This window comes from Amblyomma americanum, chromosome 1, assembly GCF_052857255.1.
Source record: "Amblyomma americanum isolate KBUSLIRL-KWMA chromosome 1, ASM5285725v1, whole genome shotgun sequence".
Lineage (NCBI taxonomy): Eukaryota > Metazoa > Arthropoda > Arachnida > Ixodida > Ixodidae > Amblyomma > Amblyomma americanum.
The window spans coordinates 350,670,708-350,742,796 of NC_135497.1; the positions used below are offsets into that span (position 1 = coordinate 350,670,708).

General features: G+C 46.8%; 1 protein-coding gene across 1 annotated transcript; it reads left to right on the top strand.

The window, feature by feature from the left end:
- The first annotated feature begins 6,212 nt into the window (after positions 1–6,212).
- LOC144100370 (uncharacterized) lies at positions 6,213–35,954 on the top strand. The gene is made up of 3 exons (XM_077633344.1): positions 6,213–7,334; positions 30,804–31,036; positions 35,547–35,954. Exons 1-3 carry the CDS (start codon positions 6,249–6,251, stop codon positions 35,938–35,940), a joined length of 1,713 nt encoding a protein of 570 aa, XP_077489470.1. The 5' UTR covers positions 6,213–6,248; the 3' UTR covers positions 35,941–35,954.
- The last annotated feature ends 36,135 nt before the right edge of the window (positions 35,955–72,089 follow it).

A 72,089-nucleotide genomic window follows, 5' to 3' on the forward strand; every position in this document is an offset into this window, starting at 1 on the left:
GAAAGTGAAATAAGAAGGGAAGAAAGAGGTGCCGTAGTGGAGGGCTCCGGAATAATTTCGACCACCTGGGGATCTTTAACGTGCACTGATATCGCACACCACACAGGTGCCTTAGCGTTTTGCTTCCACAAAAACGAAGCCGCCACGGTCGGGTTCGAACTCGGGAAATTGTGTTCGTAGAGTACGATTTCATTACCTTCCCTTTTTTTCTGTTTTAGTGAGCAACCACGAGCGAACCGCTTGCCCTTTCTCCTCTTCTCAAATGACTTTAGTGTGTCCTTGATTCAGTTTGTTTTTTCTTCTTTTCCTTATATACAAGCGTCATGTTTGTAAACAAAGGTGGCGCTGCGGTCGCCAGCGACCGGGGGTGTAGGCAAAACGCAGCACGCCTACACTGTGCCAAGCAACGCTACCTTCGAAAACAACTTGCGTAAGCTAATATTTCAAATCGTGCGCATCGTTTGTGGTTAGAAACATTTGCTGTTGCTCGGACAGTAGTTCTGCACTTTTTCAGCCTGTTCGCCAGACGTAATTATTAGGTGGAGCGCTGCATCGGGTTAGCCACCTTAATCGAGTGCTTCTCCGCTCCTAGTTGGCGACAACAGCGCAGCGCTACGGCGGGTGGAAGAGCGAGGTATGGAGAGGAACTAATCGTCCGCAGTTCTCAACTTATGGGCCGATAAAGCATATCCGATTGCTAATGCAAGATAGGATGATGTGTTGCACGACGCGAATCAGCTTTCTCACACGACGAACCTTGTAATGTGCTTCCTATTTTCACCCAGCCGCTTCACTCCGGAGACCTTGGAAATTAATGAACACTATACAGCTGCTTTGAATAAGGCAAATGCGATCCAAGAGCTCCACTAACGCATGCATAGACATTTTCCTCGAGCTCCAAACGAAAGTTACGCTCACTCCGAAAAGCTATAAAATTTTGCTTCTTATTTTAGAATTTATTCAAGTGTGCGCATTCTGCTTGATCGGAGTGGCTTCTGGCGTGGAATTTGCTATGTTTGCCAGGTTCTGATCGACCAACTACGAGAAAATTCAAATAATTTGGGAAATAGCACTGCGCGACTTCGTCGAGATCCCAGCGTCGTTGGACCGGTGTTGAAACGACACTCTTGTTGAAATTTGTGAAAATGAAAACAGAAAAAACCGTCGTGCGTGCTACTACCCGAGTCCGGTGCTTCTTCAACCGCGGCACGATGTGAACGCTGAAGGCGACTGGCGGCAGCTTTTTGTCTTTTTTTTGCGCGCGCGTAGTGATGCTCGGGACCAAGCCTCCACTTCAGCAATTCTATTTATAACCTCCTTGCTCGGGGCGTTTTCCGGGTGATAAGCATCTGAAAATGTCCCCCTGCGTTCAACTTACGATCCCAAGCACACGGATTATCGCGCCTAAACTTACGCTGAGAGCACGACAGAATGAGAACGAGTTGCAGGCGTTAGTTGATTTTTGCACTGTTCACCACTCGACCGAACCGCTAGCAACGATGCGAAGTCAGAGACATGAACCAACTTATTAGATCTGAATGCAAAAACGCAATGTGATAACCCAGGGGGTGAAACGAGCTCGGCTGTAACAATTAGCCGCGAGGCCGATCCGTCGCCGAACTTATCTTGCTCCTCGGCCCCTGCCCGTTGCTTTCGCGCCTATCTGACTGCAATAAACTCGTGGAAACTTATGCCGCTTCCGTTCTTCTGCATTGCGGCTCAACCAACCGCACCACAATTCGTCGGCACGCCGTGAATTCTGCTCAAAAACACGCAAGCGTGGCGCACTCAATGCGGAAGGTCCCGCTTTTTGCCTACACAACGAAAGTCACTGCTGACGCCAGCGCCACCGCACCTCTTTGACGTCATGCCTGACGCTTGTCTATACATTTCCGATTTGATATGATGTTTCTGCGTAGGTAAAAAAGAGATTTGCCGCCTGCTGCCGGGTTTTGCCCATCAAGCCAACGCTGGCTTTAGCATGCCCGGAAATGCTGTACTGTACTGCCTGACCAAAAAATAAACTATTATTAGTATTACTGCGCGTAGACGGCATTTGAGTATATCACATACAGTTTTCTTGGCAACGTGGGCTTAGTTGCTGCATTAAAGCATCGTGGATCATCAGTATAAATGAAACGCAGGTGTTTTTAGGAATAAATACTAACTGATAAAGTTTTGCCTTAACTCACGAATTGAATGACATGCGTTAGTGTGCAGGAGCTATATCTCATGCGTTACATGAACTCCGACAATGTGGATATCGTTAGGATCGTGTCACGGATGCAGTGACCTGAAAACGTTTACCAGATCATTTTGCAGTGCATAGGCAATGCAGAAACTTCGGGCCTTCTTAACCACATTCTTAAAGAATAAAATGCGGTAGCATTTGGACGTTGGCCCACCCCCAAGTATTTCAAAGGACCCCCAAAATTTAGGATGTAGGCCCCCAAAAAATGAATTAGTTCGGATCAGTGGGTTGATTACGGTGAGTTAGTTGGAAATGGTGGCTGAATTAATGCGGATTAGTGGGGATTAACTTCTGGATCAATGTAGATTAGTGGCGATTGGGAATTAAGGTCGAAGAGTGGGTCGGGTCAATATATTCCAGTAGGATAATACAATGGCACCTACTGAGAGAGTCAAGTCCTCAGATTTTCAAATTTGGCGGGTGCTGATGACGTCAAGACCATCTCGACCCGTCAGAGAATTTCGTTACAAACAACCCGGTGGTTTTTGGAAGACGACGACCGAAACGAAATCGCATTAAAATTATCAGTTCTCTCACCTGTTCTTTTTAACATTTTTCTAAGCTCAATTTCATGCATTCAAAATGTAAAAACTTATGTGTACGCCGACGATATCGCATTTTTTGCATCAGCAGGTGACATTCACACTCTTTGTCGAACCCTGCAATATTACCTCAATGTTCTTGACAACTGGTTAGGAAGAATTCATCTGTCCCTTAATGTGAAGAAATGCGCATTGTTAGTATTTCCACTTTCTTTTCCTGTAAATATCTGCCTGGTCTATAGAAATAACATAATACCTCAAATTCAGACGGTGAAGCATCTCGGAGTAATATACGACTCTACTCTTTCCTGGCGGCCACACATTGAGCAAGTTTCTGCAAAAGGAGTTCGGGCCATTGGCATCCTGCGCAGGCTTTGTAGTGCTAGGTCAGGCATGAGAAGGCATACGCTTCTGATGATTTATAAAATGTACGTCCGCCCAATTTTGGAGTTCGGGTGTGTTTTATTCTCAGGAGCTCCTGCCTATAAACTTCGCCCTCTTGTGCTTTTGGAGCGTGAGGCGTTGTGCCTTTGTCTTGGGCTTCCAAAATATGTCGCCAATGCTGTTCTGCACCTTGAGGCGCGAATGCCATCGTTATTAGCTAGGTTACGCCTATTAACAGTTAAAACATTTTTAATATTGTGCGACTCACCTCCTCACGCTTCCAGTAGAATATTTCTTAGTCAACCTTCCGCCCTTTTTAGTACTGCCTGGTCACGTTTTCATACACTGCAGATATGTTACGTGCAGTCCCTCCTTGATCCCATAAATATTCATTTCACAGATGTCCGCCAGTTGTATAACAACTCATCATCTGTCCAGATTGAATTCGATGACATTTTCCCATCGAATGCAAAGCTGCAGCCCTTCCCGCTTCTTCAGGGTCTGTTGCAGGACCACCTAAGGTCCTTTCCCTCTCATGTTCTTATTGCTAGCGATGCCTCGCAGGATCGCGAGAAGGCAGGTATGGGAATTTTTTCGCCTTCACTGGATTGGTCTTTTTCTCTCCGTCTTCCTGAATTCACTCCCAATTTCTGGCCGAATTATTAGCAGTAATCTTAGCCTTACGAAAATAAGAAACTACCGTTTCCCAGGTTGTGGTTATGACAGACTCTCTGTCCATTTGCTCTCCCTTATCCTCACCCACTGAGTCTCGGGCATTACGCCTCATTAAGTTCCTGATTCCGCTCCATCTAAATTCAGTAAGGTTGCTTTGGGTACCAGGTCACATGGGTTTTCACTTAAATGAGGTTGCAGATTCCTTAGCAAGAGCCTCTCTCTGCGGCCCAGTTGTTGCTGTTCTGCCAACGTGTGCATATACAGCTGCGCTGAGGTTTCGCAGCTACACAATAGTTCAGGAATTTGCTGCCTCGGCTCTTACATCATCTCCCGAATATCAGCATCTTCTGCATCCTTGGAGCAGCAAAGACTGGCGCTCACGCAGACTAGAGTCTCTTTCACGCGCTTGCGTTGCCGGGTTCCCCTTCTAAATTTCTACCTTCACAGATCTGGCCTGGTGGCTTCCCCACTGTGCCCTTTTTGTGCCGAACCTGAGACAATAGATCACTTCCTGCTGTTCTACCGCCGCTTCTCTCATTTGAGGAAGCGTCTTTTGCAAATTCCATTTCATCAACTGGGCTTGCCTGTGTCCTCCGCGGTTGTTCTTTCCATTGGCGCTTCTTTGCTTGGACGAAGCGACAGGAGTGTGCGCTCTGCTGTGCAAAATTTTCTTCAAGAAACGCAGCGCCTCCCATTCTAATTTCTTCTTCCCGCTCTCAGTCAGTACGACCTTGAAACATTACAGGCATTGTTTACTATTATGCACATTAAGCCATTGTCCCGTCTTCGATCTCCAAGTTAACAGGACCCCTGTCCTTCCGTCTTCCAATCTATCAGACTACATCCTATTACCACTCATATTCCCGTAAAAACTTTCCTGGATCCAGCAATTAACCGCCTGTGTCTTAGCCACTCCTCCGTAGTGGGTATGTGCCAGCAACGTCTGAGGCCTTCCTTCCTTCTTTCCTGATGGCGCCAGTGTAGGGCCTTCCGCTACAACCATTGACGGTTCTGGCGCACAACGTTGCGTGTATGTACCATTACTCTACTGGAAAAGGCGGCGAGCAGGAAACCGACTATATCCGTATATTGAAAGAGGAAGAATACTATGATAATGGAAGCGTTTATGGATAATTCAAAGCGTAGAGGCCTCCTTCTTGAAACAACCCCGGCTGTCTGCGGAGAATGATTCATGCATAGCTTGTGAAAATACCGGGATAGTAGACGTTTCCTTTGAATGTCGCAGTATGTGTCCAGCAGTAGATGCGAGTCGTGTTAGCCAGCCCGGAGGCTCAAGCCTTAAGAATAGCTAAAAATATGTAAACGGATCCACGGCGCGAAAACGTAAAACACAGTATAGGATTGGCGATGGGAAAGCAGAGAAAAATAGCGCAGTTAATGGTGGTCGCGCTTCACATTTCTTCACTTATAGTAAGGATATACTGGGTCCTTAATTCGAGACCCTCATGCACAGACGGACGGGGCCACAGACCTCAGACATGTACCAAAGGACCCCCCCCCCCCCCTCCTCTTCGAAATCAAGCTCACCTAACCCCCTACCCACTTCGATAGTGCTCTCGTTGGGCATTCGTCGCTCATCACTTTCCCACCCCGAGACATGAAACTACCCTTAGCAGCCCCGAAAAAAATCTTGGCTACGTGCCTAACAAAGACGATGGATGAATACAAGGTCGGAAGGATAAATGTGTGTATTTACGGATGGTTATGAGCCTCCCTCTGTCTTTTTACACCGTTTAGTGCATGCATCCCCGGGTGGCATCAGTGTTTCCAGTGGGAGCTACTAGCGGTAACCACATTGAATTCTTTTTTCAGTGTAACATTGATGTCTCTGCTTTTAAATAATCGTTTCAATTAATTTAAAATGAAAATAAAAATACAATGCAAGAAAAATGCGTCTCTAACGCGTGATTTAAAATGTACACACTTGTGTCACCTGAGCTCTGTTCACCGCAATGGGCACAGCTTTGGCGCTCCAGTCAGTGGTTCAATCACTTTTATCAGTGGTATTCAAGGCATTCTAAGAGGATTCTTAGAATCTTAGCGCTAAGAGGACTCTTAGAATTTTCGCGCCCGTCCTGTGTTTCGTGTTTCTTCTATCTTGTCCTTGTTCCGTCGCGCTGTGTTAATCTGTTTCGTAGAAAGTATTCAAAGCGTTCGTGAATATGTCGTAGCAAGTCGTTCAATGGCGGCAGCCCAGTCAACTACTTTCGTAGCGATGCGCTGCCGTGCCAACTTCTTTGCTTGCGCATAATTTTGACAAAAGTAAGCACGCGGAGAAGAAATACGGTTTTTCCACGCGCAGTATACTTCACGTTCCGAGACAAAAACGAAGTCTGCTCACCGTTTTCGGCTGACTGATTGAATCAGGGTCTCCGATGGATTCATATTACCGGCAACGATTGCGACACCCAATCTTCCAGAATGCGCCGATCTCACCCCCGTTACCACCCCTGCCAGTGCAGCGACAGGGGACCGGTATTCTCAAATACCCGTTCAGTTTCTACGACAGCCAGAAGCAGCCTTCTGGGAAGACGCTTAGGTTTGAGATGGACCAGCCCGCGGAACCGGTACCGGTCCTCCCACTAAGCCCAATGGTCGCGCAAAATCCTCTTGTGGCTTCACCTGAGGGCAGTGGGACCATCGTCTCGTCCATCTCGTCCGTGTACACTACTGGCGCCGAAGATGAAGAGTCCAATGCGGGAACCGAGGCCGGCCAGCCAGCAGCGCCTTCATCTACAGCGTCACCTGCAGCGAGCTTGGAGGTCACCAGAAACAGCGCAAAGACTTCCACGGCATCTGGTGTGAGCAGCCACCTCGATGAGGAATTTGAGAGTACCAGCGGCTCAGCTGCACGGACCAGCGGCACCAGCATGACTTCGCTGTCAATATCGGAAGAGATCAAGCGATTCTTGCGAGACGTACGCGGAGCCAGCAGCCGCAGAAGGGTACGTGCACCAATTGCGGGCGAGGAAGCGGAGTACAGAAACGCGCCGCCGCATCGAGACTCATGGCGTGCCATGTCCCGGAGGTATGCCCTGCTGACTCTCTTGAGTGCGCTGCTAATGCTGATGCTGGCGGGAATAAGTGCCGATGTGTACGGCACACTGTACCGCGGAATCAAGGACCGAACCGCAGCGGCACCGTTCGAGGACACTGTGGCTGCACTCCAGCCAGAAGCAGAAGGGCGGGGAATGCCCGTGGTTCAACCACGCTGGCCATCCCGACCCACGGCTCGAGAAAGGGACGGCGGCATCGACCAGACTGACGCTGCTGAGGAGGCGCCGGAAGCGGAGTCCTCGGCGGAGACAGCGGTGCCGACTGAGGATGAGCGCCCACCCATCTCCACCGAGATCGCCAGCGGCGGTGGCGACGAAACGATGGCTGAGCCGGCAGATGTGCAGGAAATTATGGAAGGCAGGAAGCCGGACAAGGATGTCGCTTCGGCTTCACTGAAATCTCGTGTAAGTTTCAGCATTGTTTTCGTGCTTCTGGTATATCCTGCTAAGTTGAAGTTGAAATTGAAGTTTACTTTGCAACAAAGTGTTGCGAGGAAGGCCACGGAAAAATCTCTATAAGCAGCTTGAGGGATCCTGACTTCCCCTTTACACAGCAGAATTGACGGTGGCGGAAGCACGAGAACAAAGAAGAGATAAAGAGAAAAATTGGAACATCATGAAAGCATATGAATCATATAATACATATATATACTTGCACGGCTACCGTATCTCCCGGACCGGTTTTCAGCAGCTCACCTTAGAGCATCTCTCTCGACCTGTTGCTGGTAAAACAAAACCACGAATGTGATCCACCCGCGAGCTCAAAATTTGGGCATATTCAAACCGAACGCACAGAGCCCATGCTGAAACGATAAAGACCTCCGACTACGCGAGCCCTCTGTCTATAAACGCAGGTCGGATTTCTTCCTCGGCTGACAGTGAACCCGATGCGCATTTTTTTTTCTTTTTTGAAACGGAAAAGTCCACAACGTTTGAATCACTGCCGTGAATGGTGTTTAGTTCTTGAGCGGGCGCGAGTTCAGTACACTGACGTCTTTCGCTCTTCCTTTACACCACTTGCTAGGCGTGTTAGTAAATCATGCTTACAATAACACCGCGCAAAAACAAACACGAACAAGTAAAGAAACACCACAAAGTGCTCACTTCAACAAAGCTTTATTGCTGCGCACAGCGTATACTTATATCGTACCGCGCACATGCGCAGCCACGAAAGGAAAAAAAGGGAAGATGTCTCGCTTTTATTTGCCACCGGCATCGCAGTGGAAGTCACTAATTTTATTTCTTTTGTACCAAACCGCTGCATTTTCTGCAATCATTGTCCACTTATTTCAGAACAGTAAACTACAGATTTGAATCTATATTTTGCCCATGCATTGTTTGTATTGTTTTATGCTTTTTGTTGTTTGCTTGTATTCAAAAATCAATGGTTACGTGTTGTAACTACCATATAAAGCCCACTCCTGCCAAAGACCTCGCACAGAGGCCGGCAGTACTCGATAAATAAATAAATGAATAAATAAATAAATAAATAAATAAATAAATAAATAAATAAAAGCAATGAGAATTCACCAATATCGGCTGCGGTGCTACCGACTCCAAAGTAGTTAATAAGCGCACGGGTATTATGGAAACCATCAGCGATAGAAAAAAAATGAGAGCGTGCAAGCATATCTGTACGAAAAACCTCACGAAAATCTGCAGCCTTTTCATTTCTTCACTTCTCCTTGAGGTTTTCCCAGCATTTCTTGAGCTGTTTTCCGTCCCTCTTCAATACGCCGTTGAATTCTTGCTCGATCGCGAGCCGAGATGCCTTCTTCCTGCCCGCGCTGGCAGCATCAGTTTTTTTTGTTTTCAATTATTGGCTTGTGTTTATTCACAAGCTCTATAAGGATTGCGCGCTCTGCCTCCGTGAAATTAACTTTTCTTTTCTCCATTTCTTGCTTTAAAAATTTAATAAATTACAAACAGAGCGGCTTGACCAAAAAAACACAGAAGGAAAAAAGAACGTGCGAAGGCTATCAAACAAAAAACCAAAAGACATGGACGGTAGAGGCAGCAAGTGACGCTATATTTACGGCTTGTGATGGTGGCCAGACCAAAAAGAAAAGAAGCTTATGGCAGCAGCTAAAGGTATACTGTTGGCTGCAAGAATTTCAAAATGGCTCTTTTTCATTTTGTTAACCACTATTTTTGTATAAACTACATAGTACATGTGTATTCTTTGAGCCGATTAATGTAAAATTTCATAACCTCTCTCCCATGCTAATTTCTTAACCAGAAAAGCGCTCATTTTGAAAGGTGGCTTTGAGACAGCATAAGGGATGTTTCTGAAATAGTCGTCGTACTTTTCTTATCTTTATTTTTAAGATCTACTTTCGAAAGAGCGACTTTCGTGTTAAGATAAGGAACATTCTTGAATACGCTGGTTAGTCTCTCCTATATCCCTCCCCTAATGGCTTGGTTCAGGTGTCCGCCGATATGTGATACAGATACTGCGCCATTTCCTTTCCCCTAAAACATTTTTTTGGACACCACCGTCACGCACCTCAAATCGCGATTGAGGTGTCCGCTGATCGAGGGAGCCGGTTATGCGCCTTACGTTTCTTTCCTCAAAACCAACGGAGGGTTTATACTAGCTGCGAAGTAGGCAATACTACGCGGGAACTAGACTGTTTGCTTCGTGCAAGCCGGCCCTAGAGACCGTGAAGTGTGCCGGGAAAGCGATCGAACAGAAGACCGCAAGCGGAAGAAGGCCGAGTATGCGCGTGAACGTAGAGACGACAAGAAGGGCCTGTGAGACGCCCAACCTGCAAATAGCCTGTGAAAAGTCAAATTGGGCCTGCCAGTCCAGACCTCTTCGGCCGCTGATGGCATTCAGCTTTCGCCGATTAATGCACTGAGCCGGTAAGGCTATATCCAATATTTTTTTTCGTTGAGTATCGCCTCGTCTCCGCATAAAGTTCTGCAGTGCAATCACAGTCAAGGTCGACATATCTGCCGTTACCGTGTAGGAACAAGAAAATACTGGCGCGTAGGGAATTGATATTTTGAACAGGGATGTAATTTGTTTGGTTTGCGGGGGTTTAACGTCCCAAAGCGACTCAGACTATAAGAGACGCCGTAGTGAAGGGCTCCAGAAGTTTTCGACCACCTCGACCACAGCACACGGGCCTCTAGAGTTTCACCTCCATCGGAATTCGACCGCCGCGGCCGGGATTCAAACCGCGTCTTTCGGGCCAGCAGCCGAGCGCCATAACCACTCAGCCACCGCGGCGGCGGGATGTAATTAAAGCATAGACAGGGGAAGAAACAGTGTGCACACACAAACCAGTGGGTTGGTCAGAGACCGGGAAGTAACTATCGCAAAGCGCTCGCTCAAGAAGAAACCGTGTAGTACCTGACTGGGCGGAGAACGTTTGTAGCCAACCGCCTGTGCGTGTCCCCGCCTCAACCAGTATTACCGCAAAGGAATGAAAAGCGAACAATGCGGCGCCTACGTGCTCCGCTGTGGGAATTTCATTTCAACGCTATTTTCCCTGGATGCTAAGAAAAAGACATTAGAGTCGCCCTAGAACGCATCACGGACGACTCTAGCGTCTTCTTCCAACCACCGAAGTAAAGTTTTAGTGAAAAGAAATGCGAAAACCTCCGCCGCGGTGGCTCATTGGTTAGCGCGCTCGGCTACTGATCCGCCGTTCCCGGGTTCGAACCTGACCGCGACGGCTGCGTTTTTATGGAGGCAAAACGCTAAGGCGCCCGTGTGCTGTGCGATGACTGCGCACGTTAAAGATACCTAGGTGGTCGAAATTATTCCGGATCCCTCCACTACGGCACCTCTTTCTTCCTTTCTTCTTTCACTTCCTCCTTTATCCCATCCCTTACGGTGCGGTTCAGGTGTCCGCCGATATATGAGACCGATGCTGCTCCATTTCCTTTCCCCGAAAAGAAATTATTATTATTAAATATCCGCTCTGTTCGCATTTCTTTCCATCGCCCCTGTACCACCCGCGTACGAGCCGGATGCTTTACCTTCACAAGACCGTTGCGGCAGTGGGACACGCATTACCCACAAATACAAAGTTACTGCGCCATCTTGTCACGTTCACTTGTATACGTGTTCGTTTATGCCAAGACCTATCATTGAATCGATGGCTGCGCCGCCTCTCGTTTTCTTGAGTCCCCGGGTGTGCGCGGAGAACGCATGAAGTAGGCGTCTTCTAACACTTTCCTGAGAGGTCCGCAAATGAATGTTTTCGGGAACCGGCAAACTATAAAGAGAGCAGGCTGCGTACATACGAGCGGGATATAGCAAAACGTTTCGTAAATCGGTTCACTTGGAACTGTGATGAGTCAAAATGTTCCCCTTTCGCTTGTTTCCTGCCACCTATTCTTCCCTACGTGTTGTCAGTCACCGGTCGTAGGCTTGTGGAAGGTGGTTGTTGAGCGACCCCCAGTTTGACGCGCGGGCCAACGCTCGAACTGTGCGGCCAGAATGGCCCCCCGATAAAATCATTTCGCTTACAGTCGGTGGAGGATATAATGAGGGATGCAGCCTGCCCGCAAACGAAACGCAAAGTAATAGTATTAAATGGTTTAGGGGGAAAGAAAACGGCGCTGTATCTGTCTTATATATCGTTGAACACCTGAACCGCGCCGTTAGAGAAGGAATAAAGAAGGTAGTGAAAGAAAAAAGGAAGAGGTGCAGTAGTGGAGGGCTCCGGAATGATTTCGACCTCCTGGGGATCTTTAACGCCCACTGACATCGCACAGCACATGGGCGCCTTAGCGTTTTGCCTCCATAAAGACGCAGCCGCCGCGGTCGGGTTCGAGCCCGGGAACTCCGGATCAGTAGCTGAGCGTTCTGACCATTTAGCCACCACGGCTGGTAGAAACGCAAAGTAGAGAAGAGTGTTGGGGGAATAACGGTGCGTTCTTAAACGCGGACGCGTTGAGCTCGTATTTCTATGGAGCAGAAGTAAAAAAACGCCCCATGTGCAGTGTGATGCAAGTACGCTATAAATAACTCCAGGTGGTCTGAATTCACCCAACAGCCTCTACATCGGCGTCCCACATTGCTAACGTGTCACTTCGAGACGTTAAGCTCCGCATTTTTTTTTATTTAAGCCTCATTCGCCAACATAGGATGACCAGCAGACAAAAAAAAAACGTAAAACAACCTCTCCGAAAACATAGCTGTCACAAACACACGCACGCGCGCACGCAGACGCACACGCATTCGCACGCACGCACGCAGGCACACAACCGATACTGAACGGGCTACTTCGTAAAACACGACAACCAACCACCTCGGAAGCACTGCACCCCGTCCGCTCCGAGAGTGATTGGACCATCCATGGCGGCGCCTAAAAAATCACGTGATCGCAACTCTCCAATAGGCGGCGCGGCGGCACAGAGAAAACAGCTGCGGTACATTCATAGTTCCAGTAACTTTATTCGCGACTCTCTCATCGCACTTAAAACCGCGCTTATCTCCGTGCGCCCTCTCTTAGTGATCACGACAACTAAGCTTAAATTCCTGTTGCCGCGGCAGTGGCTGAACTTCCAAGCGCAAAGAAAAATGACGTGTCACGACGTACCAGTCAAGGTAAATTGCAAGTCAACTGAAATTTTGTTGCAGCATAATGAAAGCAGCGTAAATATCAGAGGCAAAGGCGCTTTCGTTTAGCTTTTATAATTGCAGATTCTATATTTACAACTTAGCCCTGTACAACTTTGAGCGTTAGATAGGAAATCATTCACGAGTGAAACGCTTAATGGATTGTACGCACCAGCACTTGAATTGTTGTCCCCACTGTCTTGAATAAGTGAGCCCACGCGGCTTCTTGCAACAACAGTAGTCTCCCATAAAAAAAATAAGAAATGAGCCCAATCGTTCGGTTTCCATACTCAAAGTAAAATAAATCCGTTGGATGTTACCTGCTTTGCGCGCCTTTCTATCAACGCAACCTAGTTTTGAGCAGCTGCCGCGGTGACCCCGAGTAACGGCACTCACGGGGCGCCCGCGGGGCACGAAGGAAAGTTAATTAAAAAATTGACAGTGGCTTAACTTGGCTAATCCTGGAATTCAGCGAAAAGCAAGCACGCCTGGGAAGCGTATGAGGCTCATCCATGACAGCTCCGCTACACACTCGCGACAGCCGTTCTATATATACCCAAATTACAGCGTGGCCATGACGTGGTATCACATAATCTTACGAAACCCCCTTCAGAGGTCATCACGTGGCCATGACGCGGTATCACATCATCTTAAGATACCCCCGTCGGATGTCATCACGTGGCTTCACATCACCTCATGGGTGTTCTTAAGGTCAAAGGTCGACCCGAAGGTCACCCAATGTCAAAGGTCAACTAAACGCCGTGGGTCAAGGCCAGCGGTCGAGGGTTCGACACCATAACTGTACCACATATGGTCATACACGGCTAACGTGGTTGGGCTGAAAGTCCTTCAAGGTCATTCTCCGGCCTGTGCGACGATTGCTTATGGAGCTTATCGCTTCAAAAAATGCTTTGCGTAAGCAAGTGAACTCCCACAGGATGGCTTCCGCGCTCCTTGGTACCAAGCTGCGGTGAAGCCGTCTTTCAAGAGCGCGTGTTCCTGGGGGACATGCACACAGAAAAACTTTATTTCTGCAAGTGAGTTTTCGACACAGCTGGGTCCCTGGGCCCTGCGCGGTCCCGTATTGCATCACGTAGATTATGTCGGGACATGACGTCGGCAGCCCTAGTCACCGCAGCAAGCTGCGATGTCCAGTATGCAGACGTGAATAGGACCGCCCAGTCCTCCCAGCTCGAGATGGCGTGCTGTCCCTGCCGGGGAGGGTCAGCAGGGCAGCCGAAAAGGATGTGGCAGAGTGTGACGCGAGGGTCACCGCATAGGGAGCATGCAGGGGACGTGCCACATTCGTGGGATAACAGCTTAGGGGATGACAGAGAGTGGGTCTGGAGGCGTCTGAGGAGGATCTGTTGGGAGTGCGTAAGAGAGGGGTGGGGAGGGGGTAAGTCCAACGATCCAAACAGGGTATTTGCGTGAGCTCTACAAAGGTGTGCGCCAACTCCGTCGAGAATCCTGGATCTGGACTGTCTTCAGCCACCCGCCGCAGTAGCTCAGTGGATAGAGCGCTCGACTTCTGATCCGGAGTACCCGGGTTTGAACACGACCGCGGCGGCTGCGTTTTCATGGAGGCAAAACGCTACGGCGCCCGTGTGTGTGTGTGACAGTCAGTGCACGTTAAAGATCCCCAGGTGGTCGAAATCATTCCGGAGCCCTTCACTACGGCACCTCTTTCTTCCTTTCTGCCGTGGGTTCAAATCCCAGATGGGGAAACTTTATTTTTCGCAAACTTCCTTTTTCATCGCAATTTGCATTTCGCGTGACTTGAATGAGAAATCTCGTTTTGTTCAGAATCGCTTGTATATTATGCCGCGTTCTGAAATGAACTGCATGCATTTGTTCATTTGATGCATACCGCATTAATGTGAGCTGTCCGAAATTTGTTGTCAGTGAGCTCGCACCAGCTTTTGGTCAGCAGTGGCGGTTTTCTTTTGTGTGAAAAGATTTGTGTGAAAAGATGGCGTTCATTCGTCGGGTTTAATTAGCACAGTGGTGAGTGCTCCACCGTGCCCCGATTAATAAGTGGCCGTCTGCAACTTTCGATTTTGCCGTTGGCGAGGAACCCACTCCTTTGTGGACCTCTCTTAAGGTACTTGGCATGTTATGAATTGTTCCGTGCAACCGGTTAGCGGCGGATCCAGTTTTCGCCAAAAGAATCTGGGGCCGACTTTGGTAATGTGCTGTAGAGTAGCCCAAAAGACTTTGCGAGAGCAATTATTTTTTACTGATCGTAAAATTCATAAGGAAGATGTCTGTTAATTTAGAAAGCTGGTTTATCATAAATGAGCGCAGAAAACATATTATAGACTTCTTAATCGCCTGTTTTCTCACTGTATATATGCAACATTCTTGTGCATATCTGCAATTCTTTTGGTTTTGTAAAGATATTTTTCGTTCTTAGGCAAAGCGCGTTTTCCTTTGTCATTGAAAAGGGAGCTCTAAAACTGGGCTATGATATGCGGCAGAAGAACAGTATATTTGAACTGGTCGGTCAAATTATGTATGCAGACACCACTCCAATATGGCCTGTTTTCCCGTTTAAGTGTTAAATTTGGAACAGTCTTGATTTACACAGTGACAGAAAATAGTAGTGCCTCAAGAGTTACAGATTTGTTGCTGTGCACAAATGTATATGAAGGCAATACAGAAGCAGGCCAGCTTGTCTCGATTTCCCTGTTCTCCTAGAAGAGAAAGAGCAGAAGCTGCTCAGGCAGGATTTTCCTGCAGCCAAGCAAAAAGAGTTCGGAGCTGTGGGGGCGCCAAGTAAGAATGCAGTAAAAGTGGTACAACGCTATGAAATAATATTTTGAAAGAGCAAACAATAAATGAGACAGGACAATAAAGATTGTTGACCCCGCAGTGCTTGCGAGAAATGGTTTATTCTGGAAACAGCCAGTGGCATGGATCACAGTGCATACAAATTAAAGGACACGTGCACTGGAGGTACACCAACACACAATCAGTCAAGCGCTCCAAAATTGAAAACAAAATGTGCAGGCCATCTAAAAACATTATTTCGTACAAGAAGAACCTGACCAATGTCTGGACAGGGTTAAAAAGCAGTGCATTTTCAGTCAACAAAATCAAATTCCTGGGACATATACTAACAAAGAGATGACTCGACACAAATTCACACTGAACCGCGCAAGAGCCAGCTTGAACTCATTCACACCCCCAAAAATTAAGGACAAAACATACAGTACTGGCTACCTCAACATTGCCACTGCAGCATTGCATAACATGTCAAAACGACCAGAGATTGACAGTAACGCAAGACAACACCAAACCAGGACTCCCTTTCCAGGAAATTAAAATCAGACACCCAAACTTACCATTCCCAACCCTCACACACAAAATGAGGCCCATTCTTAGGGGTGTCTGAGTGCTAGTTTTGGACTGCAAATTGAATAAATTCCTGTTCAATTAGTACAATGAATCGAAGAGTACATGTTCAAAATTACTTTAAACTAATCGAATTTGCTCTCAAGTTTTCAGATACTTTTCGAATAGGGGACACAACGCTTGATTAAGCTCCATTGTATTTTTCTGCTATGAATCTCCCAAAAACTGCACACATTGACGACGTGTAACACTATTCTTATTCTAAATGAAAAAACTACTATTTTCACTCCCTTATAAATTCTACTTCTATACTATTAACACGACCACGCACCACCACCACCAACACCAACACCACCACCTCCTCCTCCGTCCCCACCACCACGTCCTTAATATCCACCTCAACACCTACACTACAAGTTATTGCCTGATACAATTTGATGCTAATGAGCATGTGCTTTTACACACATACACATACAAGAGGGATCACAGCATGCCGATGAGTCCTCTCTCTTGCCTCGGTAGACTGATCAACCCACACACCCACATGCACACATATTTTCTCCTTTCCACCCACACACGCACAGAGGTGAACACAGCATGTTGATAGGTAATCTCTCGCTTCTCAGTAGCATGTGTATTACACATCCATTCGATGTAAAACAAGTTCCCCGATGCCACTTAAATCTTCATCACTGAAATGAGTGCTCGACTCATCAGAAGAGGTGTTGCACGAGTCACAAATACTGAAGACAACCGGTTCAATTTCAGCGTCAACAATCATATCGCGTTGCCATGTTTCAGCCTCAACTTGCTCCACATGAACACAAGAGTTTTTCCAGTTTTCCTGGCTTACAGACGCCAGTGCTTCCGGAAAGAGCTTTTTCCACTTAAGCCAAAGTGAAACATTACTTGCGACTTGCGATGCATCACTTCACCTGGCTCCAGACAAGTTCAATTGAACTCGCAGTGGTACGGTGGTAAACGAAGCACTTCATGGCCATGTGTAGCTGCCAGGGTGTCGATGCGGTACACAACGCTGGGTGTGTTTACCTTTTGAGAAAGCTCCAGCAGTTCTGCCCTCACCATGTCCTGTGACCACGAAACACATTTCATTGTGAGCCAAAGCTGGATATCAGCTCTGGGCGTAGACTTGGTAAGTGTTTTTCAAGAACCACGCTATAATATGGAGCATTGTCCATGACGACAATGCTATTGGCCGGAATGTTTGGCAAAAGCTTGTCGGTGAACCACTGCTCAAAGTAGTTGCCATCCATCTCAGAGTGGCACTCAGGGTGGTTTCCCTTTTTGCTCTGAAGAAGTCTGCAGCGTCTTGCACGAATCCTGTTGCACTGCTCCCAGCATGTACAAGGATCAAACGGGCCCCTTTGCCCGAAGGCGCAGCCAATCCGGTTGTTAAACCTTTCAAGAAGGCATCCTGAGATGACTTCACAGTCTTGTCCTGCCAGACGTATTCTTTTGTGCGCCCTGCGTTGACCCAGGTTTCATCTAGGTAGATGATGCACCTGTAAATGCAAAGCATCAGAGCGCACGAGTTAATGCTTCTAAGTAAACAAACACACTGCAGCATGTAAGTAGTTAACGAACTGAAAAAAACACACTGCTGACCACTGTCTCACAAACAGCCGCTCAAAGACAATCGAGAAAAAGAATTATCTCGTCTTTATTGCGCCCTTGTTCGGGCTTATATTTCGCGCCCAGGCGGCATTTGGTATCCAGTTTATATTCACTGTATGTTTGCATTGGGTACTTGACTAATTCGGCAACATTTTAAATATCTTCACTTGCGGCGACTGCGAACAAAAATTACCAACGTTCGCAGCAGGAGCGCCAGTAACTCGCTCCACCGGAGCAACGGGCAGCGTAGAGTGGGTGTTCATTCGTTCCTACGGTGACGACGAGATGGCACTACCTATTGCAATGCTACGACATTTTTGGCAGTTTTGTTGTTTTTGCTTGCCGCACCAATTGGGATTTAGCGATTAAATCTGCCAATGCAGAAACGTGCCCCGCCTAAATGTAGCGCCAATCTGGCCGTGAAACGTCACCTTTGCGAAAAGGCCGGCAACTGTAACGAGGTCAAGACTATTTCTTTTATATGTGTTATTCTGAAGCAACGCTCACTGTTACGACTACGAGATTTCAACGCTAACATCAAGCTCTATATGAAGCCAGTCTAAACGCGCTGCGGAAGAAAATAAGCAAGGAACGGCTCGTACTTGCCCTTTCTTCGGAATTTCTTGATCGCCCGCAGGTACCTGCGACGCCTGGCAATGATGTCACTTCGCTCGATCAGCGCAAGGTTCCGTTTTCTTTTTTCAAATGTGAATCCCACGTCCTTCATTAACCTCCACAACGTCGTTTTCAAGAAGTTCGGCAGGTCGCCGTCCTCATCGACAGCCTTTAGCACACTGTCCAGTGTTGGGACTTCCCTCTTCGCGTACATATATACTGTGCACATTCAGACGGACGGCATTGACAGTGAAGCTGTCATTCTTGACTGTTCACTTGCTTGAAACCTTCACGTCGCGAGGTCTTTTATTCGGAGACGCCAAAGGCCCACACAGACGCTCCACCTTGATTTTGGCAACGGCACGGGGAGATACTCCGGTATCCTCGCTCGCGGCACTCAGTGCTTCCCGAACAGACTTCTGTAGAAAACGGGTCCCGGTACGAGAGTACATGTTTGCAATTACTTCCTTAGCGTGCCTTTACAGCTTGGATGTATGAACCTTCGAGAAAATGCGTACAGGAGGTGGCCGCGGCCGCTCTGCTGGACGCCATTTCCTCAAAAGTGAAAGGGAGCCGGAAAATTAAACACGCCGGGCGGCCAGGGTTGCGGGAACAGCGAAAACGTGAAATGAAAAAAAGCGACAAGCGCAAAATACAAAATAGCAGATCTCGATCGATTCGATCGCAATAAGAGCGTTTTTTGTCACGCTGATAACAAATGTATTATCTACATAGCCTGCTGGCAAAGCATTTGTTATTTTTCGCTCACCACAGGGAACGCACTATTTTGTGTCGCGAATGCAGGCAGGGCAAAAAAGAGCGCTATCTTTTGCAGCGTCGCATATGATGTTTGAAACAGAGTATTGACTTTGCTTCGTGCAAGTGGGCCCTAGAGTCCTCGAAGTATGCCGGGAACGCGATCGAAGCAAAAGCTGCAAGCGGAAGAAGGAAGAGAATGCACGTGAACGTAGAGACGACAAGACGGGCCTCTGAGACGCCCAACCTGGAAATAGCCTGTTAGACGTCAAATCTGGCCTGCCAGTCCAGACCACTTCGGCCGCTGATGCCAATCAGCTTTCGCCGACTAATGCGCTAAGCACGTGAACGTAGAGACGACAAGACGGGCCTCTGAGACTCCCAACCGGGAAATAGCCTGTGAAACATCAAAATGGGTCTGCCAGTCCGGACCTCTTCGGCCGCTGATGCCAATCAGCTTTCGTCGATTAATGCACTAAGCACGTGAACGTAGAGACGACAAGACGGGCCTCTGAGACGCCCAACCGGGAAATAGCCTGCTAGACGTCAGATCTGGCCTGCCAGTCCAGACCACTTTGGCCGCTGATTCCAATCAGCTTTCGCCGACTAATGCGCTAAGCACGTGAACGTAGAGACGGCATGACGGGCCTCTGAGACGCCCAACCGGGAAATAGAATGTGAAACTCCATATCGGACCTGCCAGTCTAGACCTCTTCGGCCGCTGATGCGATCAGCTTCCGCCGATTAATGCACTAAGCACGTGAACGTAGAGACGACAAGACGGGCCTCTGAGACGCCCAATCGGGAAATAGCCTGTGAAACGTAAAATTGGGCCTGCAAGTCCAGGCCACTTCGGCCGCTGATGGCAATCGCTTTCGCCGATTAATGCACTAAGCACGTGAACGTAGAGACGACAAGACGGGGCTCTGAGACGCGCAACCGGGAAATAGCCTGTGAAACGTCAAATTGGGCCTGCCAGTCCAGACCTCTTCGGCCGCTGATGCCCATCAGCTTCCGCCGATTAATGCACTAAGCACGTGAACGTAGATACGACAAGACGGGCCTCTGGGACGCCCAACAGGGAAATAGCCTGTGAAACTTCATATCGCACGTGCCAGTCTAGACCTCTTCGGCCGCTGATGCCAATCAGCTTTCGCCGGTTACTGCACTAAGCCGGTGCATTACATTGGTTGGTTTGGTTGGTAACAACTCTATTTAAAAGTCTTGCAAAGCTTTCGCCGACGGCGCCTTAGGTCTCCCACGTGGGGACGTCGAGGTGTTGCCTCGCCATCGCCTCGCGGACCTGCTGGAGGGCCCTGACTGTGTCACCGAGGCTGGGGATGCGCAATTCAGCGGCCCACCGCGGCGGGAGGGTTCCAGGGTTAGCACCGTCAGAGTTTTTGCTACAGTCCCAGAGCATGTGGGGTAAAGTTGCTGTAGCAGTGTGGCAGACCTTGCATATATTCGTCGGGTATGTTGCGGGGTAGAGTCTGTGGTATTGTGCCGCGTTGGCGAACGTGAGCGTCTGCAGTTGTCTGAGGGCCACCGTGTGCGCCCTGTCCAGCTTGTCGTTGGGCGGAGGAAAGGTTAGGCAGGCCAGGCAGAGGGCCTTGGTAATTTCGTTGTAGCTGGTCAAAGAGTCTGTGGTGCTGTCCCATGGACGACGGTCGCCAGCGTGGTTCGCGAACTCGCGCGCCTTGGCGTGTGCCGTCTCGTTTCGGTTGCGAGATGTGTTCGATACTTCTCCAATGTGCGCCGGGAACCAGTGGATTCTGGTTTGAAAAGCTTCCTCCCACTGGACTTTTCGATTGCTCAGGATTCGGGTCGCTGTCTGTGAGATCCATTATTTGGCGAACTTTTCGACCGTTTGTCGCGACTCGCAGAGAACTGTGGTGCACGTCGAATCCGTGAGGGCGAGGGCCACCGCCGCTTCATCCGCTTCTTCTGCGCGCTCGCACGTTACACTTGCCGTTATGCGCTTTTCGCCACTCTAATCAACGACCGCAACCGCGAATCGCGAGCGTTCTGCGTATTCCGCGGCGTCAACGAACCTTGTCCCCTTTCCTCTCCGTGGCTGTGTAGGAGAGCTCAGGCCTTGGCCACTCTTCTTAATAATAATAATTGGTTTTTGGGGAAATGAAATGGCGCAGCATCTGTCTAATATATCGTTGGACACCTGAACCGCGCCGTAAGGGAAGAGATAAAGAAGAGAGTGAAAGAAGAAAGGAAGAAGAGGTGCCGTAGTGGAGGGCTCCGGAATAATTTAGACCACCTGGGGATCTTTAACGTGCACTGACATCGCACGGCACACAGGCGCCTTAGCGTTTTTCCTCCATAAAAACGCAGCCGCCGCGGTCGGGTTCGAACCCGGGAACTCCGGATCAGTAGTCGAGCGCCCTAACCACTGAGCCACCGCGGCGGGTCCACTCTTCTTTCCCGGTTGTGTTCTGTGTGGACGTTCCGTGGAATCGGGTCGACTCTTAGAGTTTGTCTGATCGCGTCCGGAACAGCGACTTTCTGGCCTTTTTGTGCATGGTAACGGATGCCGGCACTTTCCATGATCTGGCGTGCTGCTCTCGTGCCCGCTAATCTTTCTAGTTGTGAAGTGCGCTGCGCGTCGGCGATTTCGGTAAGCGTGTTGTGAAGCCCGAGCTGGAGCAAGCGTTGCGTGCTGGTGGACTCGGGCAGACCCAGTGTTATCTTATACACCCTGCGGATGAGGACGTGTATCTTGGCTTATTCCCCTTTGTACCAGTTGTGGAATGCCGCGACGTACACAATATGGCTCATGACGAAAGAGTGTACGAGTCGTGTGAGACTCGCCTCCCTCATTCCTTTTGGTGCATTACATCTAATATTTTTTTTTCTTTGAGTATCACCTCGTCTCGCATAAAGTACTGCAGTCCGGTCTCAGTCAAGGTCGACATATCTGCCGTTACCGTGTAGGAACAAGAAAATACTGGTGCGTAGGGAATTTATATTTTGAACAGGGATGTAATTTGTTTGGTTTGCGGGGGTTTAACGTCCCAAAGCGACTCAGACTATAAGAGACGCCGTAGTGAAGGGCTCCAGAAGTTTTCGACCACCTCGACCACAGCACACGGGCCTCTAGAGTTTCACCTCCATCGGAATTCGACCGCCGCGGCCGGGATTCAAACCGCGTCTTTCGGGCCAGCAGCCGAGCGCCATAACCACTCAGCCACCGCGGCGGCGGGATGTAATTAAAGCATAAACAGTGGAAGAAACAGTGTGCACACACAAACCAGTGGGTTGGTCAGAGACCGGGAAGTAACTATCGCAAAGCGCTCGCTCAAGAAGAAACCGTGTAGTACCTGACTGGGCGGAGAACGTTTGTAGCCAACCGCCTGTGCGTGTCCCCGCCTCAACCAGTATTACCGCAAAGGAATGAAAAGCGAACAATGCGGCGCCTACGTGCTCCGCTGTGGGAATTTCATTTCAACGCTATTTTCCCTGGATGCTAAGAAAAAGACATTAGAGTCGCCCTAGAACGCATCACGGACGACTCTAGCGTCTTCTTCCAACCACCGAAGTAAAGTTTTAGTGAAAAGAAATGCGAAAACCTCCGCCGCGGTGGCTCATTGGTTAGCGCGCTCGGCTACTGATCCGCCGTTCCCGGGTTCGAACCCGACCGCGGTAATAATAATTGGTTTTGGGTGGAATGGAAATGGCGCAGTATCTGTCTCATATATCGTTGGACACCTGAACCGCGCCGCAAGGGAAGGGATAAAGGAGGGAGTGAAAGAAGATAGGAACGAATAGGTCCGTAGTGGAGGGCTCCGGAATAATTTCGACCACCTGGGGATCTTTAACGTGCACTGACATCGCACAGCACACGGGCGCCTTAGCGTTTTGCCTCCATAAAAACGCAGCCGCCGCGGTCGGGTTCAAACCCGGGAACTCCGGATCAGTAGTCGAGCGCCCTAACCACTGAGCCACCGCGGCGGGGCGAACCCGACCGCGGTGACTGCGTTTTTATGAAGGCAAAACGCTAAGGCTCCTGTGTGCTGTGCGATGTCAGTGCACGTTAAAGATCCCCAGGTCGTCGAAATTATTCCTGAGCTCTCCACTACGGCACCTCTTTCTTCCTTTCTTCTTACAGTCCCTCCTTTGTTTTTTCCCTTACGGCGCGGCTTAGGTGTCCGCCGATATACGGACTGATACTGCGCCATTTCCTTTCCCCGAAAACAAATTTATATGATTAAAGCTCCGCTCTGTTCGCATTTCTTTCCATCGCCCCTGTACCACCCGCGTACGAGCCGGATGCTTTACCTTCACAAGACCGTTGCGGCAGTGGGACACGCATTACCCACAAATACAAAGTTACTGCGTCATCTTGTCACGTTCACTTGTATACGTGTTCGTTTACACCAAGACCTATCATTGGATCGATGGCTGCGCCGCCTCTCGTTTTCTTGTGTCCCCGGGTGTGCGCGGACAACGCATGAAGTAGGCGTCTTCTAAAGCTTTCGTGAGAGGTCCGCAAATGAATGTTTCCGGGAACCAGCAAACTATTAAGTGGGCAGGCTGCGTACATAGGAGCGGGATATAGCAAAACGTTTAGTAAATCGGTTCACTGGTATCTGCGATGCGTCGAAAACGCTCCCTTTTCGCTTGCTGTTTCCTGCCGCCTATTCTTCCCATCGTGTTGTCAGTCACCGGTCGGAGGCTTGTGGAAGGTGGTAGCTGGGCGACCCCAAGCTCTACGCGCGGGCTGTTGTGCTCGCGATTCCTTCTTGCTGTTGAGTTCGGCGAATTTGGACATGGGGAGGATTCCCTGAGGACCACCGCGAGGGTGGGTAAGCCCTCTGGGGGAGGCGTGGCTGGAATCCGGAAGCAGCGACGATATAATGTCCCCACATGTTCGTTCCGGTCCTCAGACGACAAAGTACAAGATCACTGTTGCCCTCTTCAGTCACGCTGGGGTTGAACGATTGCCCGAGTGCCGCGCCTTCGACAGAGGCTCCGCGTTCCGGTCATCAGTACAAGATCTATCAACCTCTGCTGGGAGATAGCCTGCATTCCTGTGTCACGCAGGCGCCATCCGGGTCCACGTGGGCGCGTGGCAGACAACGTGACCGGATCCTGTACCCTTTCCTTCGACCGAGCTGCGAGAGAACATCAGGACCGCCCTGCCGTGGGTGGCACCATCAGTGCCATCGTGTGACTGGACATCATTCTTCGAACTGTATTCCCCAGCTAGGGATCTGGGGAATACGAAGAGTTTTTAACAAGCTGCTGGTTTGGTACCAGAGGAGAGCCCTTCTTGAGGAATACCAGAGACTCCCGACTGCTAAGAAGCTCTCTTTACTGAGAAGCACTTTCAATTTTCCTACTGGTACATTATGTAAATAGTCTTTGTACAAAGTTTTCTAAGTTTTCTTCCTCCGATCGTCCTCGTCTCTTCTCCAGCCCAGTCACGCTACCTGAATCCCAACAACTGGTGGCAGAGCTAGCATGCTGCTACCTGAATCTCAACAGGGCCAACGCTCGAACTGTGCGGCCGGAGCTAAGTCAAGCACAAGAGCTGTATACAAAGGAAATAGATAGAACTGAGACTACACCAGAGATAGACTCGAGACTAATCAGGATGTGGGAGGCAAGACAAGGCCTCGTGAAAAGATGGAAAAAGCAAAAGTGGAACAGAAAGTTAAAGAAAATAATCGCTGAAATTACGGCAACGGCGGAGGAATACGCGATGCAGTTAGCAAGGCAAAACTGGGAACAGTTCAGCAACTCACTTAACGGCACGCTGAGCACGACTTAAACATGGAGGATTTTAAAGAGTCTAATGGGTCCTACAAAAACAAAGACGGAATGCAACAAGGCCATCCACCGCCTTGTCCACCAGCATGAAGGAACCGATGAGGAGCTACTTAAAGCAGTCAGCATCAAATGCTACGGCCAGGACAAACCCACGGCCTATCAAGAAAACTACAAAGGCAGAGAAAACCAGGAGCTAGACAAACCGATCTCCAGAGATGAGGTCTACGCTGCAATTAGGTCCATCAAAAGAAACACAGCAGCTGGAGAAGACCAAATTAGGAATTCCCTAATCCACAACCTGGGTGACGAGGCAGTCGAACAGCTCACTACCTACCATAACAAACAATGGGAGGCAGGACTGGTGCCCAAGGAATAGAAGCACTCTATGGTTGTAATGATCTCCAAATCCGGAAAGAAACTACACATAGAAAACATGAGGCCCATTTCACTCATATCTTGCCTCGGCAAGCTCTATGAAAGAATTGTAACCAAAAGAATTCAAAACTACCTAGAGGACAATGAGTTGTATCCCCATAGCATGCTTGGGTTCAGGGCAAACCTGTCAACGCAAGACATCCTGCTACAACTCAAACATGAGGTATTTGCCAATGCCCCGCAGCAAGGAGAAAACATAATTATGGCAACTGACATCAAAGGGGCCTTCTACAACGTTAGCCACGCGGCTATAATGGAAGGCATCAACAATACCAACTGCGGAAGGAGAATCCACGACTATGTAAGATCTTTCCTAACAGAAAGAACGGCCACAGTAGGATTAGGAGATATAAGAAGCGGTACCATAGGCACACCAAATAAAGGCACACCGCAGGGATCGGTTATATCGCCAATCCTTTTTAACCTAAGCATGATCGGTCTGGCAAGGAAACTTGAAAACATCCCGGGCATAGGACACACCATATATGCGGACGATATAACTATATGGTCGAACCAGGAATCACTGGGGCAGAAGGAACAGCAACTGCAAGAGGCAGCAACCTGCATCGAGCAATACACCAAAACGAGGGGTTTAACCTGCTCAACCGAAAAATCGGAAATCCTTAGGATAGGAAAGAAACCAACGGATGCAAGATTAGAAATAAAGCTCGAGGACAACACCATGCCGGAAAAGGAGACTATTCGAATTTTAGGCATGTGGCTACAGAGCAACGGCAAATGCAACCACACGATAAACCTCCTTAAAAAATCAACGGAACAAGTTTGCCGCATGATAACCAGAGTATCATCAAGAAGATACGACATGAAGGAGTGCGACACGCTGAAACTAGTGAACAGCCTAGTCATCAGCAGAATAATCTACTCACTACCATACCACAACATGCCCAAAAGGAGGAAAATCAGACGGAGGTTCTAATCAAAGCAGCCTACAAAACAGCTCTGAACTTACCAAGAAACACGCCAAACGACAAGCTGGCAGAACTGGGGCTGCACAACACTTTTGATGAGCTTAGTAAGGCACAATTCATGTCGCAAATACAAAGGCTAAGGAACTCGACAACAGGAAGGGCCCTCTTAAGAAGGCTGAACTATAAAGAAGCCTTGTACATCGAGGACAGGTCGGAAAACATCCCAGATGAAATACGTCGAACCTTCCATGTTAGCCCCATACCCAGGAATATGGATCCAAACTTCCACGCAGTAGGAAGACAGGCAAGGGCTAAATATGTAGAAACGAAGATAGCCACACAATTTCGAGTAGTGTACACTGACGCCACACTGTATCCATGGAATCGCAGGCAAAGCGTCAAGAAAACAGTTTCGGTTGTAACAACGAAGGAAGGTGACCTCATCAGCGGTGCATCCACGAGAGATGGAACGATAGCTGAGGCAGAGGAGATAGCCGTAGCCCTAGCGGCAGCCGAGGGCTATCGCACCAACAAATCTCTCACAATCTTAACTGACTCCCAGGAAGCGTGCAGACGCTACATGGCAGGAAGAATCAATAAGAAAGCACTAAAGATACTCTTGAAAACGAAGCGAACCAATGAAAATATCCAACATAGGATCTACTGGGTACCAGGACACGCCGGAATCAAAGGCAATCTGAAGGCAGACAAGCTAGCTCGCGAGCTCACTACCCGAGCTGGTGCGTCAATGACTCGGACGGCCCGTGGATGACGGTGGAACTCACGTACGCAGCTATCCTCAACCTCATAAAGGCAGAAGGCGCAAATACCCCCAGCCACACCCTCAGCTAACACAATACGAGGCGACATGCTGGAGAAGACACCACACAGGGACCTTCTACAACCTTCATGTCCTACATAAGATGTATCCAGAGCAGTATAGGGATACATGTCCGTGGTGCGGGGCAACCCCCACGTTATATCATATCACATGGGAATGTACACACAATGTAGCGTTCCGAAATTATTAATAAAGACCCAAATGCGGAGCAGTGGGAGAGTGTGGAAGACCGGCTAACCAGCAGCCAGCTTAAGGTCCAAAGGGACCTAGTGAGCCACGCATGCCGGATGGCCAGGGACAGTGGTGCCTTGGACTAGGGGCGCCAACCAAGCTCAGCCTGGAAGACATCGGCAGTCTCCGGGCACGCAACCAAACCTCTCAATTGGAACAATAAAGTTTACTCTCTCTCTCTCCCCGCGATAAAATCCTTTCGCTTAAAGGCGGCCGAGGAGATGGTGAGGGATGAAGCCTGTCCATAAAAGAAACGCAAAGTAATAATAATTGGTATTGGGGGACAGGAAATGGCGCAGTATCTGTCTCATATATGGTTGGACGCATAAACCGCGCCGTAAGAGAAGGGATAAAGGAGGGAGTGGAATAAGAAAGAATGAGAGAGGTGCCGTAGTGGAGGGCTCCGGAATGATTTCGACCACCTGGGGATCTTTAACGCGCACTGACATCGCACAGCACACCGGTGCCTTACAGTTTTGCCTCCATAAAAGCGCAGCCGCCGCGGTCGGGTTCGAACCCGGGAACTCCGGATCAGTAGCCGAGCGCTCTAACCATTTAGCCACCGCGGCGGGTAGAAACGCAAAGTAGAGAAGAGTGTTTGGGGAATAATGGTGCGTTTTGGAGCGCGGACGCGTTGAGCTCGTATTTATATGGAGCAGAAGTACAAAAAACCCCGTGTGCAGTGTGATGCAAGTACCACGGCCGCTCAATGGCAACGCACTTGGTGCGTTGCCATTGAGCGGCCGTGCAGGAACGCTTTAAATAACCCCAGGCGGTCTGAATTCACCCAACAGCTTCTACATCGGCGTCCCTCATTGCTAACGTGTCACTTCGGGACGTTAAGCTCCGCATTTGTTTTTATTTAAGCCTTATTAGCCAATATATGATGAGCAGCAGACAAAAAAAAACTCGTAAAGCAACCTCTCCGAAAACATATAGCTGTCACAAACACACGCACGCACTTAGTAAAAATAAATATCAGAATGCAGCACGCAGGAAAAAAAAGACTACAGGAAGGGGGGGGGGGGGGGGAGAGGGGTGCTCACTACAATAGCAACACAGACCTACACGAATCTTTGTCGCAATTTTTGTGGAGAAACGTCGGACAAGTCAATATTGTCATGGCAGTGCAGCTGGTTCAATAACTTAGGTAAAGTGTATTCCAACATCTGACGGCCATAATTGGTACGGTATGTCTTTTTATTCCAAGGCTCTATGCTGCACATATCATACAATGTTTTGTTTTTCTCTAAACCAGCCAGATTAATCACCGCGTCACCGTTTTTCATTTTTGCGAGTTTACATTTTTGACACAGCCTATAGTCATATGTGCATTTTATTGCTATAACGTTGTGTTTTTGTAAAAGATTTCCGGTGTGAAAAAATATGGCACTTTACTTACAATGCGTACGAATCGTTTCTGCAAGACAGTAAGTTCAATAAGATTTTCTGCTGTTGTTGTTTCCCACACGAGGCATCCGCAGTTAAGTACAGAAGAGAATAAAGAGTTGTAGAGTAACATGTTAACCGCTGTAGTAAAATTAAAGCAATGACGACGCGTGATACTGACTGTTTTGGAAAGCTTGTTATCTATGTAGTTAATGTGGTCAGTCCATGACATATCGTCTGCAAAGTAGACGCCCAATGTTTTTACAGACTGTACGAAATCTACTCTGGTGTTGTTTAATTCAATCAGAGGAAACGTGAAGTGTTTACGACGCGGGTGAAACATGACCGCTTTAGTTTTATAAATATTAATTTGTAAATGATTGTTAAATGCCCAAGCATTTATTGCTCCCAAGGTTTTGTTTGCTTGGTTGCAAAGGTCAGCAGTTGAAGTGCCAGAAAAAAAAAACAGATTAGTGTCGTTAGTGTAAATTATGCACTTGGCAGTTCTATCGACGTGGACAATGTCATTAACATAGAGAACAAAAAGAAAGGGGCCCAAAATACTTCCTTGTGGAACGCCAGAAACTACCGGTTTCAGCTGGGAACATTCACCAGCTATACTAACGAACTGGGACCTATGTCGCAAATACAAAGAAAAATAACAAGTGGGCTTTGCCTCTAATGCCATAATGATTCAATTTTTCAAATAGAACAGAATGAGTAACAAAATCAAACACTTTTGAGAAATCTAAAAATAATCCGAGTACCAGATTTTTTTACTCAAAGTTTTGCAGTATGAACTCTTTCTGAGCAAGAAGAGCTAATTCTGTCGATTTGTTTTGCAAATGCCATACTTAGCAGTAGTAACAATGTTATATATATCAGTGAAACACGACAGCCGTTTTAGAATAACTTTTTCCAAACTTTTAGAAAAAAGAGGCAAGACAGATATAGGGCGATGGTTTCCCAATTCATTTCTGTTTCCTTTTTTAAACGCTACTCTAACTTTCCCTTCTACATAAGACACGGAAAAATGCCAGACAGCAAACACAGATTAAAGATATGGGCAAGGCAAGGCGCAAGAAAATCGATAACAAACTATGGGATGTATCTGAAAACCTGACGCGTCTGTACGCTTACTGTTATTCAGCAATAATAATGTTATAACTACTTCATTTATTGTGACCGGTTCTAAACATATTGTTTCATGGTTTTGGCCAATCATATAGGACAAATCTGCGTCACTATCTGATGAGTCAGCAAAAGAAATAAAGTAGTCGTTGAAAGCATTCGCTAACTCAACACACTTTAACTCATTTCCATCTTGCATAATTTGCGCTGTTGGTTCCAAAGAGTTTCTTAACATCGACTTTAACACTTTCCAGACATTTTCAGATTGCCCCTCAGTTGAAATAAAGTGGTTAAAAATATATTGCTTTTTAGCAACGCTAAGTTGTTTAGCGACAAAGTTCCTAAATTTCTTTAACTTTTTCAACGCTTCAGGACACCTGCTTCTCAAAATAGCTTGTACTGTTTATCTCATTTCTTTATTAACTGCAGCATTGCTTTGTCAATCTATGGTTTTCTACTTTTCTTTTGTTGTGTAAATTTCTTCAGAGGGAAAGAAATATAGTAGATCTCGCAGAATTTTTCTAAATTTCTTATATGCTTCATCAGGGTCGCTTTCTGCAAAAACCTCTTCCCAGCTAACGATAGATAACGATAGCTAACGATGGGTCCAACGCCTGAAAAACGTTTCCGTGCTATTTACGGTCTTCACTGGCCTGGCCACCTACTGTGCACTCACATGTGCGCTACTATGACATTTTAGGAAACTCCCCACTGCGATATATTTCGGTGCAAGAACCATAACGCTGGCTCTTTTAGACACTTTCAGCACTTGTGCTATGCTTGCGCATTTCCAGTATGCTGCTTCAAATTGCCCAGCAGTTAATTCTCCTGAAGTCTTTTCTGCATCTACATTGCCACTTTCATTTTAACGGCATGCACAGTTCCTTCTGAAAGAAACCATTTAGATTTGTTGACATAGGGAGATAATACATAACAATATTTTTAGTTGTTGCCGTAGCGGTCTTACAGTTCCTACGTGTGTTGCTTAGCGTCTCTGTTTCCTGTTATTGCAAGCTTGGTGCGATTCAAGCGCTTCTTTATTTTTCTTTCGTCCCTATTTTTTGTAGTCTCTGTCAGGACTGTATGCATGTTAAAATAAATAAACAAAAGAAAAGTGGAATAACTTCTATTCGCCAAACAGTTCTCTTCAGCTGGCTCTTCTCACACCCCAACGTAATTTGCTTCTCTTCCAGGAGGGGTCGGGGTGTGACGCGCCGTCATTCACTTACTGCCCCAACCCGAGTCACGAGTTTTACTACGAGTACTCTATCCACGCCTGCGTGGCCACGGCGACTCATCGTGTGGGCGTCTGCAGCCGCGGCATCAACAGGTTCGCCTCCAAGAGAATCTGTCGAGAACGGTGCGTCGAGGGGAGCCAGTCCTCGGAGGAGTGCACGCAGACGCCGCTCTTCGTGGAATGCGACAGGTAGACCTACGGGTTTCCTTTTTCCTTGGGTAAACAGGAATTAATAGGCATTGCGCATTTGTTGCGGGAAGCACAAATGTCTGAAAGCCTATTCATAGCAATGACTGTATTTTTACCGCAAATACGGCCCCATGCCAATCAAGAACTTAGCTTTCGGCGTATTTAAACATGTTCTTATCGCGATTAGAGACTGGGAAGCCTATTGCCGTTTAATATAATACACCTTCGCAGGAGGCTGCTGGATGCAATTCGGAAGAACAGTCGCAACGCTTAGTCCTCTAGTTCCTGGTAATGTAAACTGCATTTATTAACAGCTGAGTGCTAACAATAGGGAGCCTTTTTCTATGCATATGCTTTCAGCTTCTACAAATCTACTGCTTATATAGCCGACCCTATTTGTGATTTTTTTTCGAGCACTTCCTTAAATTTAACGCATATATTTGCGATTCTAAGCCCTTTTGTGTGTACAGATCACGTGAGGCCGGCTGCCATTATTCAATAACTATTTTTTCTAATGCACAGTAACGGCATATCACAGCTGGACTTTAAGGAAGAAATCGATCACGGAGCGTGTTACAAGCTTGTGTTTCATTGGTTTGGTTTGTGGTACCCTTCGATCTATCTTCCGCTTTTTGAACTAGATGATATTCGCAGTGTATTCTATTCAATCGGGAAAACAGGTTTGCTCTGGCCTATTTTTCCGCTCGGCAATCTTTAACGCCTATTACTTTACTAGAAGACGATTACAGTGAACAAGCTTCGCGCGGGGATGACGCATTTCTTTTTCCCTGCTTCCGTATGCTCTCACGATAAGTAGCTGCTTTTTCACGTGACCACTCACCTTTGCTTTGCCAGATTTCCTCAAATAGCTGGCTTGTTTCTTCAGCGACACTAAGCAAATCGCTTGAAATATCATGCACATATCAATAAATTCAGTACACCTACTAGCTACGACTTATAGAGAAATGCCGGTTCTATTTATTCTTCGCATCCAAAGAGTACCAGTACCAATATTTCACATCCGCAACATCATTTTGGCCCAAGAAAAGCAACAAAAACATCCGACAACCCGATGTATGCCACGAAGTTAGCCTTTAAAGTAGAAAGCTGTGCTAGTTGGTGTTTAGATTGAGAGGACATAGCAGTAGCGCTAAATACAGGGACAAAATGATCTGCTATCTTTCGTCCCTGTTTTTGGCGGTATACTACTATGTCCTCTCAACCAAGTTTGCATCTGAACAGCGCTTCGCACGCTGTGCAAAGCAGCAAAATGTACATGTGCCCCAAAAACAATGGGGGCGCCTGATCTCTTGTGGCTGAGTGTTGCGAATTCTTGACAAACAGTTTATGAGCTCCAGCATTATTATTGAGACAGAGCAAAGTTGCCGAAGGTGGGTGGGGCCCTTAGCCCTGGGCTCCAGTGCTGAGGGCCGCGCAGCGTAGGACAGCGGCCAGCCATGAATGAGAAACAACAGCGCTTCAAGCTGCCACGATGCACAGGGCAGCCAGGGTTCACTTGTGCAAAATGAAATAGCCAGCTTTGCACTAATAACGACGGCTTCACAAATTTCCGCACAAATGTGATCTCAGCTCGTCCATATACAAGGAATCACTGCAGTAAGCAAAAGACCATGAAGAGATGAATTCTTCTGTACTGGATACCTGCTGTCGCTTTTTAGCGACAAACCTACAAAACGCACACCACGAAAACAAATCACCTTATATTTCTTTACATGTTCCCAGAGCACAAACAAAGAGTTGCGAATCAATTTTTTTCCTGAGATGAAAAAATTCTGGTCATAAGAGGATAAGTCAAGTTAAGAGTGAAATGCGTTAGCATTAGATTTAACATTTGTCGAGAATCTGTGGCAGCTTATGTGTGTGTTTGCGTTAGTTTATTTGCAATTGTCGGTTCATCAATCGCCACATTAGGACTGCTAGCTGCTGTAGCAGGTATCCGCTATGCTGTGACGGTGCCAACATTTGCATATATATAACAATTTTCCTAATTGTTTATTTCAATTTTTTTACATTACTTGTTGAACTAAAGGACTTCATCCATCTACGTCCATTTTATTAGAGCAGTCTTCTGTATCTTCATCCATGTCCGAAGTTTAAATTCCATCCCTTGGAGTCGCTTCGGGCGCCATTGGGGGCGCTACAAGCATGGCTTTATGGCCAGAGAAATGGAAAGTCATATATTTTACTTCCACAATGTTGTTCTTGTTAAGGAAGGCCACGTCTATGCAAGTGTTGTGACTAGTAGAGGTGGCATTCTTTGGCGTGGCCAATTGCAGACCAGCTCTGTCTTGCAGCCGCTGGGGAAACTTCACGCAAAGACTTGCGTTTTGGTTGCAATCATCAACCACGCTCAATTTGCGGGTCACAAGGCCACGTTACCTCTCTCGACCAGATATTAATTTAATTTCCACCTACCACGGTGGGCAGGCAACTCACAAGCCGGTGGCCAGGTTGCCACCAGTAACGGTGGGCAGATTGTGATGACGTCACAAGGTCACATGAACTATCTCGACCAATCCGCAAATTTAATTATATCAGACGGCGGAATTTGACGCTGACTTCGACTCTAATCCTACCGCATTAAAAGTGAAAGGGGGCAAGCGAGCGCTGCGCTCTAGCAGCGGATGCGCATGCATGCATACAGTGAGGGCACACGTGGCACATACGGTTGAGCAGTGCTGTGCTTTTATGTTCACCACACCAGCGGCCAAGAGGAAGCTGCGCAGTCTGTCTACAGCTCGCATGATCCGGTTTATTTCTGGACACCTGTACCATAGAGTTTCTTACTCTTAACTGGAGGGAAAGCTGGCACCCGCCCATGGGAGTTTGCATGGAGCTTCCTCGAGACCACCCCGGCCACCACGGGCGCCCTAAGCATCATGGGGCGGAGACCTACCGACTGCAGAACCACAATTTTTCGTCAAAAAATAATGAACAAACAAACATTGTTCGATAATCAAGAATGCCCTAACATTCAATATCCTTTCTATGAATCGCAACAAACGAGCAGAAAAGCATGAAAATGTAAAGTTTGTCCTAAATAAGAGATGGCTTGCTGTCCTATTGGCCAAGTATGGCAGACCCCAAAAAGAACCATTTCGTGCTCAACAGACAAAAAATTAATATGGATTAGCCCAGCTAATTCAGGATATACAAAACGAAAAGCGAGATTGAGGTCTCCGCTGACCCACGGAGCCGGTTGTGCGCTTTTCATTTCGTGAAAATGAACGGAGTTTGCAAAGTTGTCAATGCCGTCGACTCACTTGTTTTGTTTTTTTTTTTGAGGAAAGGAAATGGCACAGTAACCGTCTCACACGTCTCGGTGGACACCCGCACCGCGCCGTAAAGGAAGGGGTAGGGGAGGGAGGGAAAGAGGAAATAATAATTGTTTAATAATTGTTTTTGGGGGGAAAGGAAATGGCGCAGTATCTGTCTCATATATCGTTGGACACCTGAACCGCGCCGTAAGGGAAGGGATAAAGGAGGGAGTGAAAGAAGAAAGGAAGAAAGAGGTGCCGTAGTGGAGGGCTTCGGAATAATTTCGGCCACCTGGGGATCCTTAACGTGCACTGACATCGCACAGCACACGGGGGCCTTACTGTTTTTCCTCCATGAAAACGCAGAGGAAAGAGAAAACTGAAAATTGAAAGTTGGATTTTGAGGAAAGGCGCCGCGCTGTGCAGCGGCGGAACACCTGTGGCTCGGTGGTACTAGTTGCGCATGCGCAGTAGGGACTAGGGAGCGAGAGAGAGACAGCGGCGAAAGGTCAGGTGACGGAGTCGGCGGCGGCCACCTGCGCCGTGCGTGACGTCACTCGTGCTCCGACATACGCCGGCTCGCGCGAAGCGCGGTGTTGACTAGCGTAGTGAAGCCTTTCGCTTCAAAACCTTTTATTGGTGTCGTGTGCTGTTGCGTTTTAATTGGTTTTGGGGAAAGGAAATGGCGCAGTATTTGTCTCATATATCTTTGGACACCTGAACCGCGCCGTAAGGGAAGGGATAAAGGAGGGAGTGAAAGAAGAAAGGAAGAAGAGGTGCCGTAGTGGAGGGCTCCGGAATAATTTCGACCACCTGGGGATCTTTAACGTGCACTGACAACGCACAGCACACGGGCGCCTTAGCGTTTTTCCTCCATAAAAACGCAGCCGCCGCGGTCGGGTTCGAACCCGGGAACTCCGGATCAGTAGTCGAGCGCCCTAACCACTGAGCCACCGCGGCGGGTCTGCGTTTTCGCTACTATGGCTTTTGCGCACTACGTTCGCGCCAAAGTCGTCTGCGCGCGGGGCGCACCGTGGACGGAACGGGACATCTCAGTAACGCCACTCTGTGTTCCTGAAAAAAAAAAACGACTGTCCCGCACCAAGCAGCTCATCGCCCCATGATGCTTTGAGCACCGATGGTGGCTGAGGTGCAGAGACGCCAGCTTTCCCTCTAGTTACAAGCAAGAAACTCTATGACCTGTACGCACGCACCTTTCTTCTCGGGCGCAGCGAGGACGTTGTGGACGCGTGGTGGTACTTCGACGGCAAGGCGTGCCAGCGATGGAACTTCACGTCGGGTCTGTGTCCGGCCCAGGGCGGTGGCAGCGGCGCGTTCTCCTCCCTTGACGAGTGCTCGGCGGCGTGCGTGGGGCGCCCCAGGGGCCGCCTGTGCCGAGGCAGCCGCTCGGACACCTGCTTCAGCGACCAGCTGCGCTTCCCCTACTTCGCCGCGGCCGCAGAGTACGGGGAAGGCCCGCCGCGCTGCCTGAAGCTCTCCTCCGCCACCAACCTCGGCCACCTGTGTCTGACAGGAGCCAACAGGTTCCCCACTATGAAGGCCTGCCACATGACCTGCGTCTCGAATCGCACCGACATCGAGCCTTGGCGCACGGTAGCGCGCTAATATGCGGAGTACTAGCGAGAAATCTCCTCTCTTTTGGTGGAAATAAAGCGTGATCTGAAGGAGTCCGGAATGAATTGTGCGCTGAGTGAATGGCTTAAAGAAGTTACGCCTAAGCCTTGTGGCTTTAGGTCATGGCTTCAGTCGTGAATAAATTTAACGCTGGCACCTTAGATATGACTCTATGCTTGGTGGATTCATATAGTGTGCAGTAATCGCTGAGAGAAGGGAACGAGAAGACGGATATCTGCTACAGCGAGATCGGGTTGCACTATCGTGCTGGAAATAAATGAGATTACTGCCTATGAACGAAATACAATATTTCGCCCTTTTGCGTTCAGCCTATAGTGTGCAACTAGTTACGCCAACAACCGACCGGTTAGAAACAGATGTCGCGCTACACTCTTGAACTATAACGCATAGTAGTGTGTGCCTTTGATTCTGGCCTGTGGCTAGATGGAGCATGGCGGAGAAACGACATATAAACTCTACTCTCGGAGAAGAAGTAATTTTTTACAGCGTGTATATTATCCCAACTTCTTAGTAAATGCTTCTAGACGCTTACGACCCACGTTCTTCAAGCAAAGCTGAATGGTGGGTCAGTTGGTAAGACATGTCGAAGAAATTATTTTTACCAGCCGAAAAAAGACGAGGGACAAGAGCAGAGCCTACACAGGACAAGCCTTGTCCTGTGTAGATTCTCCTTTTGTCCCTCGTCTTTTTTCGGCTGGTAAAAATTATTTTTCGACGTTCTTCAAGCTACCAATTAATGAGGAATAGAAAAATCATTTTCGCGAAAAACCACCTTCTAGAGTGGCACCAATTAGCATGTTTTGTGTTGCAGTGAAGTCCTGGCTAGCATTTTCATTCTGCCGCAATATGTTGGGAATTTAGAACGTGTCGTACAGTAAGGACGCCTTTTTCAGCCCTGCGAAGCTTTTTTATTAATGCACTTAAAAACACTATACAGGATCTATGGGGTTCTTGTGCTTGAATTAAACACTGTCTTGATGCGAGACCATTCACCGTTGCTTTGCTAGGCGAAATATATCCCTCCGTGATAAGAACTTCTGGGGCACCGTGGCTAAGGAGGGTGTTTTCAACGAATAAGTTGGAGACTTCTTTGGTGTTGTCGCAGCTTTGGCTTCGGCGTAGCGGGTCAAGTAGTCGGTTGCTGCTATTATCCGCTTGCTGCCGGTTGTCAACATGAGGAAGGGGCCAAGTAGGTCCGTGCCGATCTGCTGGAAAAGTCTTGTTGGTGGTTGAATTCGCTGTAAACATGCTCCAGGGGCCATATTTCGAGTTTGTGTCAAATAAGGAGCGTCATAATCTGCCGCAGCGGCCGCACCTGATTGGTCAAAACGCCGGAAGCGGATGTCGGTTAAGTTGCGAATGTGAGCGGCGGCAGGATGTCACTGCGTTGCGGTTGCTGTAGCGAAACGTCCTGCGGCGCTTTTGCGTTTTGCCGGCAAACGGAACAAGACCAGTGCGAGAGAAAAAACATTCAGCCACAAGTTTAGTTGCCCATCGGATTCCACTGTAAAGGGGTAATATGAAAGCCGCTTTTTTTGCTCAGTGGACTTCAACAAATGGAAATAATAGTTCAGACGCTCTTTTCTGTACCTTAAAGGCCGGAGATGTACTTAAAGGCGAAAATATTCCACGCAATACGCACGGCTTTTCAGTGACAGAAGGCGGCCGCTAGAGCCGTCGATCGCCTATGGTATGATAAAAGGCAGCTAGCTTGTTCGTATATAACGGCGTTTTACATTTATCTTGGGGGTAAAACGGAACGGAGAGGAAAATTTGTAGCATGCACTCACTCGCTGCACAATGCGCGCTCCCTGCCGCGCTGAACCAAGACGCCGTGACGAATTGCCGTCTGCAACATCACTGAACGTATACGTTGGCGCTGTTATTGGACGGTTACGCAGAAGGTAATTTACGTTTTTCATGCCTTTTATGCAGGCACTGCAAGAGCCGCGAGATGCCACTGATAGGTTTTGATTTTTCTGCTGCAAATAAATAAAAGGGATGAGCTAAAAAATCTTCTTGCTGTGTTTCTCTTCATAGATGCGTTGGGAGACTTCGCGGACGAAGTTTTCATAAGTTCGACATGGTACGAAGCGCACGCATGCCCCCACTCATGCCTGAAAACTACTTTGCAGGCTAACTCGCGAGCTCAATGCAGAGCCACACCACCGCGGCTATCGAGAACCGTAACAGACGCCGAAAAACCACCTCTGGCATGTCAAATGTGTCGGTATAGCAGCGCGTCGCTGGCGACTCACAATCCGTGCAGATGAGTGGTTTCACGCTAGCAGACATTACACACGATCATGATGCAGGACGCTTTACCAACTAATAGTGAGTACAATAGAATAGGAAATGCACGTTTGTGCTCAGTAAACGCAAATATTTTGCGGGTCATTATTCTTTCTGTTGCATCACATACGCAGACGAGATAACTCCGGTGATAGTGGTGCCATCCGGTTTGAATGAAGAGAACAATTTCTACTAGAAACCGACGCTCGTTAGGCCTACAAGCTACTGAATCGTCCAGCGAAATGAAAAAAACAGGCCAAATTTATCGTCCATCCCATTTGTTACAGGCAATACAAGACGAATCGAAAGTCCCGTACCCTGTTTATAGCCAGTTCTCGTGCCGAAAAACGCAGTAACACCGCCGAGTTCACTTCGAAGCGAGAGGCTCCGCTTCAGAGCACGCCGCCATGTTGGCTGTCCTTGAGCATCTGATGCTAAAGGAACATATGGTTTGTGTCTGACTTCACCGTCCGATTTCTTCGGCCTTTTTCGCTGCATCCGAACCATCATATCCGCTTCCGGCGTTCCGACCAATCAGGTGTAGCCACTGCGGCAGATTATGACGCTTTTTATTATTACACAGACTCGGAATACGGACCCAGGTCTTGCTGACAGCTTTTTTTGCGGCGTTGGTAGTCATGAAAATTCTTGACGTAGCGTGCGACGTCAGCTTTCAGACGGGACCAGTAATACGTGTTCTGAACTCCACGGAGAGTATACGAGTGAAGCCGTGGTGCTCACTTGTTGGCTCATCGCGCGAGGCCTGTTGAATTTCCTCGCGGAGGTTGCCAGGGACAAGAAGGCTCTTCTTAGGTGCGAAGTTTTTCTTCATGAGGACGCCGTTCTGAAGACAAGGAGGCTAATCCACGTTTGAATGCGCCAGCGGGTGAAGACGACTTGTCTACCAGGTATGTTCGATGAAGCGCCCCGCAGCTCAGCGTCTTAGCGTTGGTGTCGCGCGAAGTCGCTGGTGGATATCGATCCCAAAAGACGCCTGCGTCGTCTTCTTCCAGCGGCTTGTCAGCAGGAGCTTGCGATAGCCATGCCCCAGTCTGCATCAGTGTGCTGGCGTTCCGACTTGTCTACGACGGTGATGTCAAACTCCTGTAGGCTCAGGCACTATCGAGCGATACGGCCGGAGGGGTCCTTCAAACTGGCAAGCCAGCACAGTGAGTGATGATCGCTGACGACCTTGAATGGTCGTCCGTACATGTAGGGGCAGCATTTTTATGTAGCTCAAATGATGGCGAGACATGTTTTAAAGGTCCTCGAATTATTAGACCCGGCTTTCGACAGGAAACGGCTGGCATCCCTGCCGAAAATTTCCGTAAGAAGCCTTATGGAAAACTTATGGATTCCACATATTTTCCACAAAAATTTGTATGGATGCTGTATGGACTTATGGAGTCCACATATTTTTCCACAAAACTGTTTGTGGAAAGTTATGGATTTTTCGGAGTGCGTGGGATGGTTGTGGACACATGTGGACAATGACTTTACGGGTGATGGAGTTTTATGGATGGGTGTTTGGAGAGACTTTACGGACCACAGGAATCTATAAAATCTACTCGACGCGGAGTCCGTCAATTATGTATGGAAATTCACGGACAGTGTGGAACTGGGCTGAGAACACAATTGAAGCTTCCAATTCCTGCAAAAGGCATACGACCAAAAGGCACAATGACCACAGCCTGCAATGGCAGTATATTAGTACCAGATATAATCAATTTAATTTTATAGCCGCCGCGGTGGTGCAGTGGTCAAGGCGCTTGGCTGCTGACCCGAAAGACGTGGGTTTGATCCCAGCTGCGGCGGTCGCATTTCGATGGAGGCAAAATGCTAGAGGCTCGTGCACTGTGCTATATGTCAGTGCATGTTAAAGAATCCCAGGTGGTCGAAATTTTCGGAGGCCTTCACTATGGCATCCCTCATATATGGCCCATTAAACACCCCATAAACCACAATTTAAGTAACACAAATGAAGCATATACTTGCAATGTATACTCATACACATAATGATCGGTTTATTGAATACAACTGATATATGCACTTCAAAACCAATATTTCTCATGTTTACAATGCAGTTTAGGAGCTGCAAATAAAACTGCTGAAAATCATAAGTAGCCGAGCCGACCATGCAGTGCTCAAGGAAATGCGCGCCAAAGAAACTAAATACATATATTTACAATAGATACATATCATCATCATCACATATATGTTATGGTACATATATATTTACAAAACAGTCGTTCATCTCTGATCCGGCAGAACGCATAGGTCATTTCTTGTTACTGATTGAAATTGAGGTAACATTTTAGATACTTGATAATAAGAATAACGAAAGAAAAGGTAATCACATGTATTTTTTAAATACATATATATCACACTTCTGCAACAAATTATTTACTGGATAACACAAAAATTGAGGAAAATTTGATTCAATGTAGCTGCTATGAAAGTAACCACGAAATGAAAACAGAACTACAATACAGGACTGCAGCACAGATGTAGGCCATTTCAAGTCTTCGGTAAATTGTGCATCACCTTCTTCTGCAACACGTGTGATAGAAATGGCTTGGAAGTGATCACTATTTCGCGTGTCATTCTCTGAGCAGCAAGCCCAATAGCAACATTTCTGCCACTGCCTACAGCCTTTCTTGATGCAGTAGGATACAAACTAGCTGTCTCGAAAGTTGCTGCATCTAAATTTAGCACAGCTGAGAGCTCAAGGAATTCTGATCATCTAAGGGACGTTAAGAACGCCCCCTACCTTGTCCACAGCGTCGCATACAATACGTTGCGTAATGTACCACAAGTCTTTCAGGTTTTCTACAGCAATGAACTCTCAAATTTAGGCACAATTGCAAGGCTTCCAGAGCTCTTGTAGTGGAAATGTGGACCTGTGTAACATTTCAAATAAGTCATTTGAAAACTTAACATTACACATTTCAACTCCAACTCTAATATGTGCGCATAGTGCACCCCCCCCCCCCCTGCAATTTCTCACACTTTGTACTCTCTCCTGGGATGAAGTGAGAAAGATAGCCGTGCTATACTTTCTCCTCACTCAAACTGGCACAGATTGAGATCAAAATGAAACCAAGAGTGTCCCCTCCCCAGCTGTGCACTAGGGTGCATTTTGCCTTACACGTTGCACAGCCTCGGTGGGAGTGATATTCTGCTACTCAGAATGAGGCTGAAAGTTCAGTCCCAGCGGCAGGAAAATGAACAACTTTGCATATATTTCAGGACACCAGAGCTGCGAAATTAATGCCGTACCTTCATAATAGCACACCCACATAATCAGTTTACTTGCTGCGCAGTTCACTTAAAAAATTCCCTAGTGATAGAAGCATCTCGAATATGTTTAGTCAATCCTAAATAACAAAATCTTTATCTTCGGCGAGTCCTCTCCATTGTCATAGTCAATCTACCACAGTGGTTCAGTGTGGCATTCAGCTACTGATCCCCTGGTCATCTGATAGCAGCAGCCGTGTTCCAATGAAGGTGGAGTGCAAAAAGCGGTGTGCTGTGCGTTGTCAGCACGTGTTAAAGAAAACTATGCTGTCTGAATAATTCTGGTGCCCTTTACTTCAATGCGATCCACTTATAACGACATTTAGAAAACCAGAAATTTTGATGGTTATAACCGATTAACGTTATATCTGGACTGGCAAAAAAAAACACATCCATGTATTCCCCCATGCATGTAGGCATTACCCCATAAATGTAAGGGCGCACAGCGTCTTGGCACTCTGCCAAGTTAGCCGAGCGAGCCACCCCACCCCCTCCGGAGCTCCCGTCAAAAGATAAACAGGCAGCAATGTTATCGGCATAATCACCATAGAGCATCTTGGTGCACTGCCAAGGACTGTGATGCAGACAGCGCAAAACGGGGAACGTGCAAGAAAAGGGAGCACTTAAAAAAAGTAAATTCTCAACCACATTGGGCGGAAACTAATTTTTCAGTCAATGTTGCGCGGCAGCGGCCAAGCAAGCTCCTCCCTCCAGCTATTGTGTCAACGATAGTGCTTGGTTCTCAAGGCCGTAGGCAACGCTCCCCCACGGATTTCGCCATGCCGGTCCGTTCGGAGAGTTTTTACCTCGTTCACTTCAAAGGATTTTGTTTTTTATGAAGCTTTCAGACAAAGTTTGACTGTAAAAACCATCTGGGTGGCTAGAATCCTATCACTGTACCTTCTATTTCAGCAATATTTCTATCGTTATATACGGTTTATTTTCATATAGTTGCAATGGGAGAATTGAGAAATCTAAAGAATTTGATCATTATAAGCGATATATCGTTATATCTGGTATCATTATAAGTGGATTACACTGTACAGCACCTCTCTTAGCCCAGGTATTGCTTTGGAACGTTCGACCATATTGTATAGTTTACTTTAAATTTTCACCGTGCGCTGTTAAAGGTGCACTAAAGAGGAATCTGAACTTCTATTTTTACTCTGGGAACTCAATCTACACAATCCAGGCGTTCTTGGAAACTTCGAATTATGGTCCTGTGTGGCTGATTGCCATAATTATACCGGATTAAACATCCCAGCTTCCGCCTTTTGCTTGAACTCAACGCAGTAGGTAAGCGGAGTCAACCAACGTGTGGAGTGCCTTTAGCCAGTCCAGTGGCGGCTTCACTTTCGCTCGTTTTTAAGTTTCTGTGAATAAACAGCTTCAGTCACAGACAATACAGGCACAGTTTATGCCCATAGAAATAAAAATGCATGTGGACTCTTTGATTTACGTGTCACTCCGCCAATGGCAGAGCGGCAAGCCGCCATGGGACTGCCCGACTCTTTGGTTGACTCCTCCTACCTGCCGTGTTGAGTTAAGAAAAAAAGAAGGTGGGAGCCAGGACTTTTAATCCGATTTTAATTAGGGCAATCGGCCGCACAGGACAATAATTCAAAGTTTTTAACAATGCCCGGAATGTGTAGATAGAGTTCCCGTGGTAAAAAGACGAGTTCAGATTCCTCTTTACGGTGCCTTTAATCACGCTCAGTGAAGTTTGGCAGCTTGCAAATGTACAGCCCCTCTTCTTCCGCAAATTCAATCAACACACATGGCGCATGGATATCTTTCAGTTTCAATACAGTAATAACACCTGAAAGAGATCGAAAGCATTCCATGATGTGCGGAGGTAGCTTGTGCTGGCTTTCCATGCAAACAACCCTAGTGCACAACAAAATGCATTCTCTGGTTTCATTTTCGGTAACCTGAAAAATGCGGTTTATAACAAAGAAATCAGTCTCTGTTGTGCAAATAGCTGTACTGTTGCTCTTCTTTGCCCTCTCATACCTTGTGCTGTGCAGCACAGTGGAGCGGAAACTAAACCGAAAATGCTCCTCAAGAGAAGGAACGTATCCAAAGCTCAACATAAGGCTGTTTCTTCTTTTGAAAGCACGGGAAATGGGTCACAAGCTCCAAACATATAAGAGTTACCCACACGTGTGGCATTCAGAGTGAGTGGGTGCCCCAGCATTGTGCATATGAAATTTCTGGCTTGCTCCTGAACAGTGCAAAGTGCCATAGCCAAATCCACTTGCTGCAGCATAATCATTCTTTCAATGACCTGGTCAGGTGCCCCATTTGCTGATGTTATTGCTCTAAGCACCCTACCATTCCCGGTTTCAAAAACAAATGCCGAATGTGCCCACAGTGGCCCGAAGTTCTTAACAGCCTTCGCCAGGTGGAGAAGCTGGTGGACGTTGAATGTCATCAGTCGCGCTCCATACAGTGCTGGCATCCGTGACACGAAGTCCTCTAGTAGGCGGCCTGCACCAAGATAGTACCAACATCTCACTAAAAATATCTAGTGATGCCAAAAATGTAACGTGTAATTTAGGTGCGTTCCATTAGTAATATCAGATAAAGAAAGTAATTACGTGAACCACAAGAGGACACTAATAAGTACTTTCTATAATAAGCTGATAACCAGAGAAGGGATGTTGAACACTGTGGGAACATACTACAGAAAATGCAAGCTCATACGGCCGAGTCAGGCTTGAAACAGAAACACGGTATTTAATAATAAAAACAAACATGAGATAAATTTGGAAAAAAAAAAGGATTGAGCCCACTGCTATGCGGCGCTCATGAAACCATGAGCTTCTAAACGTCCTTTTAAGCATAGCATTACTTGGCTCATGCTTGGCGGGAACAGAATGTGTGTACAGAATGTGTCCGCAGAATGTTAACGAATGATGGATGGCCATAGAACAATGAACAGAGAGGAGAACACAGAGAGAGAGGGGAACCTCTCATGGTGAACAACAAGCTGTCTAAATGGCATTCTTTAGAGAATATGCAACTGCGGCTGGAAACTACTAATCCTGATTGTCAGAAAAGTAATTGAAATGTTGAGTATCGTGGTCAATAGACTGCACTGACTGCACGTTGAAAGCAGCGCTAGTCATTGAGGCACCCTAAGATAGACAATCCTGAACGCTGCTAAAAAAACTGAGTAGCTGCAGAGTGCTGCCACATCAACTCTTAGAGAAAGACCACCACTAAGCACAGCACACACAAGACTAGAGGCTGTGGCTCTCAATGGCTAACAAAAATGCACTTTTTTTCAGCAAAGAGACTATTTAATTAAGCTTTCAGTACCCCTCAAGTGGGCCCTCAAGTGGGCAACAGCATGCAAACACTCAACTTTTAAAGGGACACTGAGTGACAAATGAAGTAGGCCTGTATAGATTAAAGCAGCCTAATAAAAATGCAATGGGAAATCTTATGAACTAGAAAACATCACAAAATTAAATGTAGATATCACCACCATCAGTCGTTATCAGATGATAACTGCAACGATATGTAGGCAGTTTTCTCTCGCATATCCCTAGGTGACATTGCCATGTGCTTCATGCAGTGACCGCAGAGTCCTTTCCAGTCAAGTCGTCATGAATTTGAATCAAGTCTCATTTGCAGGTTCGTCCTTAAGCTATATCAGACTACATTAGTACATCCTGCACTGGCACCACTTTAGTGAAATATTCAAGAATGGCACAATCTATAGAGCAAAGAATAAAAGAATCAGAAGTAGCACAAATACTACAAACCACAATAAACTGTTCATGACAAACACCTGCAGACAATAAGCACAAGGCTCTCCTTGCTTTGAGATGCCACATTTTTTCCCTGAACTACCAATAAGTACTTTTGGTGCCTAGCTTCTAATACTGCATTATAAGGCTGGGTCTCGCCTGCATGATTTATTTGCTGCAATGTCAGCTCTTCCAGCAGTAGGGTGAGTATGGCTTCAACCAGCAATGCAAAGTGGTTCAGGTAGCGCTGAGGTAGTATGCCCAAGCAGCAGGGCAGGGCATAAAAAAGCAACCAATGCCGCCATTCGCTGGCTTTCCAGTGGCACTTGTCCTTGAGCGAACGTGGCAGACGGGTGAATGAATGAGGTGGCTTTATTGCCAGCAGCCTTCTGTCCACTTTGGCCATTGTTACGGGGCGCCCTGCACGAATAAAAATGTTGTGCACTTGGAGCTGGTGTGCACGTAACAAGGGCAATGGCTTATCACTGTTTACTGTTCTAGTCTAAAAAGCAGCTTTCTAAGCATAGCAGCTGAAGCTGCATACACAAATTTTGTGGGCCCTTTTAAGCATTAAATCTCAATATAGCAGCAGGACATCATGTAAAAAAGGGCACTGAAATGACGTCAGGCACTTACGCTGCATAGAAAACATTGAGAAGGGTAACAGAACCAAAAATCTCTGCCTGTGTCTTCACATGCTGCAGACAAATTCACACAAACTGGCTGAGATGATGGCACTGGCTGCTGTGAGACAGAATTAGAACATAAGTGAACCAACGTGAAAGGCGTTGGATTAGGTTACGTTCCAGCATGGCACAACATACCAAGATGTTATGTCGCACAGCTCACAATTCCAAGGTGAAAATTATGACACCACTTTGTTTTGACTCATAATTCAAGCTATATAAATGAATTTTTTTCTGGATCCACTGCCATAAGTTTATGGAGACCCGCCGTGGTGTCTCAGTGGTTAGGGTGCTCGGCTACTGAGCCGGAGTTCCCATGTTCGAATCCAACCACGGTGGCCACGTTTCGCATCGATGGAGGTGAAATGCAAAAACGCGCCCGTGTGTTGTGCGGCATCAGTGCACGTTAAAGATCCCCAGGTGGTCGAAATTATTCCCCAGCCCAACACTAGGAGCCCTCTTTCTTCCTTTCTTTCACTCCCATAGTTTCTGCGCCATTTCCTTTCCTCAAAAGCCAATTTTGATGTTTATGGAATGCAATATCAGATAGAGAAATTAATTGCATTGCTGTTTTTGCATGCAGCCTGAAATGTTTAAATTAGAAGGTGCAGCATTAAACTTCAAGTGATATGAACAAGATGCTAAGAAATTGAAATTTTTGCCAAAGTTGCATTCTGCAAGCTGTTGGTGATTGCTTACAACCAATGCAAATAATATGAACCCTACTGGCGTTCAGTGGCACTGCGTGGCTGTCATGCAAATCATACCCAGGTTCCTTTTTTCGAGCTGCACAAATGCAGCTTACCCAACTTTCTGGGCACTCAAGCATGGCAGACTGTTCTTTCTTATGTTTGTGAAACTATGAACCTCCTCATGCTCTAAGTCTCTTAGTGCTTTTTCGTAAGTTAGTTATTTTTCATGTCTAATTTTGATAGCAGGACATAGGACCACACCTTGTTTGAGGAGCCAGCTGAATGAGCATTGCAACTTGAACATTAAAGCTAAGCTCCATCATGTCAGCAGCTGAACTAAACGGCAACAGTTAATTAACCCTTTCTGGTCAGGTATAGCTTCCCCACTGACTCCTGCAATGGTCAGCATTCTTTTGGTCTTTCCAGCTCCTCGCAATGAAAGAGAGTGCCACATCATGATTTGGTTATAAACATTTATTTAAAGCACTGTGTCGAGCCATGTCGGACTACTAACCCCACACACACTTTTCCACTGTCAGGTGATGCCCGAGATATGAGCGGAAAGGGTGAAAGAGTACCAGCCAGCAACAACCTTTATCATCTCTTTTTTCCTATGCTTATTTTCGTTCAATGTAGCCTTCAGCAATGTAGTACAGAGTATTACAAAATTATTTAAGGTTATTTAGTGCTATAATGTGTAGAAGTGTAGCCCTTTTACTTTCTCCACTACTTACCAATGTAGAAGGGTTGCTGAGAGTTCGATGAATCAAACCACTGGTCAGTAAGGCATTTCGTGACCCCAATGAGCACACAATGCATATACTCCACTGTGTGGACAAACACAATGTTAAAGTGTTTCAGGTGATTCAGTGGTGACTGCCCTTTAAGCCCATTCACAGCATCTTTGATCTTCTCCGTGAACTCCATGTCTCTCGACATCTCCCCTGGGGTCCGCTCCTCACCGACTGTAACACTCATGTACCTTTGGGCCCCTGTTGAAAGGAGAGAAATAGTATGTGTGCTCGATTATTTGCCTGCAGAAAGCAGAATCTACAGGAATTAAGAAATGCCTGCATATGGTTTAAGCATTGAACTATCATGAGCAAAAGTAATAGATCCAACTGTCCATGTTGTGGACCATATGCCACACTGCATGCGGCCGCTGCCTGACGAACTACTCGTATTGTTGAAAACGTCGCAGTGTGCCAATCTTGACACTAGGAGCACTTCGTCAGGTAGCACCCAGATGTATACAGTGCAGCTTGGTTTGCAATGCAGACTGAAAGCCCTTACTTTTGCTTATGACAGTACTCTTGCTGGGTATAAGTCTCTCACGTGACATTTGCATGATGTGTCTAGATGGGGAATTTTAGGCCCGCCTTCAATACTTTGCACCTCACATCTGCTGTCACGAATAAGTGTGGCACATCATCTATATCACATGTTTCTAATAGAAAATTTTGCAGCAGCCAGAGCTTTCATAAAGTGCACTGACAACTTTGATATAAACTGACCGCTGCAAATGCAACGTTTTTCCTTAGCAGTATTTGAACACCGCTTCAACTTATCCATTTTTTGGTCGTAGCAAGCTCAGACAGAACACCCTAAATGCATTTCAGGGCATCTTATAAGCTGTTCAAAATTAAGATATGAAATTATTAAGCATATCCACTAAGTTAACATATATGCACAAATATTCAGCCAGATGCAATGACAAATTTGATCAACCATACCTTCGTGAAACTCGGCCCAATTGTAGCACCAAGGGCAGCCGAAGAGACCATTAAACTGGACCATGTTGATCACAGATGCTCGGGCTGGCGCATCCACGCAGCAGCACAGTACATGAAGTCCTGATGACAGCAATGTATGACCTGCCTTCCAAGTGATCTTGCCAAACTGATTGATCTCTTCAACAAATTTGGTTAAGAAGGTTCTCATGTACGGGTGCTGGCCGAACCACAGCCCACCTATCAAGCAGTTCTTTAGCCTGTCGCAAGGTGGCAGCTCGTTAATCAAAAACTGGATTGGCCACACAGATGATGACGATGACTTGAATACGGGGCTTCCGTCTGTGTTGATAGTGATGGTAAGATCCATCCAGCCAATTTTGCCCCTCTTCCTCAACTCCTCGGCCATAGATCCACTTGTGATGTCCTGCAACAGTGCGGCTCCTCCTTGCTGAATGACTGCATTTAAGTTCACAAGTCTTTCAAACAATGCAGCCTTTGATTTTGCAAGCAAACATTTCATCTGTTCTTTCATATCTAAAATGATGAAAAAATGTCCCCTAGCTTTTAGAACACAAAGTTCCGTGCTAACCTCGCAGTCCGGGCACCTCATTGATGACATTCCGGGCACTGACACAAGCACACTGCCACAGGTGTCACAATAAAAAAACCGCTTCACCAGCCTTTCCTTGCGCGACGACCAAAGCTTTCGGAACACAAACTTTGACCGAGGAAGTACATCACCTTTAAAGCCAAACAGACCATCTATGAGGCGCAGCAGATCATTCAGGGCCTCCCAAGTGAGGCCATGAGTGACGACAAACGCCTTTATCGTTTGATCGCGGCTGCCTTTGTCGTTGTGGAGCCCGGAAGTATTGCTGCCTCAAGCTCGACAAAGTCCGATGCCAGAAACTCGCATTCGCCGTCGTCGTTTTCGGTTTCTCCCGACATAGAAATGCTGTCTTCGGGTGTTTCGCCAAGCCGGTCAAAGTCGTCTGTTTGGAACAAATCTTCGTCATCGGCATACGAGCTGCCGCCTGCCTGCTCATCGTGGGAACTCAAATTAGGCGAGGCTGGCTGCGCTGCTTGTTCTGCTGCTGGTTGCTCGCCACTTGGAAGGTTCAGCAAATCGCCCACAACGCCTCCGCCGTTGACATCTCCGACGTTGGCAGCTGAGGCAGCTGACGTCGATGAGGCACAATGCTGAGCGCGAAGCCGCACTTCTTGCTGCCTCTTGTAAAGTGTGGTCTTCGGGACAACAAACGGTTCGTCTTTGTAGAAATAACGCTTCCGTCGTTTCTTGGTCACATCCCCATCCATAGTAGTCTAAGAAAAACTAAATGAAACAGACAGGCAAAAAATACCAAACTATAATGGGAGAAATTGAACAAAATAGCAGCAAAAGGTGACAACAAAGTGACCACTGCTCTATCGGTCTTGACCGGTCTTGACTCTTGAAGTCTTGATTGTCTTGACTTTCGCCCTCCGGATACAACCGCGAAATGCGCTGTGCAAAACACTGTAGCAATTTGAAGTCCACTGGGTACCTGCAGTCGGCTTTGTTCTATCCAAAAAAGAACTGTAAAGTTTATAAGTATTCATTAAAATATTCTCCGCGTGCGCGCTAGAAAAAATTGCCTTTTCAAAGCATGGCCATAACACGCCAAAAGTATCCAAAGCTTCTAGCCATCGTAGCTGTGTTAGGTATTAGCTGCAATTTTTTTGGGTCCCTAGCTGCGCGGCTTTGTTAGCCTACGAAAATATTTTTTTATTATGGAGCCGTTGCTCGGATACGTGCTGTATAAATACGGTGAAAAGGCCGTCGTGCCAGTCAGCCTAATTAAAGATTATTGCCCAAAATCCTCAAAGGACTTGGCGAAAAACAAGTTGGTCTACTGGCGGGACAAAGACGCTCCGGATGGCGGTGATGAATATTATTATCCTGGCGACATAGAAGAACTGGCTGGTAAGTGACAACAGTATTTTTGTCCAGACTAAGAAATCCGGAAAGCAGTCGCGTTGCTACGCTTGTAGGAGGTGTGCAAATTTTTAAACTATCGCAGCGCGCGTGACGCTAGTACATGCGGTACAGCTGCCTTTGAGGGTACCCCTCGCGAGTGCAGGCGGGCGTGACAAGAACTGGAAAGACCAGGAAATGCTAGGCTGTTTGCCCTCGCAATTTCGTCGGGCAGGGCTTTTTCTGGAGAAAACCCGCAACAGACTGTCGCTAGCATTCATGATGACAGCGATTTTGTCACTTCATCACAAGTCGCTATCGGGGTACAGCTTTGCCTGCAGGTCTTGCGCGGCTTCAACTTTCCGGTAGTCATTCCCACCCGTCCGCGCACGTTGCTGAGTCAGCCATTGTACTCGTCTACTCTAGAGACATAAGAAGAAACACGTGATCAACAAATGTGCAGTGTTGAGCCATGATTACTTACGATACTCATAGATATAACATGCGTGAGTGGACAAGATAACACATCAGGGAGGGCGCACTGCACGTATTGTGACAACACAAGCCGCCGCGTCGGCTGAGTGGTTATGGTGCCCGGCTGCTGGCCCGAAAGACGCGGGTTCGATGCCGGCCGCAGCGGTCGAATTTCGATGGAGGCGAAATTCTAGAGGCCCGTGTGCTGTGCGATGTCGGTGCACGTTAAAGAACCCAGGTGGTCGAAATTTCCGGAGCCCTTCACTACGGCGTCTCTCATAGCCTGAGTCGCTTTGGGATGTTAAACCCTGAAAAACCATAAACCATATTGTGACAACAAGCGCACAATGTCAGATACCACTAACAAACAAATATTCTATGTTCCTGTCCTCCCTTCACTTCTAGCAGGGGTCTCAAACCCATTGCTATGCAGAACGCATTGAGGAAATTTCGTCCCCCATGGGCAAGGAGAAAGGGATCAACGTCATTGTTGCATCATGCCCCTGGCTTCCTGCTTACTTAATTTAAGCTTTGGCAGAGTGTAACTCGCATTCAACAGCCAGCTATCTGTGCCTTGCATGCCGAGAATACTGACGTTTTTCGAAAACTGCAATCAGCATACTTTTATCGGTTTATTTTGGTTTTATCTGAAATGTCGAACCCCTACTTGTAAGTGACGTGCTCAAGTAGCCTAACTGTTTGCAAAGAGAATGTCTTTGGTTCCTGGAGATTACACAGCGACTCTATCCAAATATGATAGGCAGCGTTATGAGGAGAAAACAAACAGCTGGACCCTTTCGCACTGCGGGCAAGCAGCTGCATCCAGGACATTGGCTTGTGGCCATGCCTGGTTGCTTCGGGCATCCACTAATTCTTGATGTTAAGAAAAAGCTTCATTACTCATACGCAACTGAAGTTGTGGAAGGCGCTGAGGCCTACAACTTGTTGTGAGCGACTGGGTGCACGAGCCGTCAGTGAAGGAAGCGTCGGCTGACACCATAGTCATGGTAACAAAAGCGAGGCGGCTTCTTTTCCACCTTAACTTGGGCTGATTGTGTATTTTATTCGCAGGTAGACCATGTGCAAAGCCAGACGCTTCTTTTCCACCTTAACTTGGGCTGATTGTGTATTTTATTCGCAGGTAGACCATGTGCAAAGCCAGAACCAGGCTCTGCTAACTGCGTGGCTGGTGGCCAAGAGCAGAGGCTATGTAATCGCTGCACACTGCACCTGCATGGCAGAGAATGGCAAAGCCTGTTCCCATGTTGCTGCATCCTTTTCTTCATCGAGTATGGCGTGCATCGAATGTGACTTCCACTTTTCATACGTGGGCTGGAAGCGAGGTCTTCGCGCTGCCGGTGCAAGAACACTCTAGGTGCGCACACACGCCATGCTCGATGAAGAAAAAGATGCAGCAATATGGTAACAGGCTTTGCCATTCCCTGTCATGCAGGTGCAGTGTGCAGCGATTACATCGCCTCCGCTATTGGCCACCACCCACGCAGTTAGCAGAGCCTGGTTCTGTCTGTGCACACGATTTACCTGCAAATAAAATGCACGATCAGCTCATGTTAAGGTGCAAAAGAAGCCTCCTAGCCTTTGTTATCATGACTACGAGGTCAGCCGACACTTCCTTCACTGACAGCTCGCGCACCCAGCCGCTCATTACAAGTTGTAGGCCTCAGCGCCTTCCACAACTTCAGTTGCTTTTGAGTAATGAAGCTTTTTTTCTAACATCAAGAACTGTTGGATGTCATACATGCATGACACAAGCCTATGTCCTGGACGCAGACGCTTGCCTGCAGTGTGAAAAGGTCCATCCCAGTTGTTTTTGTTTTCGCTCCATAACGTCGTCTATCACGTTCAGATAGTGTCACTGCATAATCTGTAAAAACTGAAGCCATTCTCTTTGCTAACAGTTAGGCTACTTGTAGCACATCAGCACAGCATGTTGCTGTAGCGGCTGCTACGAGTGTAGTGGGCATCGGCTAATGAATACAAGATAGCTGCTCAACACATAGCATCACGCTGCCGTCTTTCGTGCATACTCCTTATAGAAGGTATTCACTGAAGCAGTGCTACCAAGCGGTCGAGCGTCGCTGCGGCTAGCGTGCATTGTTTGGGGCCGTTTTGTGCCAGTTCGCACAGTGTCAAATATTCTGTGAGGCACCTGTTAGTGATCCGAACATTTTGTACGTTTTCAAATGCATCAACGTCCACTTTCTATGCGTAATACTCTATGTACATGAACTTTGCAGCAGAATTCTTCTTTGCCGTGGTATAGCCGCACTGCCTCCCAGTCTTGAAAAACACTGTTGAGCAGCAGAAGATGAAAACACAAAGAACAGAGACAAACACCACGGGCGCTATTTCGTCTTCTGCTGCGCTGCTGTGTTTTTCAAAACTATTAATGAGCAAGCCCATCAAGCCACACTACTGCCTTTCAGTGTTGCTTTTAGGCAGCCGCCCTAGCTTGTACTGCAACTAGAGAGCCAAATTAGCAAGCTGCGTTGCACGTAAGAATGTACACGACTTGAAGGTTTTTTGTATCGGTTAGTCCTGTCTGCTACTCACACGGGACACAACATTGATAAAGAGCGCATGATTACCAGCTCCAATTACAAAACTTAGCAGCACAGAAAATCTTATTTACATCAGCTGTAGTCCAAAATCTGTTGAAGCTTAACATATGCTGTTTCAGCAGAAAGTCAAAGCAAAATACCTGCCTTATTTATGTGACAGAACAGTGAAGCAAAAACTGTAATGTGCTCACAGCATGAACAGCAGACCTAGCGAGAATGTTTTGCAGTTTTGATTGTAGCAACATAAAGCTGCTTCAAATGCACATGGCCTGGAATCTAGGTTCACAGCAATGCTATGTGCAGCGATTCCGCTAGCTTGAGCATTAGCATGTTACTTTCAGTAGATAGAGATGACAAGCTAGCTACTAGCTAACTGAGCTGGCACGTTGCAAATTACTTACCCCTTCAAAAAGCGGCACTCCAGTCTTCTGCAGTCTCACGCACGTTTTTGTCAAATATTTGTATGATTTCAGAGATTTGTACGGTTTAATTTTTTGACCTGTCGAAAACTCAAGCCATGCACAAGACAAGCCTCGACATTAGTGAATTCAACTTGCAGCAGCTGTCCTGCAAGTCGCATACCACACCTGCGCCTCCTCGGTCGTATAAGTTTGTTTTCACCAAGTGGAATCTTTTTAGGGTGTCCACTATTTTCTGTTTCATGCAGTTCATGGTTCAGCCTTCATGAGCTTTTGCTCCTTTTTCTCTTTTTTTCTATTTCTCTCTTTTCCATTTTCTTTTACTGGCTGATTGCTAGGTTATCATTGTCATTGTCATTGTCATTGCCACACTGCTTTCTTCATATTTCAATGTTAGATGTGCACTGATGTCAAAATAGTCTTAAGGCAGTGCGTCGAACCACTCAACCAATTGTTGCTGGCGAAGCGGACACGCCACGAGCTTCAGTTTCTTGAATCTGCATGGGGTGTTACCACAGGTGCTTCACTTGGAGGCAATTTTCTGACTGTCATCATCCTGAGATGTTAATCTATCAATCTATCACAACTTAGTTTTCCCATCTGGTTTCCCTTTAATAGTGACATTAAAAGGCAGTTATGTGTTTAAATATAGTGACATCACCTGTTGATTTGCTTCGTAATAGCAAAATCATTCACAAATAGAAATTCTTCACTGGCTGATAATGAGTTTATGGCATTGAAATGTTATTATGTTTTGTCGAGATGCAACCATGTGGAGTCAAAATGGTCGCAGAAATTTTCTTCACCTCATTCGCATAAAAGCCTTGCGTAGGATGATGCACAGAGTTGGTTGGGCAACACTTCTTGTTTTTTGTAGTCAGACAATTGCAGACTACTTGCAAGTTGGTTATGCTGTTTGGAAAGTACTTCTAGTGGGCCCCATGGTATGTGTGCTGAAAGCAAGGAATAGCACCATAATTATGGTTATTCTTCCATTTTATCTCATTCTTAGAAGTTAGTTTATTATGGGACTGGAAACTTGCCCATGAATGTGCTCTAGAATGATAGTAAGAAGATTTATATGTTCCTTTTCATTTCAGCAGGTTATGAGCCAAAAACAAAAAAAGGCCCAAAAAAGAAGGCTTGCCACAAAAAGCTGAGCTTTGCTCTTGAAGAAAGCTCTTCTTTAGATGAAGAGCTCATTGAGAAGAGGGCACTGGATGAAAAAAAAAAGAAATAGAAAACCTACAATTGGAAATTAGGTCCCTTAGGAAAAAGCTGTCACAGGAACGCCAGCGAAACTATGACCTGCAAGAAGTGGTCATAAAAGGAATTGGTGAGGCACATAACTTTTTGCATCTCAAAAACAAAATTGGTGCATGAGAGATGCAGTGCCAACAGTGTTTGATGAGGTGTTTCTTTGTCAGCGTGGCTGCTGTTAGTTCCACGTTTATAGCAACTATTCTTAGCAAGCATGTATTTGGGCCTGTTAGAGAACATTAGGCAGGGGCAATGCATGCTTTCACTAAGATGCCCTATCATAAATGAGGTGGTGAGCCTTGTGAAATTTAGTTGTTTGCCTCAGGGTCTTGATATTATTTTCATTGCTGACTTTCTGGTGGGTAAAACTCAAAACGTTGTGGCGGTATTTGCTGTGAGAAATTCCGTTTTATCTTTTTGAGTAGTATATGAGTGCAGGTGTATAGTGGAATGAGTGGTGGTGTGTAGTGCATAGAAGAATGAGTGACGGCTTCCAGCCAGTGATGATGCAATCAAGATAACATGACACATCTATTTTGCCTCATTTCCAAACGGGCATCACGTTTGGTGCTGGCATTGTCTTTGCCTGAGGTCTAATTCATTGCACGTTTTTAAAGGGGGACCCACATGGAGCAAACTTGCACTGCAGAACGCCAACGCTCTTCCGCCGTGCAGCACCACAAGCGACGGAAAATGGGTAGCTGCCGCCAGACCGCTGCTGCAAGGATTTAGAAACGGCGTGATTCCACATTCCTAGTAAAATGCTGAAAAGAACAGCTGTGCATTTACAATTAACCTATTGATTCCATGATGACAAAGAGGACGAATTATTCTTTGTGACCCCTTACTGAACCAAAATAGTTAACCTATTTGAACCTCTTCTTCCTGACATCAACCGACGTGTAGTGGCTAAGCCTAGCAGCTTTGCAAATCCAGAATTATGAAAATCTGGCGCGTTTCATCACTAAAATTTTGTGCTGCGGGCATCTTCGAACAAAGCGAAAGCTTCGTGCGAATTTTGTTTGCCGTGAACTTGAGGCACAGTGTAGCGGTAAGGACGAGTCCGTGGTGAAGCGAGAGGCCGCTTCGGCAGGTGCGGCCATGTTGTAGAAGCGGGCGGAAGTCGGACGCGGTCGCACCCTAATTGGTCCGCGCTGATAGCCCACGTTGGCCGCTTCCGGCCAGCGGCTGACTGCCAGGCGGACATATCTAGCCCAGCTTGATCAGCGGCGAATGGCCGCCCCGCCGGACGCAAATTTTTTGCAAGAAAAATGCTCCATGTGGGTCGCCCTTAAGACTGCTTGTTGTTGAATTGGAGCTTCACGAATAGCACTGTGTCGTAATTAGTCATTCACCCCACTGGTAAAACAGATATGCTAAGGTGTGCTTAGAATGGGAGGTGTGAAACGTGCAGTACATTCACCATTGAGAGGAGTAGCCTGCTTGCACATGAATGTCAATAGGGCAAAATCAAGAGCTGCCATCTAGGGCGCTGGCACCACGCTAGCGGGGAGGCAGCTTGGAAGTATGAACAGCATGTGTGCACACTTGGTTAAGTTGGCGATGTAGGTATCTCATGTAGGATTGTGATATGATTCATGAGTATAAGAGCATGACGGTGATTTTGCTCGATAAAATGCATGACACTCAGCACCTTGAAGAGCCGAGTGGCGCCTCTCGCCATTGAGGGATTTGACAATGTCGCTCTGTATAAGGTTGCGATTTCCAACTTTACATTACAAAAGTTTTTTTCTTCGTCGCACCTGTCTAAAAAGATAGGGTTGCTATGTTTACACACAAGTACCCTAAAGGAGACGAGTGTCAGCAAGAGAACTCTCTCATTCATGAAAGATGCTGTTTCAACATGTTTATATTTACTCTAAATAAAGTGAATGCTCCTGAAATGAATAATAATTGCCCATGCTGTGCTGCAATTCTTGCCATATTTAAAATAAAGTAATTGGGAACTGCATGCAGTCTTGGTGTGGGTATTTCTTTTCTATAGGCAGGTAACTTAAGCACAGAAGTAAAAAAAGCACAGTACAGCAGACGAAAAGAAATGTTGGCACAGTGTTAAGTGCTCTGGGATTAATGTGGCATCCTTTAGGACAGCAACTTGAGTTCAGACATCTTGAGAGTTAATTCAGTATAATGCAGCTGATCATGCACACTACCAACGCAATGAGCGGCCATATTTTTCTGCTCTACGGGGATTTCTCTCCTATGTGAGCTTAATCTCGAACTGAGCTCAAAGAAAAATAAACCCCTTTGATGTGTGAAATGCGCAGTCGCAATAGTTAATTTGTAAAAAGGTTTGAAGACCTTAAGCTGCTCTGTTTCCTTGTCAGGTCATTCATGCATTCAAGGGCCAGTTTTGCCTGGCCGGTTTTCACACCTCCCCTGCTATACACCCCAGTTATGCAGTCTTGCTGAGTGCATTGGTATGCGATACAATGTATATTGAAGTATGAAATTGGATAAAAAATAAGCATAAAACTTACTGGCTTGAAAAAATGTTATTTTCATGACCTTCTTGGATTTTTTTTAATTAGAAACAGGCTTGTTTCTTATGTTGCACACAAGCGGAATGTACAGTGTCTCTGCTTATGGGTGCAAAAAAAGATTCCAAAGGCCATCTGTAATGGCAGAAATTGAGAAGTATTCAGTATGTGAACACTCAGTTTAACATGTTGCACAAATCGCATTTTTTGTCTCCAGATTTTGCGGTTTTGTTTTCATCATTATTGGGTTTTCACTTGTGACGGGGTGTTGAAGCTATCTATCTGGAATGAATACAAGTGCTTTCATCGTGCAGGAGAGGTGCAAGAACACCTGAAGAAAAGAAAAACCTGCCAGTGCAGTGAACAGCAACAGGTATGTGAAGTGTAGTGAGATTCAATACTGGCATATACAAGGGCGTTTTCAATTTGTCTTCTAGGTGTGCAACTCGGACATACCGGCCACGAGGGATCCTGAGCTAGGCTCAGAATCCCTTGGGGCACGAGACGTGCCAGGTGAAGGGCTGGCAGAGCTGGCTGCAGCTGCACCAACTGCAGTAGAGGCTGCTGCCTCCAGCAGTCCGAGCCCAGCACAGCAGGGGCTACCAGTGCAAGTGAGTGGCACACATGATATATACAGTTAACAACCATTATTACTTTGTAGTGCCAAAAGAGAGCTAATGGTATTTGGTGCACTGAATGTTGTTCAGTTAGTATGACAAGTCTTCCAGTGTGATGGGTAGAAGATCAGCCCATTTGCCCTGAGTAATATTTTCGTTGTTTTATCATAACTGAGTGTTCATTATAACTATATGGCTGTTATAAGTAAGCCTGATTGTGTTGAGAAACAAGTCCTTATTTAAATCACTATTTTTCACGAAAGAAAACTACTGGCCCTAACTATAGTTCGTGGAAACATACATTGACAGTGTGTTTTTAGAATATTGAAGTCAGGAGTTTGACGGAAACCCATCTGGTCGGGATGATGCATGACAAAAAATAAATGATGCCGACCAAAAGAGCGAAGACAACTACATTTCGCCTTCCACGCGGCAGCCTTGTTCACAGTGAGGGCAAAAGGTAGAGTCGACGTCTTATACCCTTGTCACACGGGCACTCCTAACCGCGGTTATCGAAACTGTGGTTACCGCAAACCGTAGTTGCTGCTGTTCACACGGCAGAACCGACCACGGTTAGCCCGCTAACCGCAGTTAGCACAAACCGAGCTTGGCAACCTCGGTTTCGTCGCTCAAACCGTAAACATGGCGGCGCCCATGCCAGTGTCATGCGTTTCGAGTCAAGAGTCTCGGGCCGATATGAAGAGAGTGTCGTGGTCGCACCATGCGACGATGACATTGATACGGCTCTGGGAAGAAAACTTGCCTGCTCTGCGTGCATGCTCGAGAAACGCGCGTATTTACGCGTCGATTTCAGCGGAGCTGAGTGCTGGGCTTCACGGCGAGGGGCCGTATACCTCCAAGCAGGTCCGCCAAAAAATAGATAACCTGCATAAGAAGTATCGGTAAGTAAAGTTGCAATTTCTATGCATGCTGCTTTCGAGTGCTGGTCTGTGGTTTGAACGCTGCGTAGCGGCATGCAGCCGTGAGGGGGCTCTAGCTTAGTGCGAGCTTTGTGTGGTTCACCACAACAACAACAAAAGAAAAACGTGAGGCCTAGGCTCCGCTTGATGCACGAAAAATTGCGATCCGTGTTTCTTTTCGTTTAAGACACATGACTGGTGTGTACCTGTTCCAACTCGACACCCGCAGTGCTAATGTAATTACGCTGCTGTTGCGTCATCAGCAGTGCGCTGCCATTGCCACTATCGTCGCATCTTTTCGCTACGTTCACAGTATCACTGAAATTCCACATGCCTGCTGAGCATTGGTTTGATTTTATACGGCAGATACATTCATTTACTGAAGGTTTTCTTTTTCAGTGAAGTGGCAGTTTTGGATTTTTTTTATTTGCATATGTGCAGTAGTGGTAATTCTTATTCCAGGAAGATCAAGCGCACTGGCACCACCACCGGCTCAGGCGGACAAGACTGGCCGTTCTATTGGCACCTCCACCGGTTTCTGGGATCGCTCCCAATGAATGATGAGATGTTGATTGAAGAAAATGTGGAGGTAGGCTGTGATTTACATTTCCTCAAATAGCATGCTAAAGGGTCATTTCGCACGCTGTTGTAACAAATGCAGATTACAAAACTAGATTGTGGGTTTAAGATTGTATGAGCTGTTTACATGCTAATGTCAGCGAGTTTTTATTGTAAACACATAGTCGTTGACAAGGGTAGACGTGCGGGCTAGTTGATGGCTTATGCGTCTTTGAACAGTGATAAAGACTGACGCAGACAGGACACACACACAGCGTAAACTTTAAGCTATGTTTATTCTTGAAATCGACATGTGTAAGCACGTGGCTTGATGTGCTCGAGATGGCAAACAGGTACAATGCGGAAGAAAAATTATCCTAATCGTGTTTTCCGCGCCTTGCCAACTACGAAAGTTCTTTGCCTGGTAAAGCAAGAGATCAGCCGGAGCTGTGATATAAGACACTGTCGTGTCCCATTAATATGATAGCCACTAATATGAACAACTTGAGATATAGTGTTTTATTGGGTACCAAACGTCTTCAATGTATTAGGAGCCTCGTAATATGGAAACTCATTTGCATGGATATGGAGGGGGGAAAGGCTCGGAACCCATTTTGGTCCATGTAATTTAGTTGTGTTAACATGTACAGCAACATAAAGGAAGCACTGCTGATCCAGCTATGCATTTCTTGTTTTCACCGCAGAACAGAATTGAAATGCAGTGCAAAAGTGCAAATGAAGGATTATTTTTCGTTTTATGCTTAATGAGGGCCAAGCTACTCTTGACATTCCTTTCCATTCGCCCATTGCATGCAGCTTTTACTGAATTGAAACCCATATTTTACAGCTGTCAGCAAAATGGGCATAGATATGTACTTGTGGATAGTGGAGAGAGAATGTTTGCTGTGGGAAAGACATCATCATGCCTGCAAATGCCCTTGTGCCTTTCAATGATTGATAGGCACAAGGCATAGTATACTTGAAAAAAAAAGGACAAGTTATGTCACACCTCAAGAATGGAAGGCCAGATGCGACAGTATTAATGTCTTTGCCTAGCCGCTGCATCGGCCTCTGTGTTTCCAAGAAATTTTATATTATTTTCAACACCATTGGCCGGCCAACGCCATTGCAGGGTACAACATACGTATTGTTGAGCATAACAACAGGAATGCAGGCAATAGATTTCAGTGCCAATTCTTTATTAGATGTGGTTGGAACTTAAGAAGGCTATTAACACACTCATTCTGCATAAGCATTTTGTGCTCACGTGCAGTGTCAATATTTTTTCATTTGTAATGCAGTGAGTTTGTACACTCAACACCAGTTATGGGTGCAAGAGAGCACTATAAAGTTGATTCTTGCCTCCAGTAAGTATTGCACAGCATAGCAAGAATTGCATCCTAGGAACAATGTTATATGTTATGTGGTTGTCTTGTGCAGGTGCCAGTGGTGGCTGAAATGCCTGAGGATGCGGAGCTCGTGTCATGGGGAAGAGTCGCATTTGCTGAAAATGATGTAACTGCAAGTGAGGCTTTGATAGGAAATGAGGAGACCAGCAGGTTGAATACCACTGCTGCTGACGTTAGCAATAGAGCACTGAGCAGCTCTGCTGACCCTGGGCCAAGCAGCGTTTCCCCAGCCAGTGCCCGGCCCGCCATCACAGGTGCAGACAAGGCCAGAAAGAGACAGTCGTCATCTGCAGTGCAGCAACTGCTACACTTTCATTCTGAACAGTCAAAAAGATCTTTAAAAGCAGCCAAAAAAAGTAGAAAACTGCAAAAGAAAGTAGTGGAGCTCCTGCAGGAGTCCAAAAACATTCAAAACAAAATGGTTGACATGATGGGGGACTTCTTGGCTGAAAAAAATAAATAAAAACAAATGTGCACATTATCATCATCTTGTGATGTTGTGTCATGCTTGTTTTGTGCAACAGTGCACCACTGAGCGTACTGCACATTAATTTCATGCATAAAATCCAGTCTTCTGTCGCAACACACAACACTGATGGCATATTTCAATTTGAAGCAGCAATGTGTTTTGCTAAGGCATCCCGAACTGCCACCCCTGGTGCATCACATCGGCTGCTGGTGCATACTGGCTGAGGGCGCCGCTGCTGTTCAGCCTGAGCTGCATCAAGCCAAGCCACATCACAGCGATCGGACATCTGCTCACATATATTGTGAAGTACGCAGGCAGCACGAATGGCAGTGGTCGCGTTGTGTATGTCGCACTCTAGTTCCTTCAACAGCATGCGGAACCGGGCCTTCAATCTTCCGAACACATTTTCCACAACGCGCCTTGTAGATGAAAGGTGATAGTTAAATGACTGTGTCGGAGATCCTAGTGCACCCGGTTGCAAGTAAGGCTTCATCATGTGTGTCTGGAGAGGAAACGCTTGGTCGGCGAGCAGGACAGGCCCAACTGGCACGCCATCAAGAATTTTTACTTCTCTGCTGAACAGCTCGCTGCTCAACAGTTGCGGGAGCCTTGAGACTTGAAATACACCAGCGTCGTGATTCCTACCTGGCGCACCAGCATTGACGTACAGCAATCTGTACTTGTGATCGGCCACTTCCAAAAGAATGACACTATACCATCCTTTGTAGTTGAAGTAGTCGACTGCGTTTTCTTTAGGTGGGCACACCTCGATGTGGCATCCATCTAAGGCGCCTACGCCTTGCGGAAATCCAGTCACTGCAGCAAACTGGCACATGTGCTCGGCCAACTCGTGAGCTCTCGGGAACATCACAAACTTCGGTTCCAATAGCAGCACAACAGCATGGCAGAATTCCCAGAAAATTTCGTTTACTGTGGACCTGCCCACACCGAAAGCGTTGCTGACGCTTCTGTCTTCGCCCGACGTGGCAAGACGGTAAAGGCCGATTGCAATACGTTTGTGCAGCGGTACAGCCTTTCGCATGTTTGTGTCTTGTCTTCTCATGCTCTCGCATGCGGTCACAATGTACCTAAATGTACTGCGATTCACCCGGAAATGCGTCCTGAATTCGCTGTCTGGAAGGTGAGGCACCGTCGTCTCGTACCAAGAGTTCCCTCTCGGGTACGCCCACAACCTCCGCTCGCGTGGACATAACTGCACAATAGCGGCCCCGAGCTGGCGGCACCTCATCTCGGCACATCGTCGCTCCTCCTCCGTCCGCTCAATTTCGGCTAGGAGCGCTATAAGCTGAACACGCTGGCGCTGAAGGGCAGCCTGTTGCATCGTAAACATTAGCCAGAATTCATCTTCACGCTGTAGATTTTCGGAAGCCGGTTCGCTCGCAGCCATCGTAGGCGCTGCGATCCCGTTGCGTCTGGATAATAGCGTCTGCTGCTCGAATCCTGTGGGCACAAGCAACGATGCACGCAAAAATGAACTCGTACTAACCACGCAGGTACTGCGAGGGTCGTGAGTGGAAACGCGGGAGAGCCGGCGGTAGTTGGCTACTATAATGTCTACAAAGCCGACTAGACCCAGTGTTAAAAGACTGCGCATAGTAAACGGCGTCATATTGATGTTCATGCGCACTGAAGTTACCTGCAGCTGCTACACACGCATAGTCAAGCAAATAAAAATGCCGCAAATTGCTATTAAGCAATTTTTCAGAAACAAATACTGCAAATGTAATTTTAGTTATGTCGAAGTGGGAAACACGTGATCATGGTCAAGTCGTCGAGTGGTGGGACTAATTTCTGTATGGCAGGGGTGGTTTGATGGTTTTCTTTAACCGCGGTTAAGTCGTCTAACCGCAGTTAAGCGTAACCGCGGTTACAATGCCCATGTGACAAGGGTATTAAAGGGGTCATGACATGGTCTACCAACAAATCGTGGTTTTACATTACAGGTACTAGCCACAACGTTGTTATGCGTGCCTAAAAAAGATGCAGAGCTGTACTTGCACATTTGAAGTGGCAATTTCAATTAAAGTTATCAGCTCTAAGCCCCTCCCCCTGACAGCAACAGCTATATTGAAGCAGCCTGAGCTATGTCATAAACCGACAGTGCTGTTGTCTGCTGCAAGACTGCCGCGTGCACGGTTGGTGCGGAGCAATGTGTTCGTTCTTCGTTCAGCCCTCATTGTGAACAAAGCTCCTGTGTGGTAGCTGAAATATCTTGTTCATCATTCTTTTGGTTGGTGTTGATTATTTTTGTTGTGTTTTTAGAAAGCAAGATGGCATGCAGCGTATCACTTTCCAAATTTAATTTGCCATTTGGCAGGACATTCTTTGGCCCTGTCAAATATGTCCTGTTTTTCACTGCAGCGGTGAAAAATCCTCCTATTTGTTATTATTCCTGGGCTGCACTTCCCATGCAAGGTGTGTAAATGCCTTGTGTGGAATAATTGATTTTGCTGTTGATCTGTTTCTTCTCGAATACCATTAAAATTTTCCAGTCTTCCTTATCGTTCGTGTCATCCATGCACTGCCTTGTGGTTTACAATGAAACTCATTGTCTTCCTGACAGTCTTGCTCTTCACCTTTCTGCTTCTGCAGTGGTTTCATATGAGGAGCTGTGTATTTAATAGCCACATATGCAGTCGTGCAAGGTTTTTTTCTGTTTTGGCTGGTCACGGGCTTGAATAGAGTAATCTATCTTAGTAACTAGTTTTCCTGAGAAGATGCACGTATACCCTTTTAATTACTCCACACAGAATGATGAGATGGATAGCTGGCATCTCCTCAAAAATACATTTGTTACAGCGGTGGTTATTACTTATAATTCAAAAGTTATTCTAATAGCAATGGTCGAGTTCTGTATGGGGACATTTTTGTAGATTGTTGGCTGGCATTCGATGTTCGTTTGGCTGGGAAGTACTTAAAGCTGTAACTGAGCACTTCACTTTTTTGGAAGTTATTTCAACAATCCGCGCTCCACCGTGTCATGCCAGCCATTTTGTTTCTTTACATTTTTCAGATTTGCGGTTGACTCTGTCCTTGGCTTGGATTTTGATGACTAAACTTAAGTGCTGCAGAATTGCCAGAAATAATATTCGAAGCCTTAATATTGCCCAGAAATGTTCTTAACAGCTTTTGAAACAGTACGCAACAATTTCAAGCACATGTTATGGGCGCTGATGTCTTTTAATTAGACTTTTTTTCACCAATCGTCATTACCATAATTTGCAACTGAGATTATTTTTTACCGTGTAGGACCAAACGAGACCGAATGACATTAATTTAGTCACATTAAAGACAAGAACCCTACATCTGTGCACCACCACCACGCAGATCCCATCGCATCAATCACCCTCTTCAAGTTCTGCACCTGTGTGCCGGTGCCAACGTCTTTACCGACTCATTATTTTGTCGAGTAGCAACTGACTGTAGACGGCCTTCCCTATCATATCGCTGCCATAACTTGCCCATCATTGTTTGACTGCTGTCACTGGTGCACCATTATCCCACCCTTTAGTAACACCCCATTTGGGATCTTTTACGAAAATAAACTGAAGTGAAATTTGTTAGTGTGGCAGGGGTATTAGACTACTACCTTATCATTCTTTACTCAGTATGAAACCCTCATGCCTGCTTATTGCAAAGGTGCTGTCACATAACTTGCTTGCATAGCAAATAACCTAACACTGTGACCAACTTTAATTAAAATTTAAATAAATGATAATAGTGCACTTTACTTGCAGAGTTCTTGATTAATACCTGTGCACAATAATTGGGAACTGAAATGACAATTTTATTTTTGCAGGCGCAGATTAATGTGCCCACTTCATCGGCAATCGCCCAGGAGCAGCAAGGGGCCCCAAGAGGAGGCGACACACAGAATGGCGGTAGAGGAAACGAGGAGGTACAGAATGGAGATTTTCATTTTTACTCGCAGCTTTAATGAATGGAATAAGGTTCAGGCCATCAGGTGAATTAACAAATCCTGACAGTCAGGAAGAGCTTGGGAAGAACATTCAGGTCTGATAATCGTCACCCATTAATTTTATATGTTGTTGTTAGTGGTGTGGATGTACGAAAAGTTACTACAGTTAGCATTAATTATGCCTATGTTATCATAAAATGAATTTTCAAGCCCAGCTTTACTGAACGAAAATTTTGTTGAAGTGAAAACAAGCCTGAAAAATGGTTGTTTGTGGCAAGAACTTTGTTGCATTGTCTTCTATGGCTAGCTAACAGGGAATTAGAAATATTTCGCTTGATTTCGTTTAGGGGGGTTAACTGGAGATGGCTCACAAGAGAGATGTGCTTGTATAGAACTTTTATGAGCGTATCACCCATAAAAGAAGCTCGAAAGCAGTCATTGTGACAGGCACTTTTTGTACCTGTTCTGATGAGGAACTGTAAACAAGATTAAAAATGGAAATTCTTAGGGCTGCACTGATGGCCCGCATTTCCTCAGGCTTCGGAACTGCTGTGGTCTACAATTCATAACTTCCTCTTATTCCTTATCGTAGCCCAGCTGCTGCATGCACTATGGTTAGCATTAGCACTGTATGAAGCTTAAAACAGTTTCTGTTGATAATCAGTAACCAATATTTTACTTGATGATGCACTTCTTCTTAGTGTGTCTGACCTTGCTTGTTCAAAATTTTTTTCAGGTGCACTTGGCCTGTGGGGTGACCCTCCGTAGAGGGAAATGGGCTTACCTGCAGACACAGCCCAAGGACTCTCTCTTTGTGCGGGAAATGGCAAAGGCTCTATGGGATATGAAAGAGCTTTGCAATAGGAGCATAACCGGTAGGCCCTGCCACGGTTTCCTGCACAAAGAGGGAGTTCCTGAGCTACCAGAGAGGCGGGCTCTTACGCCCGAAAAACTCAAAGCTCTCCGAAGTAAGGTTATTCATTGTAAAGTATTTCTCTGCATGTTACTCTTTTTTCATTCACATATTTGGAGACTATAATGCATTAACACTTGGTCCTTGGAGTTGCATATAATACGAAGTTTATTTGAGGATTCTATAATTGTAGGTACAAACCTGTAACTAACCATCGGGAAATAACTTTCTCTGCTATGGTGACGACACTTGTCACCCTTTCAAAGCATATGGTACAAGAAACAGTTTGTAGCATGTTATTTCTGAATCAATATAGTAGAAAGTAATTATAATGGTCCATTTTTTTTCATCTTTCTGTACCATAAAAAGGGAATAGATTGCATCAATTTTCAAAACTTTGTGTACTCAGTTATTTTTACTGTTTTCAGCGGCCTTCGAGATGCACATGGAAAAGCATCCCAACAGCAAAACGAGGGAGGAGCGCTTGCGCAGCATAAATAGATCCCTTGGCGACATGCTGAAAGTGCTGAAAAATTGAGCGGCTACATATATAAATTAAAGATATTTAAAGTACTTTGCTTAGCTGTACATTTTAGCAGCACTTACACTGGTAGTGAGTGCTGTTCATGCATGTCAACACATACATGTTGAGTCATATATGGAGAAAAGTTTGCATGATGTGGGTTTGCAGAAAAATATTTCTTTAGGCGAAGCAAGGCAATCAAAATCATTGGATCATGAGGGCACATGCGTGCTCCATTTGCAAAAATACCAGCTGACTGCATATTGAGACAATGCAGAAATATTCTTTTTTTCTCGAATCTGAATCCCACAAAATTTTGTCTATATACTGTACATATTTCAGTCTCACTGTGAATTTTTACTTCTGCAAACAATAGTCAATACCAATATAGAACTGTATAGCTGCCTCATATTGCTAAAAGCTGCATGCATGCTGTTGCATTCCCACAGTGTGCAATTGTAATCCGGGCTGAATCGCCCTCCACATGGTAGTGCGGAGTCCGCACACAAATATGTGGAGTCCACCGCTTACGGACTGCTGTGGAGTCCGTTCAGTTCAACTGTACGGAGTCCATAACAGGCGGAGGTTCATAAGAATCCGTCAAGTACGGATGAATGTGGATATCCGTACATTGTGGAGTCCGTAGTTCCATAATTCCGTACGTATGGATCCGTTTTCTCCGTTGTATGGAAATTTTCGGCACGGATACGCGACCACTTGTTCTAAACCGTCCTTTTTCTGAGCGATAACGGCGCCTAGACCCACACTGCTCGCGTCGGTTAAATTTCCGTCACGGTGTCTTCGTGCCCACAAAGACCAGAGGGGCCTGTAGACGACAGTGAAGCTCCCTGAAGGCTTGTGGCGATTCCCAGTTGAACGGCACGTCTGTTTTTGTAAGCTGAGTTAAAGTCAGGGTCCGGCGATGTGTGAAAGGCTCTTGATACAGCGGAATACTCACATATTCCCAGAAATCTGTGCACGGTTTTCGTGTCAGGCTGCGGGAACTCTGCAATAGCGGCTGTCTTCCTCGGGTCATGGCGCATGCCGCCGCTGAGGACAATGTGGCCCAGGCTCCTATTAGGCAAACCGGCACTGCTCAGGCTTCAGGGCAAGCGCGGAAAATTTGGTGGCATCCGCCATCCACGAATGCCGCGATGATTTGTAACGCAGCTTCATCAATCTGTGGTGCTAGATGGGACCAGATTTGTCTCGAATGGTTGCAGCCAGGCGCAAGTGCTTCTATGTGGTTCGGGATTACTGTGGCTGCCTTTTGCACCGTATCTTGTAAGTTCTGCGTCAACTTTAAATTGAGTGCGGACGAGACCGGCGGCAGCGATTCTGTTCTTCAACGACCGCCGAGCCCTTTTGTTGCTATCGCCTCCACCTAGTTCTTCAGTTGTTTACAGGCGAAAATCAGCCCAATAAGGGGCTTATTTATGAACCGCTTCAGCCTAGTCGTCTATCGTCCACGGCGTTGACACCACCACGTGACATCTGGTGGATGTGCTGGACTACGGATGTCGAATTGGCGCCCGCATCCTGGCTCTTGTGTACGGTGAAACAGCGTCCTAAGCTCCAGAAGAACTCGCACACAGGCGTGTTCCAGCACCTGCCGGTAGGCGCCGTTGTCGTCTCTTCGGAAGGCTTATCAGTGCGCACTTATGTGCAGGCATGCACGACTCAAAACCAGTGACCAACCTCACCCATACTGCCCGTGGCGGCTCGTACCTGATCCTACTAGGGTCGCAACAGCGGGCCCGTCGCACGTCGGTCTCTGCGCAGATTCCACGAGGCCATTTTCCGAAATAGCCCGCGAGAGAATTTGGGCGTAATTAAAGGACGTCATAATTGCCGGCCAGACCGCATTGCAGCGGCAAGGAAGCAGTTCATTGTATTATGACATCATCACCCTCCATTCGCACGCTCACTCTCTTTTTACTTTCCCTTTCCTCTTCCCCAGTGTGGAGTAGCAGGTCAGGGTCACGTTACCACCGGCCGACCTTTACTCCTTTCCTTTCACTAAATTACTGTCTCTCTCCTTGGTTGGCTCAAGCGTTGGCGCAGTAGCAGGCAGAGCGAACGAGGAGCACGCCTCGATGAAAGTACGGCGACAGCGAAAAGAGCCCAAGGAGGAAAGCGAAGGGTGAGCGGTGGAACCTGCTATACGTTCCTTCTGCGGCGTATGGTGGGAAAAGCGCTGTCACAGCAGAGGCGGCGATGCCTCCTACAGTTGTGCGCACGAGGTGTGGACGAAACAAGACAATAGCGGCGTTTACAAGAACTCGACAGAAGTCTAGTTGAGCCCACTTTTTTGAGTGAAGTGAACAGGCATCGATGGAGAGAGCGGAGAATTATTCACGCTTTTCCTTCTTTAAAGTCGCTCTTTCTGTCGAATATTCAACTCAACCCACACTTTGTGATATGGGTGATTATCGAAACCCAAGCCCCGATTCCCATGGAGCGTTACACAGGGGCTATTTCCCTTGCAAATACGCTACAACCGTACCCGCCGCCGAAAAAAGAGATCGAACGCACTGTGTGTTCTGTCTGCTGTCGCCTATGATTCAAATACCTCAACGGCTGAGTTCAAGCTTCCCATTACTGACTATTGTAATCGTCCAGCGAGATTTTCATTTGAAAAGCTTTTCATTATGGCATATGTTGGGTCCACTTAGGTATGCGTACACTGTAAGAAATTTCACACCTTTAAATGGTGCATAATTCCATGCACACCCTTACACCTGACAAATTAGGAGTTTCTATTACACATGCTCCCACCCTGCACCCCAAGAATTTTATGTTTGCATGAACGGGTGCATGTGGCCCTAATACTCCTGGTAGTGTCATCCAGGTGCAAGGGTGTTCTTTTCAAAAATTTAAAGCTCGCTTCACCTCAGTGTTGCATGTCTGACTAAATGAGGAAGAAAAAAATGAACAGAAAACAGATATATAGCCCAGCTCATGTGTTTTACGGAACAAAGTATGCTAGCGTAGTTCCTGTGACATCGCATGCACATGTGAAGCAGTAACATGCATGTTCGGCATTTTATACACGTTTTACTAATGCGACGCGATTGTTACGGCAACATTCCACATGCATGGCGATAAAAGCAGTACAAACGCGCTGATGGTTCCGATACTATGCGCTCGTTAGGATTGCACTTTCAGCCGAGAACATACATGCAGCGGCAAGAATAATTTGGTTCACTTGCAGCCTAAAAAAAATGTGTGATTGATTTTATTACAAATGCCAATAAAATTGTTGGAATGATACCTATGCCGTGAATGTGGGGGCTTATTGGTTGTTTCGATAATGACGTGTTCCTGCACTGAATCCATATCAAGGCAGAGCAGTTACTACTGTATCGTAGTGAATAGAGAATTCATTACGTTGACGTCCTGCGACAATATGTATCAATCGGAGTACTGCCTGCGCCAAATCATTCTTCTTTACATACCAATCACGCACAAGAAAAACAGGACTAAACTTAGCTATTTCTTGAAGCAACCACTGTGTCAATTGAAAGAAAGGCAGCTGTGGAGACCTGAAGTTAATTAGGTCCCCAGAAGAGCTTGAGAAAGTGCAAAGTCGGAAAAAAAAATTTATTTTCCCTCGACGTACGTAGCTCCGCAAGACTGAACATGTAGCAGGAGGTGCCTTTGCAACCTATAAAAAGTAAATGCTGTGGTATCCGGCGTTTCATGTCCGCAAGCTAAACCTGACGGTGCAACGTGTGGGTTTCTCAGTAGGCACAGGCCACTACCCACCGCGGGTTCGAGCTTCGCGCGAGCCAAGGGCCCCGATCAGCCGTCACCACACGCACCCTGGGGCACCGCTGCGGCGGCGTTCAACCTCTGCAGAGAGGAGAGCGGCTCGCCGCAAGAAACAGGCCTCCAAGTTCACAAAGGAGACGTTTATTGACGTCGTCCTCCAGCGGTACATACACCACACACTCAGTCACCCCGTCCCGGGGCGCGCTCAGAGCAAGGCTCCGGTGCGCGTTCGGGGCAACAAGAGAAATGCGCGCCGCTAGCACGCCGCTGCAGGAGATTGTCCCCGCGGCAGTGCTGTGATCTCTCTCGTGTCGGCCGTTGGGTCGTTTGCGATAGAGAGTGGGCAGTCAACGCAAGGTGCGCCTGTCAGAGGTCGTTGGACCCCTGGACAGGCTCGAGCCGCGGCGGATCGAGGACCCACGCTGGCGAGCTCGAGTATGAACTGGTCCGAACGGCAGAGGCCGGCCCGGACGAACAGTAACGTACGCACCTTACGCTGTCTCGGAGGGGTCTCCTCTCTCTCTCTGGGCCCCGCTCGGAAGGTCGCGCGACCACCCCAAACGGGTCCCGAATTCCCGCCAAAAGTCACCAATGGCAAAAGCCCTTGGGAAGCCGGGGGCGGAGCTGCGGCCGAATGACAGCGATTAGCCACCAGCCGTCTCTCCGCCGCCCGAGGCGGGAGAAAGGGAAAGAGAGCGACGCGGGATGCCGCGCAGACGCCACGGCGGGAATCTAGCAGGCTTCCCACAAACGTCACGCTTGCAGACTGGCTCACAAAGGCGTCGCAACCACCATCGACATATCGGCCTGCCGGAGCAGTAGGGTCGTCGCGTCTTGCCAGCAGCTGATTTCATTCGCTCAAGCCAGGATTGAGAGCAGCACAACCGTGGCGCGCGAATGCGCTAGTCACGTGATTTTTTTTTATTTCGCGGGCTTTATTTGGAGCTCTGAAAAAGGATACGCGTGAGGCTTTCTTTATCGAAAATAAATGAAATGGGGGTTTCTGAAGGTGCTTTCCAGCTTTGCTATTCACATTTGGTGTTAACGTCAATATTTACTCATTTAGAAAAACAATTTTAATTGCTAAATTATTATTTTCAAAACAAAAAATTGTCTATGATGCGCAAGCCGGTTGGTAAATGTATGTAAGTGGTTTCCCTAGCCTACCTCAAATATCTGATCTTTTAACCCTTGGCTAAAAATAGCCTGGACACACTGTATATTATGCCACAATGCGAACCGAACTTAACGAATTATGAAAGGGGTCCAGTATAGAAGCGTTTGAGAGCAGCTAGGCTGGAAACGCCAATTTGTCAGTGCGATGCGTGTCTCCATGACGTTTTTTTTT

Excerpts from the sequence above, each read along its gene's own strand:
- LOC144100370 (XM_077633344.1), top strand. The coding sequence starts at position 6,249 with ATGGATTCATATTACCGGCAACGATTGCGACACCCAATCTTCCAGAAT. Across the intron at positions 7,335-30,803 it reads CGGCTTCACTGAAATCTCGT|GAGGGGTCGGGGTGTGACGC; the intron begins GTAAGTTTCAGC and ends CTTCTCTTCCAG. Across the intron at positions 31,037-35,546 it reads CTCTTCGTGGAATGCGACAG|CGAGGACGTTGTGGACGCGT; the intron begins GTAGACCTACGG and ends TCTCGGGCGCAG.